General features: G+C 41.7%; 1 protein-coding gene across 3 annotated transcripts; it reads left to right on the top strand.

The window, feature by feature from the left end:
* Window positions 1-16,616: 16,616 nt before the first annotated feature.
* LOC128639760 (AN1-type zinc finger protein 4) lies at window positions 16,617-68,691 on the top strand. 3 transcript variants are annotated; one of them, XM_053691886.1, is made up of 10 exons: window positions 16,668-16,794; window positions 28,826-29,112; window positions 30,261-30,336; window positions 30,419-30,486; window positions 34,284-34,464; window positions 40,699-40,843; window positions 41,455-42,582; window positions 44,263-44,302; window positions 44,455-44,572; window positions 68,038-68,691. In XM_053691886.1, exons 2-10 carry the CDS (start codon window positions 28,929-28,931, stop codon window positions 68,171-68,173), a joined length of 2,076 nt encoding a protein of 691 aa, XP_053547861.1. In that variant the 5' UTR covers window positions 16,668-16,794; window positions 28,826-28,928; the 3' UTR covers window positions 68,174-68,691. The 3 variants fall into 3 exon arrangements, with proteins under 3 accessions (XP_053547862.1, XP_053547861.1, XP_053547860.1); XM_053691885.1 differs by having other exon boundaries at window positions 40,696-40,843; XM_053691887.1 differs by lacking the exons at window positions 28,826-29,112; window positions 30,261-30,336; window positions 30,419-30,486 and having other exon boundaries at window positions 16,617-16,794; window positions 40,696-40,843.
* Window positions 68,692-72,089: the final 3,398 nt, after the last annotated feature.

The raw sequence follows: 72,089 nt of genomic DNA, 5'->3' as shown, positions 1-72,089 counted from the left end.
CTTGCATTATAAGCTGGGTTTCAATTTACAACGGTTTCGATTTACAACCATTCCTTCTGGAACCTAACCCCGGCGTAAACTGAGGGCTACCTGTACTTGTTAGCAATGGGTGTTGTAGTCAATAAAAGTAGAGGAATCTACATACTGTGTAGCTCTAGTTACTAACTCCCATTGCCCTACATCACAAGTGATACAGAAATGGATGATTTGTCTTCTCCTTTTGCATTCACTTGACTCAAGTTACTGGTTTACCTGCATTCTCTCCAGCTAAATCCCTACAGCCTGGCTCATCTTCTCTGGCATTAATGAGATGTTTCTTACTCAACTGACAATGCTGTGACTGTAGCAACGCAAAGGTCGCTAAAGTGAGTAATGTGCATAACAAAGTCACTAAGTGATCGGCACAGGTTAGATGATTATAGACCTTTAATAGAGTCTGTGCACAATATCATTATACAGCTCAGCGTTTATACACTCAAAATGTTATCACAGCTTATTCTTATTGTAGGCAAAGTATTGTGTGGCTGAACCTATTTACAAGAGGACCCCTAGCTTTTATTTATAAAATATTTTACCAGGAAGGATACATTGAGATTTCTATCGTTTTCAAGTATGTCCTGGGACTACAAAACATTGCATTGATACAATAGGGTCCAATAAAATACAAAAACAATAATAATACACAATATATGCAAACATGTAACAGAGCAGGTACAAAATATTTAATCAACCATGACCGGTGCATTCTGTTTTGAGATATGTATAGAGGGATCTCTTAAAGGATTTTAGGCTTGGGGAAGTTTTTAAAGTGTGAGGGAGGTCATTCCATAATTGTGGCGCTCTGTAGGAAAAGGAGGATCGAGCTGCTTTCTTTTTGTATTGAGGCAAGCTAAATAATGTGCTGTTATTGGATCGGAGGTTATAGGAGGTGGGAATAGCCGGGGAGAGCATTCTGCTCAGGTAGGGTGGGAGCTTTCCAGAAAGGCTCTTAAAGACAAGGCAGGAAAGATGGACGGTGCGTCTGGATTCCAGCAACAGACAGTTTAGTTCTTTTAGCATGTCACAATGGTGGGTCCTGTAGTTACATTGTAGCACAAAGCGGCAGAACGAGTTATATAACGTATTTAGTTTATTAAGGTGAGTTTGCGGAGCAGGTGCGTATACTACGTCCCCATAATCCATGATAGGCATCAGCATTTGCTGTACAATCTTTTCCTTTACTGTAGGGCTGAGGCAAGATTTGTTTCTGTACAGGGCACCTAGTTTTGGATAAAGTTTAGATGCAAGTTTTTCTATGTGGAGGCCAAAATATAGATTAGGGTCTAAAAACATATCCAAGTATTTGAAAGAGTGGACTGCGGTCAGTGTGCAATTGTATTTTATTTTGATGCGAAGATGGGAATTTTGTAATTTGTGTAATTTAGGTCCCGTTCCAAAGATCATTGTGACAGTTTTGTCAGTGTTTAGGAAGAGTTTGTTTTTCGAGATCCACTTTTCTACCTCTGTGAACTGGTCTTGGAGCACTGCTTCAAGCTGCGGCAGATCAGATTTGTTTGCATAGATTACTGTGTCGTCTGCGTACATGTGTACAGTTGAGGATTTGCAGATATTAGGCAAATCATTTATAAATAATGTGAATAGTAGGGGGTCGAGAATGGAACCTTTGGGAACAGCACACGTGACTGGGAGAGGGAGGTAGACACTGTTAGAGACAGACATAGTGTGATCGACCCGATACATATGATTTAAACCAGGTTAACGGGCGATCAGCAATACCAGAGTTTTTTAGTTTGAGCAGTAGTATGTCGTGGTCCACTGTGTCAAAAGCCTTAGCAAAATCAAGGAAAATAGCTCCAGTTAGGTCTCCTTGTTCCATGCCAGTTTGGATGTCGTTGCAAACTTTTAGGAGGGCAGTTGTAGTGGAGTGATTCGGTCGAAAACCTGATTGATCAGGGGTCAGATAGTTAGAAAGTTGGTAATACTTGCATAATTGCGTATGGACGCATTTTTCTAAGATTTTTGACAATACTGGGAGCAATGATATAGGGCGATAGTTAGAAACCAAGGTTAACTCCCCACTTTTATGAATAGGCACTACTTTTGCAGTTTTTCAGAGTTTGGGTATGTATCCAGACACCAAGGATTCGTTAATTAGGGTTGTGACAGGCTTAGCAATTGCCGGCGCACTGAGCTTCAACAGCATTGCTGGGATTTGATCAGGTCCAGACTGGTTTTCTCCAACATAGGTGTGTCCGGTCCACGGCGTCATCCTTACTTGTGGGATATTCTCCTCCCCAACAGGAAATGGCAAAGAGCCCAGCAAAGCTGGTCACATGATCCCTCCTAGGCTCCGCCTACCCCAGTCATTCTCTTTGCCGTTGTACAGGCAACATCTCCACGGAGATGGCTTAGAGTTTTTTAGTGTTTAACTGTAGTTTTTATTATTCAATCAAGAGTTTGTTATTTTGAAATAGTGCTGGTATGTACTATTTACTCAGAAACAGAAAAGAGATGAAGATTTCTGTTTGTATGAGGAAAATGATTTTAGCAACCGTCACTAAAATCCATGGCTGTTCCACACAGGACTGTTGAGAGCAATTAACTTCAGTTGGGGGAACAGTGAGCAGTCTCTTGCTGCTTGAGGTATGACACATTCTAACAAGACGATGTAATGCTGGAAGCTGTCATTTTCCCTCTGGGATCCGGTAAGCCATGTTTATTACGATTGTAAATAAGGGCTTCAAAAAGGGCTTATTAAGACTGTAGACTTTTTTTGGGCTAAATCGATTGATTATTAACACATATTTAGCCTTGAGGAATCATTTTATCTGGGTATTTTGATATAATAATATCGGCAGGCACTGTTTTAGACACCTTATTCTTTAGGGGCTTTCCCAAAGCATAGGCAGAGCCTCATTTTCGCGCCGGTGTTGCGCACTTGTTTTTGAGAGGCATGGCATGCAGTCGCATGTGAGAGGAGCTCTGATACTTAGAAAAGACTTTCTGAAGGCGTCATTTGGTATCGTATTCCCCTTGGGGCTTGGTTGGGTCTCAGCAAAGCAGATACCAGGGACTGTAAAGGGGTTAAAGTTCAAAACGGCTCCGGTTCCGTTATTTTAAGGGTTAAAGCTTCCAAATTTGGTGTGCAATACTTTTAAGGCTTTAAGACACTGTGGTGAAAATTTGGTAAATTTTGAACAATTCCTTCATGTTTTTCGCATTTGCAGTAATAAAGTGTGTTCAGTTTAAAATTTAAAGTGACAGTAACGGTTTTATTTTAAAACGTTTTTTGTACTTGTTATCAAGTTTATGCCTGTTTAACATGTCTGAACTACCAGATAGACTGTGTTCTGAATGTGGGGAAGCCAGAATTCCTATTCATTTAAATAAATGTGATTTATGTGACAATGACAATGATGCCCAAGATGATTCCTCAAGTGAGGGGAGTAAGCATGGTACTGCATCATTCCCTCCTTCGTCTACACGAGTCTTGCCCACTCAGGAGGCCCCTAGTACATCTAGCGCGCCAATACTCCTTACTATGCAACAATTAACGGCTGTAATGGATAATTCTGTCAAAAACATTTTAGCCAAAATGAACACTTATCAGCGTAAGCGCGACTGCTCTGTTTTAGATACTGAAGAGCATGACGACGCTGATATTAATATTTCTGAAGGGCCCCTAACTCAGTCTGATGGGGCCAGGGAGGTTTTGTCTGAGGGAGAAATTACTGATTCAGGGAACATTTCTCAACAAGCTGAACCTGATGTGATTGCATTTAAATTTAAGTTGGAACATCTCCGCATTCTGCTTAAGGAGGTATTATCCACTCTGGATGATTGTGACAAGTTGGTCATCCCAGAGAAACTATGTAAAATGGACAAGTTCCTAGAGGTGCCGGGGCTCCCAGAAGCTTTTCCTATACCCAAGCGGGTGGCGGACATTGTTAATAAAGAATGGGAAAGGCCTGGTATTCCTTTCGTCCCTCCCCCCATATTTAAAAAATTGTTTCCTATGGTCGACCCCAGAAAGGACTTATGGCAGACAGTCCCCAAGGTCGAGGGAGCGGTTTCCACTTTAAACAAACGCACCACTATACCCATAGAGGATAGTTGTGCTTTCAAAGGTCCTATGGATAAAAAATTAGAAGGTTTGCTTAAAAAGATGTTTGTTCAGCAGGGTTACCTTCTACAACCAATTTCATGCATTGTCCCTGTCGCTACAGCCGCATGTTTCTGGTTCGATGAGCTGATAAAGGCGGTCGACAGTGATTCTCCTCCTTATGAGGAGATTATGGACAGAATCAATGCTCTCAAATTGGCTAATTCTTTCACCCTAGACGCCACTTTGCAATTGGCTAGGTTAGCGGCTAAGAATTCTGGGTTTGCTATTGTGGCGCGCAGAGCGCTTTGGTTGAAATCTTGGTCGGCTGATGCGTCTTCCAAGAACAAGCTACTTAACATTCCTTTCAAGGGGAAAACGCTGTTTGGCCCTGACTTGAAAGAGATTATCTCGGATATCACTGGGGGTAAGGGCCACGCCCTTCCTCAGGATCGGCCTTTCAAGGCAAAAAATAAACCTAATTTTCGTCCCTTTCGTAGAAACGGACCAGCCCAAAGTGCTACGTCCTCTAAGCAAGAGGGTAATACTTCTCAAGCCAAGCCAGCTTGGAGACCAATGCAAGGCTGGAACAAGGGAAAGCAGGCCAAGAAACCTGCCACTGCTACCAAGACAGCATGAAATGTTGGCCCCCGATCCGGGACCGGATCTGGTGGGGGGCAGACTCTCTCTCTTCGCTCAGGCTTGGGCAAGAGATGTTCTGGATCCTTGGGCGCTAGAAATAGTCTCCCAAGGTTATCTTCTGGAATTCAAGGGACTTCCCCCAAGGGGGAGGTTCCACAGGTCTCAGTTGTCTTCAGACCACATAAAAAGACAGGCATTCTTACATTGTGTAGAAGACCTGTTAAAAATGGGAGTGATTCATCCCGTTCCATTAAGAGAACAAGGGATGGGGTTCTACTCCAATCTGTTTATAGTTCCCAAAAAAGAGGGAACGTTCAGACCAATCTTAGATCTCAAGATCTTAAACAAGTTTCTCAAGGTTCCATCGTTCAAGATGGAAACCATTCGAACTATTCTTCCTTCCATCCAGGAAGGTCAATTCATGACCACGGTGGATTTAAAGGATGCGTATCTACATATTCCTATCCACAAGGAACATCATCGGTTCCTGAGGTTCGCATTCCTGGACAAACATTACCAGTTCGTGGCGCTTCCTTTCGGATTAGCCACTGCTCCAAGGATTTTCACAAAGGTACTAGGGTCCCTTCTAGCTGTGCTAAGACCAAGGGGCATTGCTGTAGTACCTTACTTGGACGACATTCTGATTCAAGCGTCGTCCCTTCCTCAAGCAAAGGCTCACACGGACATTGTCCTGGCCTTTCTCAGATCTCACGGATGGAAAGTGAACGTGGAAAAGAGTTCTCTATCTCCGTCAACAAGGGTTCCCTTCTTGGGAACAATAATAGACTCCTTAGAAATGAGGATTTTTCTGACAGAGGCCAGAAAAACAAAACTTCTAGACTCTTGTCGGATACTCCATTCCGTTCCTCTTCCTTCCATAGCTCAGTGCATGGAAGTGATCGGGTTGATGGTAGCGGCAATGGACATAGTTCCTTTTGCACGCATTCATCTAAGACCATTACAACTGTGCATGCTCAGTCAGTGGAATGGGGACTATACAGACTTGTCTCCGAAGATACAGGTAAATCAGAGGACCAGAGACTCACTCCGTTGGTGGCTGTCCCTGGACAACCTGTCACGAGGGATGACATTCCGCAGACCAGAGTGGGTCATTGTCACGACCGACGCCAGTCTGATGGGCTGGGGCGCGGTCTGGGGATCCCTGAAAGCTCAGGGTCTTTGGTCTCGGGAAGAATCTCTTCTACCGATAAATATTCTGGAACTGAGAGCGATATTCAATGCTCTCAAGGCTTGGCCTCAGCTAACGAGGGCCAAGTTCATACGGTTTCAATCAGACAACATGACAACTGTTGCGTACATCAACCATCAGGGGGGAACAAGGAGTTCCCTGGCGATGGAAGAAGTGACCAAAATCATTCTATGGGCGGAGTCTCACTCCTGCCACCTGTCTGCTATCCACATCCCAGGAGTGGAAAATTGGGAAGCGGATTTTCTGAGTCGTCAGACATTGCATCCGGGGGAGTGGGAACTCCATCCGGAAATCTTTGCCCAAGTCACTCAGCTGTGGGGCATTCCAGACATGGATCTGATGGCCTCTCGTCAGAACTTCAAAGTTCCTTGCTACGGGTCCAGATCCAGGGATCCCAAGGCGGCTCTAGTGGATGCACTAGTAGCACCTTGGACCTTCAAACTAGCCGTTTCCTCTCATCCCCAGGCTGGTAGCCAGGATCAATCAGGAGAGGGCGTCGGTGATCTTGATAGCTCCTGCGTGGCCACGCAGGACTTGGTACGCAGATCTGGTGAATATGTCATCGGCTCCTCCTTGGAAGCTACCTTTGAGACGAGACCTTCTTGTTCAGGGTCCGTTCGAACATCCGAATCTGGTTTCACTCCAGCTGACTGCTTGGAGATTGAACGCTTGATCTTATCGAAGCGAGGATTCTCAGATTCTGTTATCGATACTCTTGTTCAGGCCAGAAAGCCTGTAACTAGAAAGATTTACCACAAAATTTGGAAAAAATATATCTGTTGGTGTGAATCTAAAGGATTCCCTTGGGACAAGGTTAAGATTCCTAGGATTCTATCCTTCCTTCAAGAAGGATTGGAAAAAGGATTATCTGCAAGTTCCCTGAAGGGACAGATTTCTGCCTTGTCTGTGTTACTTCACAAAAAGCTGGCCGCTGTGCCAGATGTTCAAGCCTTTGTTCAGGCTCTGGTTAGAATTAAGCCTGTTTACAAACCTTTGACTCCTCCTTGGAGTCTCAATTTAGTTCTTTCAGTTCTTCAGGGGGTTCCGTTTGAACCCTTGCATTCCGTTGATATTAAGTTATTATCTTGGAAAGTTTTGTTTTTAGTTGCAATTTCTTCTGCTAGAAGAGTTTCAGAATTATCTGCTCTGCAGTGTTCTCCTCCTTATTTGGTGTTCCATGCAGATAAGGTGGTTTTACGTACTAAACCTGGTTTTCTTCCAAAAGTTGTTTCTAACAAAAACATTAACCAGGAGATTATCGTACCTTCTCTGTGTCCGAAACCAGTTTCAAAGAAGGAACGTTTGTTGCACAATTTGGATGTTGTTCGCGCTCTAAAATTCTATTTAGATGCTACAAAGGATTTTAGACAAACATCTTCCTTGTTTGTTGTTTATTCCGGTAAAAGGAGAGGTCAAAAAGCAACTTCTACCTCTCTCTCTTTTTGGATTAAAAGCATCATCAGATTGGCTTACGAGACTGCCGGACGGCAGCCTCCCGAAAGAATCACAGCTCATTCCACTAGGGCTGTGGCTTCCACATGGGCCTTCAAGAACGAGGCTTCTGTTGATCAGATATGTAGGGCAGCGACTTGGTCTTCACTGCACACTTTTACCAAATTTTACAAGTTTGATACTTTTGCTTCTTCTGAGGCTATTTTTGGGAGAAAGGTTTTGCAAGCCGTGGTGCCTTCCATTTAGGTGACCTGATTTGCTCCCTCCCTTCATCCGTGTCCTAAAGCTTTGGTATTGGTTCCCACAAGTAAGGATGACGCCGTGGACCGGACACACCTATGTTGGAGAAAACAGAATTTATGTTTACCTGATAAATTACTTTCTCCAACGGTGTGTCCGGTCCACGGCCCGCCCTGGTTTTTTTAATCAGGTCTGATAATTTATTTTCTTTAACTACAGTCACCACGGTACCATATGGTTTCTCCTATGCAAATATTCCTCCTTAACGTCGGTCGAATGACTGGGGTAGGCGGAGCCTAGGAGGGATCATGTGACCAGCTTTGCTGGGCTCTTTGCCATTTCCTGTTGGGGAGGAGAATATCCCACAAGTAAGGATGACGCCGTGGACCGGACACACCGTTGGAGAAAGTAATTTATCAGGTAAACATAAATTCTGTTTTTCATTGTTAGATTATTAAGGTGTTTCTTAATGACATTGAAGGGTACAGGTCTAAAATTGAACTTCTCTATATTGGGTCTTTGCTGTTTTAGTGGGGCCTGATCCACATTTGTAGCTTCAGGATGCGTGCCATTTATTAGTTTGTCAATCAGGATGGTGGAGCATCCGACAAAATAATTGTTAAAGGCATTTGCTACTTCTAAGGGAAGTTGCAGGTTTTGGTTATCCACATTGACAGTGGAGGGTTGGGAGTGGATTGGTGGATTTTGTAAGTTATTTATGAGTTTCCAAAACTTTCTAGGGTTAGATATGTTATTGTTCAGATTTTCACAGAAATATTGTGCCTTAGCCAATGTTGTTTGTTTAGTGCATATATTTCGCCATTGTCTATATACACAGTGATCATTCATAGAGCCAGTATGCTTGAACTTTGACCACAATGAATCCCGAAATTGGTACATTTGAATGAGGTCAGCTGTGATCCAATTCAAGTGTGCTCCTTTTACTCTCACCTTACGCAGCGGGGCATGTAAATGCCAAACTAGTAGGAGTTCAGACTGAAAGAATTCAACTGCAGAGTCTAGATCTGGGATTAGGTTTAATCTGTGCCAGGGGAGGTTCTTGATTTAATTTAGAATATGATTGAATATTAAATTTTTTGAAGGACCTGGTGATTTTAACCTTGGGAGAGGATTTAGTTGCCTTCATTTTGTGCACGCACTACACTAAGCAGTGGTCACTGAAATTGTTAGGGAGAACACCTGCCTCCTGGATTCGGTCGGGAGAAGTGGAGAGAATCCAGTCGAGCAGGGAATGATTATGGCTTTTGATGTTTATGCAAGTTGGGGAGGAGATTAATTGCGTTAGCTGCGAAGTTTTAAAATTCAGCCAATCAATGTTAAAATCTCCAAAAACCAAAATTTCACTTTTTGGGTTTTGAGCTATGGATTCACTAAGGAGCTGTGCTATGTCCGAAATGGAATACACAGGGGAGCTAGGTGGGCGGTAGATTCCTGCAACAATGATTGATTTACTGCAAGGGATCTCAATTTTGCCAGAAAGGAAATCAAAGGTGGCAGGAGAGCTAGATTTTTGTATGGGGGTGAACTTTGTAGAATTGTCAACCTAAATTACAATGCCGCCTCCTCTCTTTGCTCTGTCAATTCTATGGCATGAATACCCATGTATTGTAATGGCAGAGTCAGGTATTTTTGCAGTTAGCCATGATTCAGAGATCACAACGATTTTTGGCTTGTATAGTAAACACCAAGCTTGCAGTGCACAAAAGAGAGGCCTTTTTCAGCTGGAAGGCTAGGAATGGAATTTGCTGGGGGACCAGGGTTAGACTCTACATCATTTGCAAGGGCAAGTAGCATAAGGAATAGGAATTTGGACATAGTTTTTGTTTGGCTATATAGTGAATGGCATACTTTATAATTTTGTGAGGTGGGGGTAGGAGGGCTATTTTTTATAACTCTCCACCAGCACTCAGCAGATAAGTTACAGCAACAGAGAAGGCCATGGTGTATGATAATTTGTTTTCCAGTTTGAGGTGTGTGCTTATGGCGGTAATGAAGGGAACAAAAATGGAGTGAGAAAAGGGTTGTCACGAATATCAGTATGGTCATATTTTGATACGTTAGTGCTATGAGGTGTGTAGATGAAAATAAAACAAATAGTACAATATAAAAAAGAAATATGTGTATATATATATATATATATATATATATATATATACACACACACACACTATCAATGTGGGATATATAGCTATTTGTTGGGAGAGAGGGTATGTATTCTAAAGGGTTAAGTGAATGGAAGGATGTGCTGATCAGTGTTTGCAGCTGTCAGTTTAGGAGAATGAAAGTTGTGTGGGAGACTATCTATAAATGGGAGAATGAACACCTTTGCATAAGATGTTCCGTGTACACTCTGATAAGTCTGCATCCTCTCTACACATCTCAGCCAAAAGGGACATTAAACACCACAACAGATTACATTTCAGTTCAATCATGTGTATTAAATTCATCATTTTATTTGCCTTATTTTTTTGTAATTTAACTCTGAAAATTTGATTTTTTTTCCCTCTGGCCACTAAGAGTCGGAAGTCCTTACAGCAGGATTCAGAACCTTGACCCTACAACATGCTGCTTAATCAGTGGAGCTGCACATAAGTCTCACTGTACTGCTGTATATACACAACAAGCTGCACATAAGTCTCCCTATACTGCTGTATATACACAACAAGCTGCACATAAGGCTCACTGTACGGCTGTATATACACAACAAGCTGCACATAAGTCTCACTGTACGGCTGTATATACACACAACAAGCTGCACATAAGTCTCACTGTACTGCTGTATATACACACAACAAGCTGCACATAAGTCTCACTGTACTGCTGTATATACACACAACAAGCTGCACATAAGTCTCACTGTACTGCTGTATATACACACAACAAGCTGCACATAAGTCTCCCTGTACTGCTGTATATACACACAACAAGCTGCACATAAGTCTCCCTGTACTGCTGTATATACACACAACAAGCTGCACATAAGTCTCCCTGTACTGCTGTATATACACACAACAAGCTGCACATAAGTCTCACTGTAGTGCTGTATATACACAACAAGCTGCACAGAAGTCTCACTGTAGTGCTGTATATACACAACAAGCTGCACATAAGTCTCCCTGTACGGCTGTATATACACAACAAGCTGCACATAAGTCTCACTGTGCTGCTGTATACACACAACAAGCTGCACATAAGTCTCACTGTACGTCTGTATACACACAACAAGCTGCACATAAGTCTCCCTGTACTGCTGTATATACACAACAAGCTGCACATAAGTCTCACTGTACTGCTGTATACACACACAACAAGCTGCACATAAGTCTCACTGTACGGCTGTATATACACACAACAAGCTGCACATAAGTCTCACTGTACGGCTGTATATACACACAACAAGCTGCACGTAAGTCTCACTGTACTGCTGTATATACACACAACAAGCTGCACATAAGTCTCCCTGTACGGCTGTATATACACACAACAAGCTGCACATAAGTCTCACTGTACGGCTGTATATACACACAACAAGCTGCACATAAGTCTCCCTGTACTGCTGTATATACACAACACGCTGCACATAAGTCTCACTGTACTGCTGTATATACACACAACAAGCTGCACATAAGTCTCACTGTACTGCTGTATATACACAACAAGCTGCACATAAGTCTCACTGTACTGCTGTATATACACAACAAGCTGCACATAAGTCTCCCTGTACTGCTGTATATACACACAACAAGCTGCACATAAGTCTCCCTGTACTGCTGTATATATACACAACACAAGCTGCACATAAGTCTCCCTGTACTGCTGTATATACACAACAAGCTGCACATAAGTCTCCCTGTACTGCTGTATATACACAACAAGCTGCACATAAGTCTCCCTGTACTGCTGTATATACACAACAAGCTGCACATAAGTCTCACTGTACTGCTGTATATACACACAACAAGCTGCACATAAGTCTCCCTGTACTGCTGTATATATACACAACACAAGCTGCACATAAGTTTCACTGTACTGCTGTATATACACAACAAGCTGCACATAAGTCTCACTGTACTGCTGTATATACACACAACAAGCTGCACATAAGTCTCACTGTACGGCTGTATATACACAACATGCTGCACATAAGTCTCACTGTACTGCGGTATATACACACAACAAGATGCACATAAGTCTCACTGTACTGCTGTATATACACACAACAAGCTGCACATAAGTCTCACTGTACGGCTGTATATACACAACATGCTGCACATAAGTCTCACTGTACTGCGGTATATATACACAACAAGATGCACATAAGTCTCACTGTACTGCTGTATATACACACAACAAGCTGCACATAAGTCTCACTGTACGGCTGTATATACACAACATGCTGCACATAAGTCTCACTGTACTGCGGTATATATACACAACAAGATGCACATAAGTCTCACTGTACTGCTGTATATACACACAACAAGCTGCACATAAGTCTCACTGTACTGCTGTATATACACACAACAAGCTGCACATAAGTCTCACTGTACTGCTGTATATACACAACAAGCTGCACATAAGTCTCCCTGTACTGCTGTATATATACACACAACAAGCTGCACATAAGTCTCCCTGTACTGCTGTATATACACAACAAGCTGCACATAAGTCTCCCTGTACTGCTGTATATACACAACAAGCTGCACATAAGTCTCCCTGTACTGCTGTATATACACAACAAGCTGCACATAAGTCTCACTGTACTGCTGTATATACACAACATGCTGCACATAAGTCTCCCTGTACTGCTGTATATACACAACAAGCTGCACGTAAGTCTCACTGTACTGCTGTATATACACACAACAAGCTGCACATAAGGCTCACTGTACGGCTGTATATACACACAACAAGCTGCACATAAGTCTCACTGTACGGCTGTATATACACGCAACAAGCTGCACATAAGTCTCACTGTACTGCTGTATATACACACAACAAGCTGCACATAAGTCTCACTGTACTGCTGTATATACACACAACAAGCTGCACATAAGTCTCACTGTACGGCTGTATATACACACAACAAGCTGCACATAAGTCTCCCTGTACTGCTGTATATACACACAACAAGCTGCACGTAAGTCTCCCTGTACTGCTGTATATACACACAACAAGCTGCACATAAGTCTCCCTGTACTGCTGTATATACACACAACAAGCTGCACATAAGTCTCCCTGTACTGCTGTATATACACACAACAAGCTGCACATAAGTCTCCCTGTACTGCTGTATATACACACAACAAGCTGCACATAAGTCTCCCTGTACTGCTGTATATACACACAACAAGCTGCACATAAGTCTCCCTGTACTGCTGTATATACACACAACAAGCTGCACATAAGTCTCCCTGTACTGCTGTATATACACACAACAAGCTGCACATAAGTCTCCCTGTACTGCTGTATATACACACAACAAGCTGCACATAAGTCTCCCTGTACTGCTGTATATACACACAACAAGCTGCACATAAGTCTCCCTGTACTGCTGTATATACACACAACAAGCTGCACATAAGTCTCCCTGTACTGCTGTATATACACACAACAAGCTGCACATAAGTCTCCCTGTACTGCTGTATATACACACAACAAGCTGCACATAAGTCTCCCTGTACTGCTGTATATACACACAACAAGCTGCACATAAGTCTCCCTGTACTGCTGTATATACACACAACAAGCTGCACATAAGTCTCCCTGTACTGCTGTATATACACACAACAAGCTGCACATAAGTCTCCCTGTACTGCTGTATATACACACAACAAGCTGCACATAAGTCTCCCTGTACTGCTGTATATACACACAACAAGCTGCACATAAGTCTCCCTGTACTGCTGTATATACACACAACAAGCTGCACATAAGTCTCCCTGTACTGCTGTATATACACACAACAAGCTGCACATAAGTCTCCCTGTACTGCTGTATATACACACAACAAGCTGCACATAAGTCTCCCTGTACTGCTGTATATACACACAACAAGCTGCACATAAGTCTCCCTGTACTGCTGTATATACACACAACAAGCTGCACATAAGTCTCCCTGTACTGCTGTATATACACACAACAAGCTGCACATAAGTCTCCCTGTACTGCTGTATATACACACAACAAGCTGCACATAAGTCTCCCTGTACTGCTGTATATACACACAACAAGCTGCACATAAGTCTCCCTGTACTGCTGTATATACACACAACAAGCTGCACATAAGTCTCCCTGTACTGCTGTATACACACAACAAGCTGCACATAAGTCTCACTGTACTGCTGTATATACACAACAAGCTGCACATAAGTCTCACTGTACTGCTGTATATACACAACAAGCTGCACATAAGTCTCACTGTACTGCTGTATATACACAACAAGCTGCACATAAGTCTCACTGTACTGCTGTATATACACAACAAGCTGCACATAAGTCTCACTGTACTGCTGTATATACACAACAAGCTGCACATAAGTCTCACTGTACTGCTGTATATACACAACAAGCTGCACATAAGTCTCACTGTACTGCTGTATACACACAACAAGCTGCACATAAGTCTCACTGTACGGCTGTATACACACAACAAGCTGCACATAAGTCTCACTGTACTGCTGTATATACACAACAAGCTGCACATAAGTCTCACTGTACTGCTGTATATACACAACAAGCTGCACATAAGTCTCACTGTACTGCTGTATACACACAACAAGCTGCACATAAGTCTCACTGTACTGCTGTATATACACAACAAGCTGCACATAAGTCTCACTGTACGGCTGTATACACACAACAAGCTGCACATAAGTCTCACTGTACTGCTGTATATACACAACAAGCTGCACATAAGTCTCACTGTACTGCTGTATATACATAGGCTTACCATAATTTTTAGAGGTGAAACTGGGACCACCTGCTGCGGTGCCCGTGGGGGTGTGGCGATTACCGGTCTCTTTAAAGTAGTAGCTTTTATGTGCGCAATATTTCGTGGATACTTTACCCTTCATCAGTCAAACAAGTGAATCACAGTTTAAATAGACCATAACACCACCCCCTAGTGAAAAAGGCACCATTGTGTTGTCATGGTAACCCATACACAACATGAGCAAATAAATCATTCATCTAAATCTCAGATTCTAAATAATGCCAAACATCAAGCATAAGTAATTTCATAAAATCGTGAAAAGCGTATACATCACAATTTAATACCTGCAGTGTAATATGTGTTTATGTCTCTAATTAAGGAACAGAGCCAAATACTGATAAGGTATAAAATAAGGCATAAATACAACATTGAATGAAAGAAGTAAAAACGAAACACATAACTTCTAAAGCTGTTTAAGAGGCTACTCTATACCATACTGCAGGAAGATTATAGCCAAAATGCTATTCTGCCTGAAGTAAAGCAAGATCCATGCCAAAAATCCTGTTTGTCTGTACTTTCTGAACATACCCATATGATTCCCCTAAACATGTATCACCGGTGATGTCACCAGGGGTCAGGGGGTGTTAAATTCTTAGAAAAATAAACCAAGTAGTACTACAAAATTAAAAAACCCTATGCTGCTCACTCAGTCTGTATTAATAAATGTAAACTTTGAAGGACACAAACATTAAAGGACCAGTCAACACAGTAGATTTGCATAATCAACAAGTGCAAGATAACAAGACAATGCAATAGCACTTAGTCTGAACTTCAAATGAGTAGTAGATTTTTTTCTGACAATTTTAAAAGTTATGTCTTTTTCCACTCCCCTGTACCATGTGACAGCCATCAGCCAATCACAAATGCATACACGTACCATGTGACAGCCATCAGCCATTTACAAATGCATACACACTTATTCTTGCACATGCTCAGTAGGAGTTAATGACTCAAAAAGTTTAAATATAAAAAGACTGTGCACATTTTGTTAATGGAAGTAAATTGGAAAGTTGTTTAAAATATCATGCTCTATCTGAATCATGAAAGTTTAATTTTGATTGAGTGTCCCTTTAAGCTAAGCAGGGCTGTATGTAACAAAGTACCAGCATCCAACTATGCTGGAGAGTCACAGTCCAGTCATTTTGAATAATGTGTCTGGGTTTCAGGCGGTCTGAAACCCGGAGGTGGCAGCCCTACTGGGACAGAATGAACAACTGGGTGGGACACTGGGACAGCGTCTCCAAACAGGGACAATCCCAGTAAAAGTGGGACTTCTGGTAAGCCTATATATACACACAACAAGCTGCACATAAGTCTCCCTGTACGGCTGTATATACACACAACAAGCTGCACATAAGTCTCCCTGTACTGCTGTATATACACACAACAAGCTGCACATAAGTCTCCCTGTACTGCTGTATATACACACAACAAGCTGCACATAAGTCTCACTGTACGGCTGTATATACACACAACAAGCTGCACATAAGTCTCACTGTACGGCTGTATATACACACAACAAGCTGCACATAAGTCTCACTGTACGGCTGTATATACACACAACAAGCTGCACATAAGTCTCACTGTACGGCTGTATATATAAAACAAGCTGCACATAAGCCTCGCTTTACGGCTTTGTATTTAACACGCATCATTTGCAGCAGCTGATTATAATGTTTCGGCAGCTATTTCAGAGCAACATGCTGATCACATGACTTTACATGGCGGTGGTCATGTGTCCTGTTGTCAAGGTTGTCCAGTCCAACCTTGTAATAACAACACGTACGGCTGGCCCCGCCCTTCCTAAGACAACCGCCCTTGCTGCCAGCTTATCTCCGCCCCCTACTTTTCATTGGTCACCATTGCAGGATGTTGTGACTGTTTCTTACTCTCGGCGCCGATTGGATCGGTTTTACGTCAATCTTGCGCTTTTCACAAAGGGGAGGTGTGGTCTGGGGAAGCCAGCGTGAATCCTCCGAGTGGTTATAGTGGCAGCCGATTTTCGTGTTACCCCCGGGCTCCCGTGTGAGACTCTCCGGTGCAGGCCGTGACCGCACCACCCGGGGACACTCATGTCTTCACCAACACCCACTTGCTGTCACACGGAGCTCGGGCTAAGGGAAGTGCGACGAGGTGAGTCTGGTCCAGCCAGTAGTACCGTGTATACCCGCGGCCTGTAGTGCAGAGTAGTCTGTGGTACTCACTGGGGTATATATAGTGCAGAGTAGTCTGTGGTACTCACTGGGGTATATATAGTGCAGAGTAGTCTGTGGTACTCACTGGGGTATATATAGTGCAGAGTAGTCTGTGGTACTCACTGGGGTATTTATATATAGTGCAGAGTAGTCTGTGGTACTCACTGGGGTATTTATATATAGTGCAGAGTAGTCTGTGGTACTCACTGGGGTATATATAGTGCAGAGTAGTCTGTGGTACTCACTGGGGTATATATAGTGCAGAGTAGTCTGTGGTACTCACTGGGGTATATATAGTGCAGAGTAGTCTGTGGTACTCACTGGGGTATTTATATATAGTGCAGAGTAGTCTGTGGTACTCACTGGGGTATTTATATATAGTGCAGAGTAGTCTGTGGTACTCACTGGGGTATATATAGTGCAGAGTAGTCTGTGGTAATCACTGGGGAATATATAGTGCAGAGTAGTCTGTGGTACTCACTGGGGTATATATATATATATATAGTGCAGAGTAGTCTGGGGTACTCACTGGGGTATTTATATATAGTGCAGAGTAGTCTGGTACTCACTGGGGTATTTATATATAGTGCAGAGTAGTCTGTGGTTCTCACTGGGGTATATATAGTGCAGAGTAGTCTGTGGTACTCACTGGGGTATATATAGTGCAGAGTAGTCTGTGGTACTCACTGGGGTATTTATATATAGTGCAGAGTAGTCTGTGGTACTCACTGGGGTATATATAGTGCAGAGTAGTCTGTGGTACTCACTGGGGTATATATAGTGCAGAGTAGTCTGTGGTACTCACTGGGGTATATATAGTGCAGAGTAGTCTGTGGTACTCACTGGGGTATATATAGTGCAGAGTAGTCTGTGGTACTCACTGGGGTATTTATATATAGTGCAGAGTAGTCTGTGTTACTCACTGGGGTATATATAGTGCAGAGTAGTCTGTGGTACTCACTGGGGTATATATAGTGCAGAGTAGTCTGTGGTACTCACTGGGGTATTTATATATAGTGCAGAGTAGTCTGGGGTACTCACTGGGGTATTTATATATAGTGCAGAGTAGTCTGGTACTCACTGGGGTATTTATATATAGTGCAGAGTAGTCTGGGGTACTCACTGGGGTATATATAGTGCAGAGTAGTCTGTGGTTCTCACTGGGGTATTTATATATAGTGCAGAGTAGTCTGTGGTTCTCACTGGGGTATTTATATATAGTGCAGAGTAGTCTGGGGTACTCACTGGGGTATATATAGTGCAGAGTAGTCTGTGGTACTCACTGGGGTATTTATATATAGTGCAGAGTAGTCTGTGGTACTCACTGGGGTATTTATATATAGTGCAGCGTAGTCTGTGGTACTCACTGGGGTATTTATATATAGTGCAGAGTAGTCTGTGGTACTCACTGGGATATATATATATATATATATATATATATATATAGTGCAGAGTAGTCTGTGGTACTCACTGAGATATATATATATATATATATATATATATAGTGCAGAGTAGTCTGTGGTACTCACTGGGATATATATATATATATATAGTGCAGAGTAGTCTGTGGTACTCACTGGGATATATATATATATATATAGTGCAGAGTAGTCTGTGGTACTCACTGGGATATATATATATATATATAGTGCAGAGTAGTCTGTGGTACTCACTGGGATATATATATATATAGTGCAGAGTAGTCTGTGGTACTCACTGGGATATATATATATATATATATATATAGTGCAGAGTAGTCTGTGGTACTCACTGGGATATATATATATATATAGTGCAGAGTAGTCTGTGGTACTCACTGGGGTATTTATATATAGTGCAGAGTAGTCTGTGGTACTCACTGGGGTATATATAGTGCAGAGTAGTCTGTGGTACTCACTGGGGTATATATAGTGCAGAGTAGTCTGTGGTACTCACTGGGGTATTTATATATAGTGCAGAGTAGTCTGTGGTACTCACTGGGGTATTTATATATAGTGCAGAGTAGTCTGTGGTACTCACTGGGGTATTTATATATAGTGCAGAGTAGTCTGTGGTACTCACTGGGGTATTTATATATAGTGCAGAGTAGTCTGTGGTACTCACTGGGGTATTTATATATAGTGCAGAGTAGTCTGTGGTACTCACTGGGGTATTTATATATAGTGCAGAGTAGTCTGTGGTACTCACTGGGGTATTTATATATAGTGCAGAGTAGTCTGTGGTACTCACTGGGGTATTTATATATAGTGCAGAGTAGTCTGTGGTACTCACTGGGGTAATTATATATAGTGCAGAGTAGTCTGTGGTACTCACTGGGGTATTTATATATAGTGCAGAGTAGTCTGTGGTACTCACTGGGGTATTTATATATAGTGCAGAGTAGTCTGTGGTACTCACTGGGGTATTTATATATAGTGCAGAGTAGTCTGTGGTACTCACTGGGGTATTTATATATAGTGCAGAGTAGTCTGTGGTACTCACTGGGGTATTTATATATAGTGCAGAGTAGTCTGTGGTACTCACTGGGGTATTTATATATAGTGCAGAGTAGTCTGTGGTACTCACTGGGGTATTTATATATAGTGCAGAGTAGTCTGTGGTACTCACTGGGGTATTTATATATAGTGCAGAGTAGTCTGTGGTACTCACTGGGGTATTTATATATAGTGCAGAGTAGTCTGTGGTACTCACTGGGGTATTTATATATAGTGCAGAGTAGTCTGGGGTACTCACTGGGGTAATTATATATAGTGCAGAGTAGTCTGGGGTATTATATATATTGCAGAGTAGTCTGTGGTACTCACTGGGGTATTTATATATAGTGCAGAGTAGCCTGGGGTATTTATATATAGTGCAGCGTAGTCTGTGGTACTCACTGGGGTATTTATATATAGTGCAGCGTAGTCTGTGGTACTCACTGGGGTATTTATATATAGTGCAGCGTAGTCTGTGGTACTCACTGGGGTATTTATATATAGTGCAGAGTAGTCTGTGGTACTCACTGGGGTATTTATATATAGTGCAGAGTAGTCTGTGGTACTCACTGGGGTATTTATATATAGTGCAGAGTAGTCTGTGGTACTCACTGGGGTATTTATATATAGTGCAGCGTAGTCTGTGGTACTCACTGGGGTATTTATATATAGTGCAGAGTAGTCTGTGGTACTCACTGGGGTATTTATATATAGTGCAGAGTAGTCTGTGGTACTCACTGGGGTATTTATATATAGTGCAGAGTAGTCTGGGGTACTCACTGGGGTATTTATATATAGTGCAGAGTAGTCTGGGGTACTCACTGGGGTATTTATATATAGTGCAGAGTAGTCTGGGGTACTCACTGGGGTATTTATATATAGTGCAGAGTAGCCTGGGGTACTCACTGGGGTATTTATATATAGTGCAGAGTAGCCTGGGGTACTCACTGGGGTATTTATATATAGTGCAGAGTAGTCTGGGGTATTTATATATAGTGCAGAGTAGTCTGGGGTATTTTTATAGATAGTGCAGAGTAGTCTGGGGTATTTTTATAGATAGTGCAGAGTAGTCTGGGGTATTTTTATAGATAGTGCAGAGTAGTCTGGGGTATTTTTATAGATAGTGCAGAGTAGTCTGGGGTATTTTTATAGATAGTGCAGAGTAGTCTGGGGTATTTTTATAGATAGTGCAGAGTAGTCTGGGGTATTTTTATAGATAGTGCAGAGTAGTCTGGGGTATTTTTATAGATAGTGCAGAGTAGTCTGGGGTATTTTTATAGATAGTGCAGAGTAGTCTGGGGTATTTTTATAGATAGTGCAGAGTAGTCTGGGGTATTTTTATAGATAGTGCAGAGTAGTCTGGGGTATTTTTATAGATAGTGCAGAGTAGTCTGGGGTATTTTTATAGATAGTGCAGAGTAGTCTGGGGTATTTTTATAGATAGTGCAGAGTAGTCTGGGGTATTTTTATAGATAGTGCAGAGTAGTCTGGGGTATTTTTATAGATAGTGCAGAGTAGTCTGGGGTATTTTTATAGATAGTGCAGAGTAGTCTGGGGTATTTTTATAGATAGTGCAGAGTAGTCTGGGGTATTTTTATAGATAGTGCAGAGTAGTCTGGGGTATTTTTATAGATAGTGCAGAGTAGTCTGGGGTACTTTTATAGATAGTGCAGAGTAGTCTGGGGTACTTTTATAGATAGTGCAGAGTAGTCTGGGGTACTTTTATAGATAGTGCAGAGTAGTCTGGGGTACTTTTATAGATAGTGCAGAGTAGTCTGGGGTACTCACTGGGGTATTTATATATAGTGCAGAGTAGCCTGGGGTATTTATATATAGTGCAGAGTAGTCTGGGGTACTCACTGGGGTATTTTTATAGATAGTGCAGTCTGTGAGGTACTCACTGGGGTATTTATAGATGGTGCAGAGTAGTCTGGGGTACTCACTGGGGTATTTATAGATGGTGCAGAGTAGCCTGGGGTATTTTTATAGATGGTGCAGAGTAGCCTGGGGTATTTTTATAGATGGTGCAGTCTGTGTGGTACTCACTGGGGTATTTATATATAGTGCAGAGTAGTCTGGGGTATTTATATATAGTGCAGAGTAGTCTGTGAGGTATTTATATAGTGCAGAGTAGTCTGTGAGGTACTCACTGGGGTATTTTTATAAATGGTGCAGAGTAACAATTCTTGGTTTTATAGACAGAACCATCTGTCAGATGTTTAGAGCTGGGTATCCTATACACATGGCCCCAAATACTTGTGTATGAATGAAGCTTAAGCAGTGTATTAAATGTCTGTCTGTGATAAGTGCTAGGTACTCACTTGGTGTTGCTGTCGTGCATGTTACCTTATAGCAAATTGTTACAGCGCCAGCTTGTCAAATTCACATCTTTTGTCTCCCAGTAAGGTGTAAGGGGCCAGGTCTGTAATCCTTTATATCCCAGTCTACCTCCCCATCTTTATTTCTGGTATCCCAGTACAGCACCACAAGACCTGTCGGTGCTTTATACAGCTGATGGATCTGTACATACACAGGCTGTTATGGGCTGTCGTTCTTATTAATAATATTTAAATATAAAGGAGGAGTTCAGAATTATGATTTATCCCATATTTTCTATGACATTGAGCTTTTCAATAAATATTTTTATTTTGTATTTAATCTACTTTGTTATGCATTAGCTTTGCTCATAGGTACATGGATCTATCCTGTATATAGCCTTCAGCCTAACCCTGGGGGAAATGTGACCTACAGGTAGGAGCAGCTAGTGGCCTCAGACCTCTATAGTCTGCAGTGCCAACAACTGCACAGATTAACACAAACACAAAGGCCAATATGGGGTTTGGGAGTAGCTCCAATCAGGGTCGGTCATCTGGCCACAGGTATATAGGGCAGCAGTTGATTGGAGTGTCTGATGTCTGACAGTATCCAATAGGTGAATAGAATAAGATGCAGAGGTGTTATTTAGTTCAGCTGACGCTTTTTAACCATTTATTGATTTATAAAAATGCATCGTTCCTCCGCCCGCATCTCATACTTATTTTTCTTCGATGACTAATTCGGTTTCATATGTAAGGAGTAAACTAGAGGATATAAGACACTACTAATCACATGTGACGTTGAATCTTTGTATACCTCTATTAGACATGACAAAGGGTGTGAATCTGTACAATTCTTTCTTAATATGGAAGCACAAGAGAAACGGGACAGAAACAACTTCATTGTTAAACTTCTTGAGTTCGTCTTGAAACAATCTCTCTGTTTTCAATGACAGATTCTTTTTACAAACTCGAGGAACAGCCATGGGCTCCTTTTGCGCCCCCACCTACGCTAACATCTATCTAGGGTGGTGGGAACAGGAAATGGTATTTAATGACCAACTTAAAAATATACTGATAATATTATGGCTATGTTACATAGATGACCTGCAGATTCTATGGAAAGGCAGCAAAAATTTGTTTAAAGAGTTTTTAGACATTCTGAACTCTAATGACTTAAATTTAAAATTGACTTACTCTATTAGTCCAAATGAAGTTGAATTCCTGGATGTTAAATTAACAAAAGATAGCACTGGAGAAATTAAATCCAGATCTCTATAGGATACCCACGGCTACCAACTCTCTACTGGAGTTTAGCAGTTGCCATTCGTGGCACACTAAAAGGCGATACCTGTCGGGGGAATTCCTGAGACTGAGGAGGAGATGCTAGTTCATATGCTAATTTCTTAGACCTTGAAGGCCACCTCTAATCTAAATGCATTTTGATAGTTTTTTTTTTTACCACTAGAGGGCATTAGTTCACGTGTTTCATATAGGTAACATTGAGCTCATGCATGTGAATTTTACCATGGAGACAGCAAGTCTGTGAAAAGAAATTAAATAAGAGGGTAGTCTGCTGATGTTTAGATACAAGGTAATTAGAGAGGTAAAACGTGTATAATTATAACGGTGTTGGTTATGCCAAACTGGGGAATTGGTAATTAAAGGGAACCATAACACCTACTAAAATTCCTTAAAACTAACTTCTACTAAATAATAAAAAACAACTAATCACAGATGTCTATGCTGGCTGTCCAGTTTACTGCAAACAATTCAAGTAGAGTGATTTCAATTATAGTGTTGATCCAGAGATTCATGCTGCTATGTATGCCGCCATATTGTACACACAGCAGTCATGTGATGCACACATCATATTATTCTGTTATTTATGTTTGCTTAGATTAAATATTCACTTTCATACAGATGCAGAGCATGTGCTGCAGTGTCTGTTGAAATGCATTAGTTTTCAACATGTTATTCTAAATAAAAGGGACAGTGTAGATACATTATATAAGCTCATACAACTTATAATAGGAAATAAGCAATCATCAGTTCTGCCTAAGTGCCTATCTGTGCCACAATTAGCTTTGTAAAACATGGAATTAACAAAAAAAATAAAGCATTGTACATAAACAAAAAAAAAATTTAGTTTAAATGTGCAACTTACTATGTTTTTTGTATGTCCATGCTGAGTCCATGCAATTTCCAACTGCTCCCTCAATGCAAAAAAAAAATCTCATCTCAAGTAAAATACTTTTTAAATGAAGTGTTTTAAATTATTTAGAATTGTAAATATTATATTGGTTAATATTCAAGGGGTGACCAGATTCTGCTATTAATGTAATTACACTGTGAAATAGCAGCCCTACTCCGTTTTTTTTACCTGTTTGCTGTCACTGCAGTGATTTATTTTCAGCTGTCACAGACAGAAAGCAGAGGTAGAGCCTAAGCAGCTCTTAAACAAATAGCTGTGCACGGGGTTAGATCTGTCCGGAGCAATTCACACCTCAGCTGTGATATCCTTGCCCCATCCCCCGTAGCACACAGTGAGTGCAGAGATCAACAGGAGATACTGAGAGCGAGCAGGGAGCAGTGCAATAAATTTATAACTTTTCACAAACTGGGGCTTGGCTGTATTAAAACGGACACTAAATGATCATTTTAAAAAATGCAAATATGCTGAAATAGAAAAAAATATCCAGATGGAAAATATTAATTAATATTGTGGAATGAGTAAAAAAAAAATCCTTTTAGTGTACACCACAGGTTTTAAACTTCCTGTCCTGAGCGTGTATGAATGCTCTGAGGAGAGACCGGAAGAGAGGGAGCCAGATAATGTTTATAATTGTAAACACAGAAATGATTACATTTTAAGATATATATTGATCAGATTTGTTTAGGAAGTTCGTTTTGCACAATAAAACATAAGTAACTGTGTTTGTGTACAACTTTCTCATCTGACACTGCAGGGCACGCTCTGCATCACAGAGAGAGCACTGCAGAATCAGATGTGTTTCCTCTAAGCATATGTAAGAGTAATATGCTGTGCACCTCACGTGACTCAGTCTGCTGTGTGGCAACGCGCGTTACAATATGGTGGCATACATGGCAGTATCAAGCTCTGGATCACCATTGTAATTCAAATACTTTATTTGAACAGGTTGGGGTAAGCTGATAAAAACACATAGACATCCATGTTTTCTTGGGGGTTTTTTTGCTCATAAGTTAGTTTTAAGAAGTTTTAGCAGACAGGTGTTATGGGTCCCTTTAAGGGATTATCTATCTTTTAAAACAACAAATTCTGGTGTTGACTGTCCCTTTAAATGTGGCAGTTAGTTGGAAAAGAGCTCCAACTATTAGCAACAAATTAGTGAGAAGCCACTTCACACGTAAGAACCAGAAAAGAAAGCTTTCTCAGGAACCCACGGCTGTGGGTCCTGTTTATTATGTAAATACATGCATAACCGCAAAGAAATAGACGTTCCCAAAAGGTATAAAAAAATTGACAGATTTTGCTAACTGCAGAGCCAAAAATATTATACTATTTACAGTGTGACTGTAATAAATACTATGTGGGGATCACAACAAGAGAGGTACGCACCCGGCTAAATAGCAATAAATGGAAAAACTTAACAGTAGCCAGACATTTTCTTAAGCATCATAACGCCAAACCGTCAGTAAAACTGTAAGTTATCAAAACAGGGATACAGGGTGGGAATATCAGCAGATGCTATTACAGGCTGAAAGCCAATGGATTTTTTGGCTCAATTCTATGACACCCAATGGCATGAATGAAAATAATAGTTTTGGAGCTTTCCTATGAAAAGCTACCTATGTTACTAGCTCACTGCTGGGCGTATATATAATTTACAGACAATATATACTGGTGCTACGTTTATATGTCTGGTTAAATAACATTATGTTCCCATGTACAGATAAATACTTGCGCACATTAAATGTATGTGGATTAGTCATAATTCCTGCTAGCATTTGCAGCAATCTATGCTGTACGGTTTCATATATATTATATGAGTAACTTTCACACCAGTGTTATTTGTTAAACTGTTTAAGGTGTATACTATAGCCACACACATGACTGCTACTAAAATCAATGACATGTAATGGGATTATGTCATCTGTTATGTTATAACCAAATATGGGATTTATTTCACAATAAGCTCTGACAATGTTTACTGTGTAATCCAACACACCCATGTCCTGTGATTCGTGCATTATAAACGCCCCCCCCCCCCCCACTGATGTCATCCTCTAATCACGTGACATGTTAACATGACTGGATGGACCAATTGGTTCATCACTTTATCGGTTAGGCTAAGATAGGGGTGTGTGTACACAATACCCCATTCTGATTGGCCACTATATGCTATATAAGGGTAGGTAACCCTACATCCTGTTCGCCTTTGAAAAAGCTACGGCGAAATGTACATCAGGCAACCGCTGCCTTCAATACACAATCCCTATGTGTGAAATATGTTCCACATAGATCTGTTAACTTAGCCTAACTATAATACTAATTACTTGGTACTACTTGTTTTGGGCTTGTCCCTGAAATATTATTTAGTGTTATATTCGTATTGTCAGTGTGTGTGAAATTTGTGCCACACTCGGATTAGGCTAACTATACTGGGTTTGTATCTGTATATCTCTCTGGCCTGTTTGCTTTATGTGTTTTTAGGACTGTGTCCCCTCTATTTTAGTGGTTGAATTGTTCATACAGTTTTACATATCAGTTTGTGTGAAAATTGTTCCACATTCAGGATTAGGCCAGTAACTTAGGGTCTATATATATATATATATAGGCATCCCCTATTGGGGTCTTCTTAATAGACCAATATATGCGCATATATAATATATTAATATATTCATTCCAGTATTTAACTACCAGTGGTGATATCACTTTTTGGGTTGTTGTTGTTTGTAGGCATCCATCTGTGTCATTTTTAACACTATATGTTTGTGTTATGCGTCTCCTGCGGATTTTTATATATTTTTTTTTATCGTTATTAAAATTTATATTTTACCTCCCCATACTCTCTCTATAAGCGAGTGCTGCTATAGGTGGTGCTTTTCCATTTATATTCACTCATCAAATCGTTGCGTGCCCCCTTTGGTGTCCAGCTTGTTGGGCACGCAATGATTGTATAAAGCCGGATCCGTCATCAAAGACAAAAATAAAGTATGAGATGCGGTTGGACGAATTGCGCAATGTTTACGATCAATAAATGGTTATTATTTTACGAATAAAGTGTCTTTTAAATATTTTAATGAATGAAAGTGCCCCTGTTTTTTATGAATAATTCCATATACTGTGGATTAAATTGCCAAAGATTACTATCACTTTAATTTAACAAAAACAATTAAACATTGCAGCCATGAATATATAGACTCATGCAACAGGATTACCCCTTCCTGTCTGGACTTATTTGTCTACATCGGAACAAATATATAGATTCGGTCTGTGCCTGTATAGAGAGATGGATCGGGTCTGTGCCTGTATAGAGAGATGGATCGGGTCTGTGCCTGTATAGAGAGATGGATCGGGTCTGTGCCTGTATAGAGAGATGGATCATCATCGGGGGGGGGGGGTGCTCTTCCTCAGGACGGTAGGCGTGAGATATGGTTGCAGGAGGGACGGTCACCTTTTGTGGGTATTTTTAGCTATACTTGTGTTGGATTTTTTTTCTTTTACCTGATGCTTTTATAGATATAGATTAAAGGGAAATTGAACCCTTCTTTTTCTTTTTTCATGATTCAAATATAGCATGTGATTTTAAACCATTTTCCAATTTACTTCCGTTATCTGATTTGCTTCATTCTCTTGATATCCTTGGTTGAAAAGCATATATAAATAGGCTCAGTAGCTGCTAATTGGTGGCTGCACATAGATGCCTCATGTGCATTGCTATTTCTTTAACAAAGGATACCTAAAGAATTATGCAAATAAAATAGAAGTAAATTGGAATGTTTAAAATTGTATTCTCTAACTGAATCATGAGAAATGCGTTTGGGTTTCATGTCCCTTTTACAAAGAACATGCATTTGGTGCGTTATATCTTTTACAAATTACTCCACCTTTTTATTTTCTCATTCGAAATAGCTGATTTTGCCTATTGGATCGCACCTATACTGAACATTTCTGCTCTTAAAGGGACACTAAAGTCTAAATTCCGTGATTCAGATAGAGCAGCATTTTTAATATTTTCCAGTTTGCTTCTATTATCAGATTGTGCTCTATTTTTCTATGCATACTGATGCTCCAGCTTCTACTGAGCATGTGCAAGAGTTTAGTGTATGTGTACTAGTCTGTGATTGGCTGATGGCTGTCACATGATACAGGGGGCTATTTTTCTATGCATACTGATGCTCCAGCTTCTACTGAGCATGTGCAAGAGTTTAGTGTATGTGTACTAGTCTGTGATTGGCTGATGGCTGTCACATGATACAGGGGGCTATTTTTCTGTCAAGATTTGCAACCTCCATGTGGCACAATTATGTAACTGCACTCCACATATGTTTGAAAAGAATACGTAATTAGAAGCATGCACACATTGAGGTAGCAGATCTCGACGAGGGAGGACTAAATTGACAGCATTTTTTATTAAAGCGGCAATGTAGATGCGCAGTTGGTGTTATTAAATTTCTATGTGGTCATTTTTAGTTCAATTAGACGACGTTTTTTCACTGCTCAGCTGCGCACGTCTAATACAAATGAAACAAAGCGTATCTCCACCACTACAGCCGTTTTTTAATATGCACATACTTTATCTCAATTTCCTTGAAAAGGGTTAAAATAGAAGTACTCGTAATGCTGCAGATGAGGACGCAGTAAGAGAGACAATCAGAAACGCATACTTGTGTATGTTGCAGGGTGCATCCTGTTCTTGTTACACTGGGGCCTTCCACATCTGGTTCGCTGTTTTGTATGGGTGAAGCACTAGGTATATTGTAGCCCTTTAGTTATGTCTGTAAACTAAAAATCCTGTAAACATTAAATGGTGAATCCTGAAGGGGAAAAGTCTTAAATATGTTTGCTTTTAATGGAACGATGCAGTAATGTATGTGTTGTGCTTATCGCACTGGTAACAATGCACATTTTAATTTGAACTAGTGTTGTGTTTTTATACATTTTGTGCACTCACTTTCTCGTTTCTGTCCTTAGGTTTAACTATATAAATATGAAGTACAATATTTTACATTGTTCTCCAGCCGTGAAGTAGCAGAAATAATATTTCTATGGTGAAGATTTTATTGTAACTTCTTCAATGCCAAACAAAGAGGAACCTCCGTTCTTTAACGAAGATAATTTTGGGTCTTTTCACCATAAGCTGCCTGTCTATGAGACAATGGAGCTCTTCATTGAAACGCTTACAGGAACATGCTTTGAATTACGAGTGTCACCGTTTGAAACTGTGGTTTGCTTGAAAGCCAAAATCCAAAGGCTGGAAGGTATGAATGGCAAGGTGTTGTGTAATACATCTTCCATAAACCTGCAATTATTATTTTTATTTATTTAAAATGCAACTTGGTTAAAAGAAAAATAACAATCTTTTTAAAATAAATTTGTTTCATTATGGAACAGCCAATGAATGCCGAGTATAAAAGTTCATTATCTGCAGAAATGAATGGTCGCTGTGTGTTGCAACCTAGGTATTCCTTATCTTATCTCCTCTGCTGAGGTTAGAGACAAATGAATTGCTAGAGTAACCATCTCACAATAGACATTCAGTCTCGCTGGTTCTTCTAAGCAAGGAACAAACTGGTTCTCACTTTATTTGATGCTGATTTTATAAAAGTCTGTCTGGAGATGCTTTTATTTTTGCTACAAATAGGACCTGCTGGCTGAAAAATGTATTTTTGACACAAATAATACCGCTTTAAGAATCAGCCACGCTCTTTAACAAATACAGCCATGCTCTGTCTTTACTTACTGCGAGAGCTCTCTTTACGTCACGCTGGGACCGTCAAGCAACCTTATCTGTGTACCGCGCCTGCGTATGATAAGTAGTCTCACAATCAAGGCGGCTCGAGACTCATTCTACAAAGTAATTTTCTTGACTGGACGCCATGTGAGGTCAATTAGGGGGGCAGGTCCTGTAACCAAAGCTGGGGCAGCGCGTTCAGCTACAGCCAAGCCACGCATGCTGAAGTACAGTGCCCATACCGCCGTCATAGACTCAGTCATAGCCGATTTCAAAGGTCTGCATAAGAGAGAGATTTCTCACACATCAACGGTGGCGAGGCTCTTCACTCAGAATCTATATTCTATCCAGAATTCTAGATTCTGAGTGAAGATCCTTGCCACCGTAGATGTGTGAGAAATATTTCTCTTATAATTCAGACTTTTGAAATCTTACAGGTTGTCACCTCAAAATTCACTCACGGTCCACTGGTAGACAGCGATCTACCTCTTGCCCACCCCTGCTATAGTGTGTCTGGTTATTTGCAAGTCATGACTGATACAGATATATTTAGCGCATTTCTGACAACCATTTAAACACTACAGGACAGTAGATCTGTAATGATTATGTAACTGGATAAATAAGGGTAAATTAATTGTTCTTGTTCTCACCCTTACTGTAACCTTTGTATTTTAGGAATCCCAATTTCTCAACAGCATTTAATCTGGAACAATGTAGAACTGCAGGATGAATTCTCCTTAAGAGATTACAAGTGAGTGTTTCCGTGGGCTGATGTTAGTCGTTGGCTATTAGTTTCTTTTATAAAACCAATAAGCTCTCTCCTTGTATTATAGCATTTCTGAGGGCTGCACACTGAAGCTGGTACTGTCTATGAGAGGAGGTCCAGTAAACACGCGCAGAGGTAAGTAGTGCTGGCATTGATGACGGCTGCGCAGTTCCTCAGATAGTATAGCTGATCTGTCGTATAGATGGTCCCTGTTTATAACCGTCTTGCGCTGCTCACGTCCGCTGACTTTATTGATGACACACTATCACCAGGGTGCCGTCTTACTGCTTCGTTATGGCGATTTAAAGGGAAAGTAAACACCTTCAGATGTTAATATAAAATGGTTGGTTATGTGCAGTAAAATAATTTTACAGTATATTGTCATTATTTATATTCTCATAATTAAGCTCTGAAAATTCAGGCTTTTATAATTCTTACTAAACTGAAAAAGTACACTGCAGACTTCTCAAGGCTAACGCTGCTACACATCTTCCCTAATTGGCAGCTACAAAACAATATACTTTATACCACTGGTTTTCAAACCTGTCCTCAGGCCTCACTAACAGGCCACATTTTGTGTATCTCTGAACTGGAGCACTGGTGAAATAATCAGCTGATTAGTAAACATGGTTAATTTACCTGTTCTCACCCAAGGTAATCCTGAAAACCTGACCTGTTTCGGAGGGCTGAGGACCGGTTTGAAAGCTAGTGTTTTATACTAGCGTTATGACAGTGACTAGCCTTGTTGTCTGCAGACTGGGGCCCTTTTTGGTTCCTGCAAATAAGGTAACTGGTGGGTGCAGTTTGGCTATTGCAGTAAACTAGAATTACACTGTTACTGTCCCTATAATCCCTCACCACTGCTTCATGTGAGGAGCGCTGATGAATGAGCGCAAGGACTGGAAGCAGCTAGATGGGTGTCTGCTCGACTTATGGGGCTGTTGGCCACCGTATTACTGGACACAATTCACTAAAAACTCTCTCCACCATCACCTGTTCCTTTGTTATTCTGGGTCACTGCCCATCTCTCATTTCTTTATGGAATTCACTGCAGAGTATAAAAGGGGCAGGTGGGTTACCTGGTGAGAGACGGTGAATTCTCGCTGAACAATTCCTTATTTACAGTCAACTGAAGAAGAGGGCAATGGGCTGAACAAAATGTTTTATTGTCATTAACCTCATGGCACGTGCAGTACCCTCTGGGTAAATCTCAGGAAATTAGCACTGGGATAAATATACAGTGAGTAGTTTTTATACACAGAAGGCGTGTTTAGGAAGCTGCTGAAGTTGTGAACTGAGCTGTAAAGCTGTTGGTTTTCCGTGAATAACATGACTGTAGACTGCTGCTCTCATGGTTTTACTTGAGAGATATATACTTATGTACCGCTGGCCTCTGTGTTCCTGTAGCCGTTACAGGTATAGGATAAGATTTTGTCTCGCTGTGCTGGGAACAGATCCCAAGACCAGAACCATTTTACAGTGAGACGTCTTATGGTTCCTGTGCTTGTTTTATTACAAAACGTAATTCTAATAGTAATGGTTTTCAACTAAAACCTGAGCTAATAAATGAACAATCCAAATGACTCTATATTAAAGGGACAGTCTACAATATAATTTTTGTTTTTAAAGATAGATGATCCATTTATATCCTATTCCCCAGTGTTGCATAACTAACACTGTTAATACACTTTTTACCTCTGTGATTGGTTGTGCAAAGCTGGGGAATTGGGGTAGTAAAGACATTATCTATCTCTTTAAAAAATAACAATTTTTGTGTAGACTGTCCCTTTTTAAATTAAGCAAACGCGGCAAACATAGAAGAAGCGCAGTTAGCAGACAGATCTTATCATTTAGTAGCCACTTTAGAATTATTCTCAGATAACTAACTAATATATTTATGCTTTATTTCTGAGCATGGGGCTAGTGGTTTTATAGTAAATTCCCCAGATCAGAGATTAAAGGGACACTCAATCAAAATTAAACTTTCATTATACAGATAGAGCATGCCATTTTAAACAACTTTCCAATTTACTTCCATTAACTAAATGTGCAGTCTTTTTTTTATATTTAATCTTTTTGAGTCACCAGCTCCTACTGAGCATGTGCAAGAAAATGTGTGTATGCATTTGTGAATGGCTGATGGCTGTCACATGGTACGTGTATGCATTTGTGATTGGCTGATGGCTGTCACATGGTACAGGGGGAGTGGAAAAAGACATAACTTTTAAAATTGTCAGAAAAAAAAAATCTACTACTCATTTGAAATTCAGACTAAGTGCTATTGCATTGTCTTGTTATCTTGCATTTGTTGATTATGCAAATCTACTGTGTTGACTGGTCCTTTAAACAATTTTTTGTATATCTAAATGCATCAAAAGTTAATCACAGTATTACAAATAAATGTGTTAAAAGAATTTACACTGTCATTTTGTTAGCAAACATCCATTGTTTGCTGTCTAGGGACACACCTCTTGAGTGTTTATTTTTCTTCTTCTCTGCTGTAGCCAATTAGGGGCAGATATAAACCAGCTTTTGCACTGATCAAAAAATCACTTTGTATTTAATATAATGCACTACAGCCTTTGTATTTAATATAATGCACTACAGCCTATCTACGGGGAGTAGAAAAAGGACACATTTCAGAGTTATTTCCAGGAAAATTAGAATAGTGCTACGCATAGAAGCGGGCCTTTACGGGGCTCATGTCTCCGCTCTTTTTTTTAGCTACATATATGTATAATTTAAAACAAGAAGAGATATGATGTCAAATCGCCAAGGAGCGCCTTGTATAAAAAAAATATACAAAAAAGTAATCTGCTACAATATTGCTCTAACACTAAAATATGCTATATATTGTTTCACAGATTATAAAGTTTAATATATATTAAATAATAAAAGGATATTTCCTTCTAATGGCAGCGAGGGTCCACGAAAACATTCATAAGCTATGGGAAATACTTATCCTGGCCACCAGGAAGAGGCAAAGACACCCCAAACAGAACATTGAAATATCCCTCCCACATCCCCAGTAATTCTTTGCCTTTATATTTGTTCAGCTTGCACGAGTGTCTGTTGTATTGCTGTTCACAATAACCATTGGTCAGGAACAAATAGTGCTGGTAAAAATACAAAAGCGCAAGTGTATTAAAATAAATATATCTAAAATTCACACTGGCCTCATACAGTTATGAGGTATGTAAATGCACAATGGAAATCATGAGGCAGTTTTCCAGCTTGTCACTATTATTGGCATCCATCTGACCTGTATACCCAGAGGGCGTACGGATAAGACCCAACTGAAGCAAAGGTCAGGATCCGGTGTAGTCCTGTTGTGTTCTCTTAGATGTAGTACACGAGTGCTCCACGGAGCTGGTGAAACAAGTCCCCCACACTGATCATCTAAATATCTCACTAGTTACATTTCTCGTGTTGTGAAAACATACTTGCCTTTTAAATCAGCTCCAGCTTTCTCAGGTCATGGCAAGCCATTTCTGATGTCAGAAATTATAGATAGGTCATCCTCCAATCACGGCTTCCCCCCGGTGTTTGATTCAATGTAAGTTGCTTTTTTTTTTTTTTTTTTTTGTTTTTTTTGTTTTTTGTTTTTTTTCTTCTCTCCACAACAGGAGTGAAATGTAAATTTTGATGAATTTGCATTCACTTTAAACAGGACTACACCGGATCCTGAACTTTGCTTCAGTCAGGTCTTATCCGTACGCCCGCTGTGTATACAGGTCAGACAGATGCTAATAATAGTGACAAAACTGCCCCGTGACTTCTATTGTGCCTTTACATACCTTTTTATAACTGTTTCAGGTGTGTGTGAATTTCAAAGGCATTAAATATTTTTATGTTTGAATACATCCGTTTTTTGTGCTTCTGTTTGTTCTGTTTTGCACATATATATTAATACATTTTCTTGCTGTGTGTAGTGGCACTAGAGGACCCAATCAGGGAAATAGCTGAGTACATGGACTCCTATCGAGATGACCTGCGGGAAAAAGCTTCGGATAAACAGGTGACATTTCTTGTGTATCGGGAAGGAGACCAGCTGAATTTCTTTCGGATTGTAGACAAAGATGGCTCGCTCACACCGCTGTCTGAATCCCTCAGGTAAGGAGAACCAGCTGGCAGATTTATACTTGGCACCTGCTCATTATGGGCATTTTGTTTTTCTCAAACCTTCATAAGCACTGAGCTTGGTCTTTGTGTGTGTGTGTGTGAGGATGATCTGTTTGCTCCGGTCAGCAAGTGCTATTATCTCCTTTATATTGTACCTGTTGCAGGATTGTAAAGAGATATGGATAAGGGAAAGTGGTGATAATGGTTGGGGGGTGCAAAAAAAGCTCTGCAATATCAGGGCGAGTATGTGGGGCACTAAGTAATGAATAGGTTTCAGTGTTTTCCACAGATAATGTTGCCAGCCGGGTGTCGCTATGAAGTAGCTGTGTGTGGGCAGTGTAATTTTTTTTTTAAAATACATAATTTTCAGCTACCCAAAGCACAATTAATCACATATCTTAAAATGTATTTAATGATAATTTGTGCAATAAAAAAATGAACATTTTAAATATTAACTAATTCTTTAGCTTCCTATTGGCTAAAATTGTAGCCGGGTGGTCAGTAAAATAAGCCAGGTGGTGCACCCACTAAAAAGGTCCTAGGGAGAAGGTTTTAACCTGCCATCAACCTGTGTTAAACATATAATTGGCAAAAGAGACTAATTCTTTAGTGTGGCTCCCAAATGATTTGTCTGCAGAACAGTGACCCTCAGTAGATGGTATTAGGTTTCTCTCTTAGAAAACGTTCTGTGGTTCCTTAAACTAATAAACAAGGTAAAGTATGTGTAGTTGCGTGCCACCAGATTACCGTCCATAGGTGAGTGTTAAGGCCCTTAAGATGGGTGGCAGTTCAGCTTGTAAGCAGGCAACATCCAATTGTTTCCTGGCCCATAGACTATATACTTGTATGAAGGCGACCTTAATCATTGTTGTTTGTTGTATCTAAGTATTTTAAATCTCCATTTCTTTTTAATGACACAAGTCCACGGATCATCTTAATTACTATTGGGAATACCACTCCTGCCCTGCAGGAGGCGGCAAAGAGCACCACAGCAAAGCTGTTAAATAGCTCCTCCCCTCCCTCCCACCCTAGTCATTCTCTTTGCCTACGTTAGTGCTAGGAAGTGGTAAAGTTAGGTGTTAAGATTCTTCAATCAAGAGTTTATTATTTTTAAAGTAGTACAAGATTGTGCTGCTTTGTTCTAGGGTGTAGCCGTAGTCCATATCAGTCTCTTCAGTAGAGCAGTGGTGGCTTTAGAGCAATGGGAACTGGTGGATATAATTCTCACTGCCCCTCCCATATATTTATGCTGCTCTAAGCCTGATAGCCTAAGTAAGATTACTCAGGCTTTATCCTTTTTTCCACAGGGCTATGTGAGGGAGAGGACCTCTCAAACCTGCTGAGCAGATTTTAAAGGTAAGTGCTGACTTTTTATTCTGGGTCTGGGAATAAGGATCTCAGGAAGTGGAGCACTTTATTTTACTGGCACAGAACTCCTATATGCAAAAGGAGGGGATTTCTGTGACAGCACGTTGTAAGCAGGCACTGGGGCTGAAATAGATTAGGTGGTGTTATTTCTGGGAGCTTATTCACTAGAGCTGAGGGAAATTGACTTGGTAGGAGGTGAATGTCTTGTGTGTTTGTCACACATATGGGCTAAGCAAGCAGTAGCCCAATTTTGCCCACAGACTTATCAGTAGGTTCAGTTAGCTCCCGGTGGCCTATTTGTAAAGACATTTTAAATAATGGCGACCGGGAGATTGTTGTAACGCCCACAATGGATGGAGCTATGTGTGGCGCCAATTTGGGCTGCGCACTCTCTACATCAATTCCGTTTTCGGAAACGGATGGAGATTCTTTGCAGAAGGGAGATACTATTCCCATAGAGGATAGTTGTTCCTTTTGGACCTTATGCAGGAGAAGGACCCTATGGATAGAGGATTTACATTGACAACCTGCGGTTAGTATGGCTACTGTCTCTAGTGCGGCGGCGTACTGGTTTGATGCGTTGTCTGTTTCTATTAGACAGACACCCCTCTTGAAGGGATAGAATAAAGGTCCTTAAATTAGTAATGTCCCTTTATACAGATTATGCTGGGCACTATGATTCAGGCTTTGCCATACTGGGCCGCAGAGCATTATGGTTAAAGTATTGGTCTGCGGATGTTTCATCTACAGGATAAGAGAAATAAGCGAAAGGACGTCAGATAATTTCGGTTCTTTCGAAATTTCTATAGAAATCTTTTCCCTCCTTCCAAGCAGGAACAGTCTAAGCCTTCTGAAACACCCAGTCAGTCTTAGAATAGGAGAAAACAGCCCAAGAAGCCTGCTGTTGAATCAAAGACAGCATGAGGGGCATGCACCCGATCTGTAAGGGGGCAGGTTTTCCTTCTTCAATCAGACTTGGGTTTGTGATTTCATGATGACTTGGGGACATTGTGTCCCTGAGATACAAATTAGAGTTCAAGACATTCCTCCCTGGGGCAGGTTTCTGCTTTTAAGATTATCGGCAGACCAGACAATAGGAGAGGCGTTCTTATACTGTGTAGGAGACCTCTCCGACCTGGGAGTGATAGTTCCTCTTCCGATTTAGGAACAGGGTCTGGGATTTTATTCCAATCTGTTTGTGGTTCCCTAAAAAGAGGGAACCTTCAGGTCTATTTTAGATCTCAAGACTCTAAACAAACTCTTCAGAGTACTGTCCTTCAAGATGGAAACTATTCGTTCCATTCTCTATGGTCCAAGAGGGTCAATTTATGAAAACGGTGGATTTTGAGGACCCGTACTGGCATGTTCCCATTTACAGGGATCATCACAAGTTTCTAAGGTTTGCCTTTCTAGACAAACACTTCCAATTCGTGGCTCTTCCCTACGGTCTTGCTATAGCTTCCAGAATTTTCTCAAAGGTTCTGGGATCGCTGCTGGCAGTGCTTCGGTTATGGGGCATTGCAGTGGCGCCCTATTGGGACGATATCTGTTATCCTTTCTGCGATCTCATGGATGGAAGGTAAATCTGGAAAAGAGTTCCTTAGTCCCAGATACAAGGGTAACTTCTTGGGAACCATCATAGATTCCCTATTGATGAAGAATTTTCTGACAGATGTCAGGAAATCAAGGATTTTCGATACTTGTCAAGCTTTTTAGTCCACTCCTCGGCCATCAGTGGCTTAGTGTATGGAGATAATCGGGCTGTTGGTAGCGAAAATGGACATCATCCCATTGGCTCGGTTCCGTCTCAGAGATCTGCAGTAAATCATTCTCAGGCAATGGAACGGAGATTATGAGGATTTGTCTCCCCGGATACTTCTGGAGCAGGAGACAAGGGATTCCCTTTAATGGTTGTCGTCTCAGAATCATCTCTCCCAGGGTACCTGTTTTCACAGACAATCTTGGGTGATTGTGACAACTGACACCAGCCGCCTAGGGTGGGGAGCAGTCGGGAGCTCCCTAAAGGCTCAGGGAATTTGGACTCAGTCAGTCTGTTCTACCTTTAAATATTCTGGAACTGAGAGCGATCTTTAATACGCTGGCCCCAGTTAGCGTTGGTCCAGTTTATCAGGTTCCAGTCGGACAACATAACCTCAAGGGCTTACATGAATCATCAGGGAGGAACGAGGAGTTTCTTAGCGATGACACAAGTAACCAAAATAATCCAGTGGGCGGAAACCCACTCTTGCTGTCTGTCAGCGATCCACATCCCAGGGGTGGACAACTGAGAGGCGGACTTCCTGTGCAGGCAGACCTTTCATCCGGGAGAGTGGGAACTCCATCCGGAAGTGTTTTCCAGACTGATTTTTCAAATGTGGTCAGCTGGAATTGGATCTCATGGCATCTCGGCCGAATGCCGAGGTACGGGTCGAGGTCCAGGGATCCTCAGGCGGTACTGATGGACGTCCTGGCGGTACCTTGGACTTTCAGTCTAGCATACCTATTTCCTCTGTTTGCTCTGCTTCCTCGGGTTATTGCTTGAATCAAGCAGGAGAGGGCCTTGGTGATCCTCAATGCACCGGCTTGGCCTCGCAGGATTTGGTATGCAGATCTGGTGGACATGTCATCTCTGCCACCTTGGAGACTTCTGTTGAGGATGGACCTTCTAATTTAGGGGCCCTTCCTTCACCCAAACCTAGTTTCTCTGAAGCTGACTGCCTGGAGATTGACCGTTTAATTTTATCCAAGCGGGGCGTTTCAGAATCGGTCAGAGACCATGATTCAGGCTCGTAAACCTGTAACTAGAAGGATTTACTATAATATATGGCGTAAATATCTCTATTGGCGTGAATCCAAGGGCTATTCCTGGAGTAGTTAGGATTTCTAGAATTTTGTCTTTTCTCCAAGAGGGTTTGGAGACAGGATTATCGACAAGTTCCCTAAAGGCTCAGATTTCTGCCTTCTCTATTTTGTTACATAAACGTCTGGGAGATGTTCCAGATGTACAATCTTTTTATCAGGCCTACGTTCAAACCAGTTACTCCTCCATGGAGTCTTAATTTAGTTCTCAATGTTCTTCAAGGGGCTCCATTTGAGCCTATGCTTTCCTTTAAATATTAAGTTGTTATCTTGGAAAGTTATATTTTTTGTTGTTGCTATTTCTTCTGCTCGCAGTGTCAGAGCTCTCGGCTTTGCAGTATGAGTCTCCTTACCTTATTTTTCATTCAGATAAGGTAGTTTTTTTTAAAGTTGTTTCTGATCAGAACATTAATTGGGAGATTGTTATTCATTCCTTGTGTCCTAATCCTTCTCCGAAGCTTCTACATAATTTGGATATGGTTCGTGCTTTAAGGTTTTACCTTCAGGTCAGTCTTCTGCTTGCTTTGTGGTTTTCTCAGGAAAACGTAAGGGACAGAAGGCTACGGCTACTTCTCTTTCTTTTTGGCTGAAGAGTATCTTAAGTTTTGCATATGAGACTGCTGGACAGCAGTCTCCAGAGAGAGTTACGGCTCATTCCACGAGTGCTGTTTCTTCCTCATGGGCATTAAAAGATGAAGCTTCTGTGGAACAGATTTGCAAGGCTGCAACTTGGTCTTCATTTCTCACTTTTTCAAAATTTTATAAATTTGACTCTTGCCTCGGCTGAGGCCGCTTTTGGGAGAAAGGTTCTTCAAGCAGGGGTGCCTTCTGTTTGGGTTCCCTGTCTTGTCTCTCCCGTATCATCTGTGTACTCTAGCTTGGGTATTGATTCCCAATAGTAATTAAGATGATCCGTGGACTCATCGTGTCATTAAAAAGAAAAGAAAATTTATGCTTACCTGATATTTTTTTTTTTTTTTTTTTTTTTTTAACACGATGAGTCCACAGCCCGCCCTGTTATTTAGACAGGTTATTTGTATGTTATAAACTTCAGACACCTCTGCCCCTTGTTTCTTCCTTTCTCTCCAACTTCGGTCGAATGACTGGAGTGGGCGGGAGGGGAGGAGCTATTTAACAGCTTTGCTGTGGTGCTCTTTGCCGCCTCCTGCAGGGCAGGGGTGGTATTCCCAATAGTAATTAAGATGATCCGTGGACTCATTGTGTCAAAAAAAGAAATAAATTTATCAGGTAAGCATAATTTTTTTTTTGATGTTTAACTTATATATTTCTGCCATTGTCTGTATGTTGATCTCAGTGTATCATATTCAACTGCTGCCAATTCATGCACTTGACCAATTCCAATACAGCAAATCAAATCTTCAGCTTTATTGAAATTAATTTGGCTCCCCCTGCTGGTCTGTTTTTTACACAAGTATTAGTGTTTGGTTGTTTGCTAAATCTTTCCATTACCCAAACGTCATGGCTTTCCCATGTAACTGGAAGAGAAGGGCTGGTTGCCAGTGCCTTGGTCTTCCCTTTTTGTACAACTCTGTCAGGAAGGGAACAGCCAGCAGGTCAGGCTTGAGTTCAGTGTTGTGGGACCAGTTTGTTTGCTTAGTCTCCTAGGTGACTGCCGACTCACTATGTACACAAAGCCAACACTCTCAGGCTTTAGGGCTAAAAAGGCAAAGATCTGCAGCTATGATGTCCATATTGCTGCTGCAGCACAGTGTGTACAGCAGAAGTGCAGTGTTCTACGTCCTACAACTACCTGCACATAGGCCCCTTTGTGCCATAGTCTGCACAATATACAGTTATATCTGCTTGTTGTAGAGTTTAGTTCACCCGCAGACATTGGATTCTTTCTGTTTGTGGGGATCTACAACTACTATATAAAATCTCATGTGAAATAACCGTACAACTTATGCAGTGTTTAGATGTAATAAATGTCTTGTGTGTAACCAGTAAGGTGAATGGTTTTTGTCTCCCCTGTAGCAGAGGTTCCATTAATAACTTGTACACAGAAGAAGATGATGACGTTGAGGCTTCTCCATCAGGTCAACATATTTTAGAAAATGCAATCACAATGAACAAAGTCAAGCTGTTGAAATCAAAGATGGAGAAAATGAACCTCAATAAAAAGGTTTTTAAAACAATATATTCTAAAAGTCTCCCCATACTTATGTTATACAAAGGCCACAAAAAGATCTGTCCTGAAAGTGGATGTTTACCCCATAGCAGCGCATTATGCACTGTTTAACACCTTTTTGTTGCCACATCCGGTTGTAGTACAGAGTGTAGCAATGTGTTGGAGACTCTTTTTGGCACTAATGGGTTACAGTTCTCACAGAACGTCTTATAAAGTCTAACCACACAGATGGTCAGTGCCACCTATTGCTTACGTTTACCTTTCCATGAAATATTATCTCAGAGTAAAATCTGACGCGTTGTGCTTGCTACTGGGATAAATGCACATTTTATGTCATTACATGGCACCACATTAGCTCATTTATTGCATTTAAACCCAGCAACACATTCTTGTGAACAGAGAATTATGGTTATATGGCTTATTCTCTCAATTCTTTTCACTACTTTTCTGAAGTTGAGTATTTTCTGTAACTTTGCAGTTAGCTTCAGGCACCTTGATTATAGTAACAATACACATAGGTAGCTCCCAGCTAATGTTTAGCCATCATTCCCTTGTTCTTGTGAAACCACAGACAACCACTAATCATTTCTTAATTGTTTTCACAGCCTAAGAAGAAGCTGAAGCCCAGATCCCCTGTGACTCATCATTCCTCAAATAATTCAGTAGCGTCTGCTCGTCAGAAGCTTCTTAGGGTTCTCCCAGCCATTGGACAGTCCTGCCTACCTCCTGTGAGTCCACATCCTTCTAAGTCTTCCCACAATGCACCTCATACTGAATTGGACGCTGCTAGGACAAGGACAATGTCACCCGTTGGTTCAAAATCTCTAAACCAAGACAGCATTTCTGATAATGTGGCATCTCCTACAATCTGTAGTATTGGGTTACCACCCAAAATATCCCGTGTAGACTTAGAAGGTACACAACACAGTAGAAGTAAAGCTCTGCAACCTCTTGCATCATTAGCCATGGAAGATTCTTTGACAGTTGAGAATAGTTCCATTCTACATAACAATCTAAACCTATTTTCTTCTAATGATTCTGCAAGGCCGATCACAGATTCCTTCACTCTGTTCAGTCAGGTAAAACCTGATGATCCATTTGGGGAGTTGTGCAGTTTGGAAAAAGTGAGCACAGAGTTTGGATTCGCTGATGGAAACCACGACTCTCCCACCATTGACGCACACCATAAAACCATTTCTAAAGCTCTGAACACTGAAAGGATGCAGACAGGAATAGTAAACACTAGTGAGCTAAGCTCTCCAAGAAGCAGTCTCCTGCCACCCCTGCATTACCCATCACAGGTGGCACATAACTCCTTCCACAAACCACGCCACCCCAAATGCATTGAGTTGGAAAGCTTGAGGCCTGCTAGCCCACAAAGACTGTTTAGTTCTCTCGAGGTACATAACCGGGCGGATGCTTCATTTTCCAGGACTAAATTTCATGGGGTAAAGGTTGAGTCACCAGGAAAAAGACCGGATATAATTTCTAAATTAGAGGCTAGGGAAATGACTGACGTGGCTAATAAAGCTACCAAAGAGCCTGTAGGGACTTATAGCAATATGGGATTTTTTGCCTCGCTGGCTCGAGGCACAAGTATGGACAATCCGCACAATTCCGGTAACCCTGGCAGGTTTCATACGTCTGCTGCTGCCCTACCGGTTGGTCTCCAGCATCTTCAGGAAGAGACCCTCCAGAAAACATTCTCAAGAGAGACCGCACAGCTGCTATTAGTGAGTATGCAGAGAAGTTCTCATGTTGGGTCTAGTTGTGTAAAGCTCTGTGGTCTGGTTTACTGACTGGCCGAACTGTGCCTGGGAGCTACAATACTTGTGGTTTCTAAGTGGGTCTATTTCTAGGGATTAAACCCAAGGTAACCTACAGCTAGTAAAGCAAAAAACATGTTTTTGTTTTTTCTTTCTTTTTATATATTTTACCTTCTATCTAGAGGTGTATAGGGACATGAAACCTAAAATTGTATTTTTGATGTAGATAGAGCGTACAATGCTAAACAACTTTACAATAAACTACTGTTAACAAATGTGCTTCATTCTCTTATGATCCTTTGTTAAAGTAGCAGCACTACTGTGAGCTAGCTGAACACATCAGGTGAGCCAGTGGCAGAGGTTCATATGTGCAGCCACCTATCAGAAGTTACCTCTCAGGACTGCATTGCTGCTTCTGAGCCTACCTAGGTATACTTTTCAACAATGGATACCTAGAGAACAAAGCAAAATAGAAGTAAAGTGGAAACTTAATTGCTGCTCTCTGTATTGTGTATTTAAAGATTTTTGGTTTTATGTCCCTTTACGTCTGCTTCAGCTTCTGGTAAATTGTACCATAACTTATACTGCAGGAGAGGCGGGATCTGCTTTATCACACAGTGGCGTATCCTCACATTGCAGCATGGGAAGAATTAGCTCTTTATTACTGGGCTGTTTCTATATAGGTGGGGGGCAATTGTCATTTTGTTATACAATTACATTTTATACATCCTTTATACATAAAAGTCTATTTAGCCTGACTCCTATATGAGGTCATTGTATAGGAACTACACTGTGCTTTTACCTCTCAAAGGGACCCGCAGAGCACTGTTGGTCCTGTGTGGAAAGTTCCGCAGGTTACACGATTCAGATATTTAACTAGTGCTGCAGATTGGTTGGGGCATGAAATAATAATTACTAATTTCTAATGGAGTATTTAGGTATAAATCTCTTGGCCTTATGAGGGAAAATACAGTGTACATTACTTACATCCTGACCGCTAACTATATAGCACTTCCTATGTGTATATAGAACATCTATTACTGTATTGGGACTTGGTTCCCATTTTATTTTTCTGCTATTTTTCTCGCCAGTGCACTGTCCTATACAACTTCAGTGGAACTGTGAATGAATTTCCTATAAAACCGTATGTAATCAGCAGTTTGAGTACACTAATGAACATGTGTAATTATTGAGTTTCACTAGTAATAACTTCTCAAGCAGTGAGATTTGTGATCATTAGACGCTGCTGGTAAATACACTTCATTGCTGGCTGTAACTTCCATTGTTAAGATTATGTTGTTAGACCTGTCTGTTACCTTGGTGCTTGGGAACACGGCCATTTAACCACAAGTGATGCACTTTGTGCTACATTAACCTGTCGGTTACCAGGCTCAGTTTGACCCCAGCTGACTATTACATGTGCAATGACTGTGCTCATTGTGATTACTGAAAGTTTCTGCTTTGTGTGATAAGCACGACATCTGGGCTCCCAACAAACGTATTGGTTCTAAAATCACCTTGTTCGGCACCTGATAACTGATTGTTACAAATGAATAACTTGGTGTGTTTTATCTCATGCAAACGAATATAGTTTGTGTGACGCTCTACCTGCTGTCTGATTGATAATGTGTCTGACTTGTATTGCAGAGAGAGAACAGGAGAAGTCAGCCTAGCGGGAAAGCTCTAGGTAAGATAAACACTGCACATGGTACCCTCACATTATGTCTGTAAGCAGTACCATCATTATTGCCAATACCCATCATGTGCTAGACTCGAGATAAAGAAAAAGTGCACATTATTTTTGTCTGAATTGTTAAATCATGGGATTATCTTTTGCAGCTGAAGCAACACCCCTGTTTCCTCCAATCGTATCAAGTTTTCAGAGTAAAAAGAAAGGCGTAAACCGCTGTCATGTTTGCGGGAGGAAAACGGGACTAGCGACCAGCTACGAATGCAGGTGACTTGCTTGAACTATGGTCAATAATATCCCAGCCATATCATGGAAGCTGCTTTTGTTTTTTTGTTTGTTTTTTTTAAAGCTATAAATACCTGGGGTAACAATGTGTATGACCAGATGTGACGCCTTCTATCTGCTGTGCATGGAACAAACCCCGCATTTCTCTTATGTTTGTGACAGCACGTGAAGCAGGAATGGATTGTAAACAGTTAAAGGGACATAAAACAATTTTCTTTTTCTCTTTTTCATTCAGATAGACACAGAATTTTAAACAACTTTCCAATTTACTTCTATTATCAATTTTGTTTTTCTGTTTTCTTGTTATCTGTCTGCAGTACTATATGGCAACAGTTTTGCAACAATGTTATTCATTAGCAAGAGCCCTAGATGGCAGCACTATTTCCTGTCATGCAGTGCTACAGACATCTACCTATCTAGATATCCAACAAAAACTAAGCACATTTTATAATAGAAGTAGATTGGAAACTTTCTTAACGTATTTTTTTTATGTGAATCGTGAGAGAAAAAATTGTATTTCGTGATACTTTAAAAGCCATGGACTTGTGGATAGGCATGAAGGAAATCCCTTCTGTTATCTTCTCCCAGTGGGGTGGGCAGTCTTTGTTCCAGGGCAAGTGTCATGATGCTTCTGGTGTCTCCAGAGACACTGACCTGGCTGACATGCTCAGCCTTGAATGCCATCTGAAGGGAGTGACACAGGACTGTCACCAGGTTCCTAATCCGTAAATCTACCCTCCGGAGCTTTATTACAAGTGGAAGAAGATCATGGTCAGCCAGAACTTAGAATAAAGCAGTTTTTAACTCTGATCTTATCCAGGAGAAGTTATCAAACCCAGCTTCATGGTGTGATGTCACCGCTTTCATATGCCTAGCAACGCAAGCAGGAACTGTGATCATGCGGTAACTTTCTATCTAAAGGGGAGGAGAGTCCACGGCTTCATTCATTACTATTGGGAATTAAGAACCTGGCAAACAGGAGGAGGCAAAGACATCCCAGCCAAAGGGTTAAATACCTCTCTCCTCATCCCCCAGTCATTCTTTGCCTTTTGTTACAGGAGGTGGCAGAGAGATGCTGAAGATTCAGAGGTCTCTTATGGAGGGTATTACTCTTCGCAATGGACAGGAGTTTTAAGTAGCTCTATAAGGCTTCTCGGTGAGGGCTTGGGTGAAAGAGTCCGGAGATGCAGGGAGAGTCTCTATTGCGAAACCATCCCGACTCATTAACAGCTCCTACAGCAATCGGCGTTGACGAGTTTTGCAGACTTTCTTCTCTCAAGTCCATGTCAGTAGTGCTGCTATGACCTGTCACACTTGAAGGGCCGTGTTCCTGTTCCACGGCGTGGATTCTGGTAAGATTGTTTCATTTTATACACAATGTTACGTAGAAGACAGGGCCACAGTGTGGCGCCTTTTATCTTTACTGAATCACGGGTTAATATTCCTGGTAGGGGGATTATTGAATGGGGGGTTTATACATGATATTGTGTGTCATTGCTGTGCTGTGTGGGATGAGGCTCTGGCAATGTGTGGAACTATCAGGTTCTTTTCCGGGAGTTTTTGCGCAGCCTTTTTTTTTTTTTTTTTTGGCGTGTTTTCTCCTTTTAGGCAGGGGCGATCCTGTGAGGCAAGCGTGTGACCGGGTGGGGCTCTTCACTTCCGGTCTGATCTGCGACTGAGGAGACAAAGCGGTTTCTGTAGTCCGGTTCATAGGAGGTGGTGAGTGCCCTGGCCATTGGCGGTTATAAAGGTACCTGTTAGTTTCTCTTTTATTCTAATTAAAGCTCAAGCTATGGAGGATTCTGACACGTTAGAGGGTACTCCCTCTATGACAGTCTTATACCTGTGTTTATTGTGAGGTTTTGGTAGACCAGACTGCCCAATTATGTTCCACATGACTTGAGAGAATCGAGACATCTAAGACTAAAAGAAGGTCTAGTACCACTGAGCCGTCCACCTCTAAGGGTTCTCAGTCCTGTGAGGTGCGTTTCTGAGTTGAGTCCCCTATTGCACATGCAGCGCCCCGGGGTCCGACTGTTGCTCCTTCGGGAGAAATATGTTGGCCATCAGATTTTGCGGAACTGCAGAAGGCGGTTTATAAAGTGATCCACGACTTACCACGTTCTGCTAAGCACAAGCGTAGGGCCTTTCAGAGTGGCCTGACTCAGGACTTGTCTTCGTCGGATGCTCCTGCAGAGTGGTTCGATGACGGGGCCCACTCCGACGCTTTGGAGGGGACTCCTGGGTCGGAATCGGTGTCATCTAAAGCTCGGGCCGAGGAGCATGGCTATAGGTTTAAGATGAATAATTTGCGCTTTTTGCTAAAGCAAGTGCTTGCTACTCTAGAGCTTCCGGAGGAATCTTCTATCCCTAAGCTAGATAAGGTTTATGAGGACAGGGTGGTACCCCAGACCTTCCCGGTTCCTATAAAGATGGCTAACATTATCAAGAACGAATGGGCTCGATTAGGTTCTTCCTTTTCCCCTTCCTCGTCCCTTAAACTTTTTTCCCGTTCCGGAGGCTCAGTTGGAGCTGTGGGGGACCATTCCTAAGGTGGATGGGGCAATCTCCACACTCGCTAAGCGAATGACTATTCCCCTAGAGGATAGTTCGTTGTTCAAAGAGCCCATGAATAAAAAGTTGGAGAACATGCTGAGAAAGATGTTTCGGCACATGGGGTTTGTTTTTCAGCCGGCAGCTGCCGTAGCCCCGGTTGCTGGAGCTGCGTCATATTGGTGTGATTCCCTGTGGGAAATGATTGAGGGTGAACCCTCTTTCGAAGAGGTGCAGGAAAAGATTAAGGCTTTGAAGGTAGCCAATTCTTTCATTTGCAACGCCAATATTCAAATTATTTGCTTAAATGCTAAGGTGCAGGGTTTTCGGTTTTAGCGTGCAGGGCCTTGTGGCTAAAATCTTGGTCGGCGGGCATGATCTCTAAATTGTGGTTGCGGTCCCTGCCTTTTCAAGGAAAGATTCTGTTTAGTCCAGACCTGGACTCGTTCATTTCCACGGTTACGGGAGGCAAGGGTGCCTTCCTACCCCAAGATAAGAAAGCTAAACAGAAAGGAGATACTTTTTGTTCCTTTCGTGCAGATAATGCCCAGTGCCAGCAGCCTGCCAAAAAAGCAGACCAGTCCAAAGGAACGTGGAAGCCTGCTCAGTCTTTGAACAAGTCCAAACAGAACAAGAAGCCCGCAGAGCCCACGACATGTCTACGGACCGAGTAGTGGGCAGGTTATCTCTATTCTCCGAAGCCTGGTTGTTCAGGAACCCTGGGTTCTGGAGGTTGTCTCCCAGGGTTACAGGATAGGATTCAAGTTCTTCCCTCCCAGGGGCAGATTCCTTTTGTCAAACCTGCCATTGAGGCCAGAAAAGAGTGAGGCCTTTCTAGGATGTCTGAGGGATCTTTCCTATCTAAGTGTTATCGTACCAGTACCCCTTGCAGAAAGGGGTCTAGGGTATTATTCAAATCTGTTCGTAGTTCCAAAAAAGGAGGGCATGTTCCGCCCGATTTTGGATCTGAAGTGTTTAAACAAATTTTTGTTTGTTCCATCGTTCAGAATGGAAACGATTAGGTCCATTTTGCCCCTAGTTCAAGAGGGGAAGTTTCATGACCACAATAGACTTGAAGGATGCCTACCTTCATGTTCCAATTCACAGGGACCACGTCAAGTTCCTAAGATTTGCATTTCTGGACCAGCATTTCCAGTTTGTGGCCATTCCTTTCGATCTGGTCGAAGGTCCTGAGAGTTCTCACAAATGTTCTCGGGGGGCCCTGCTTGCTGTAGCCAGATCCAGGGGCATTGCGGTGGCACCCTATCTAGACAACATCCTGGTTCAGGCGCCATCCAGTCGGGCAGTGCACCATTCAAGGTCTCTGCTCCTGTTACTTCAATCTCATGGTTGGAAGATAAACTCCGGAAAGAGCTACCTGGTACCCAGCACCAGGGTGGAGTTTCTAGGCACGATCATAGACTCGTGTCCATGAAGATTTTTCTTACTGATCAGAGACGCAGGAAGCATGCGTCCTCTTGTCTGGCCCTTCGATCCTCAGAGAGGCCCTCTGTGGCCCAATGTATGGAGGTGATCGGGCTCATGGTCTCCAGCATAGACGTCATTCCATTTGCCAGGTTTCACCTCAGGCCTCTTCAGTTATGCATGTTGAGGCAGTGAAATGGCAATCATTCAGATCTCTCACAGCTGATATCCATGGATGTACGGGCTCGGACTTCCCTCTCTTGGTGGATCCGCCCGGAACAATTGTCGATGGGGACATCCTTCTTGAGAACGTCCTGGGAGATTGTGACCACGGGTGCAAGTCTGGCATTTGTGGTGCCAGAATGGCAGAGGGAAAATGGTCTCGGCTGAAGTCCCTTTTTACTGATAAATATCCTGGAACTTTGAGCGATCTACAATGCTCTGAAGGCGTGGCCCCGCCTGGGGGTGTTCAACTTCATAAGGTTTCAGACGGACAACATTACCTTGGTGGCTTAAATCAACCATCAGGGGGGTACGAGGAGCTCCCTCGCAATGAGGGAGGTGTCTCGGATACTGAAATGGGCGGAAGCCCACAACTGATCGCTTTTCGGCGATTCACATCCCGGGTGTGGACAACTGGGAAGCAGACTTTCTCAGCAGGCAAACATTCCATCCGGGGGAATGGTCTCTTCACCCCGAGGTGTTTGCGGCAATTTGTCTCAGATGGGGGACGCCGGAGATAGCTTTCATGGCGCCCAGACTCCATTGCAAACTTCCACGGTATGGGTCTAGGGACACCCAGGCAGAGTTGATTGATGCAATAGCGGTGCCTTGGGGGTTCGATCTAGTGTACATTTTTCCTCACCACTTCTACCTCGTATTGTGGCACGCATAAAGCAGACGAGTTGACTATTCTGATTGTTCCTTCGTGGCCGCGGAGGACGTGGTTTGCAGATCTGGTGGGGATGTCATCCTCTATGCCGTGGAGGTTACCCTGTCGCAGGGATCTGCTGGAACGGGGTCTTTTCCAACATCAGATTCTCGATTCCCTGAGGCTGACTGTGTAGAGATTGAACGCTTAGTCCTAGCCAAGAGAGGTTTTTCTGAAAGTGTGATTGACACTCTAGTTCAGGCAAGGAAACCAGTCACTCGGCGCATCTACCATAAGGTGTGGAGGACTTACTTGTCCTGGTTTTAGAAACATCGATACCCTTGGCACAAGGTGAGGGTTTCCAGAATGCTATCCTTCAAGAAGGTTTAGAGAAGGGACTTGCCACTAGTTCCTTAAAGGGACAGATTTCGGCATTATCGGTTTTGTTACACAGGAGACTCGCTGTGCTCCCTGACATTCAATCCTTTGTTCAGACTTTGTCTCGAATCAGGCCTGTCTTTAAGCAGTCTGCTCCCCCATGGAGCTTAAACTTGTCCCTTAGGGCTTTGTAAAGGGTTCCGTTTGAGCCTATGCATTCCCTTGACATTTAAGGTTCTGTCCTGGAAGGTTCTTTTCCTGTTGGCCATTAAATCAGCTCGCATAGTATCTGAATTGGCGGCCTTGCAACTTGGGCCACCTTATCTGGTTTTTCATTCGGATAAGGCTGTTTGTACCGGCTTGGGATTTCTTCCCAAGGTGGTGTCCAATCATAACATCAATCAGGAATTTGTTGTTCCTTCTCTGTGCCCTAACCCTTCTTTGAAGGAGCGGTTACTTCATAATCTAGATGTGGTCCGTGCCCTGAAGTTCTATCTTCAGGCTACAAAGGACTTCAGACAACCTACATTTTTTGTCGTGTATTCAGGGAAGTGCAGGGGTCAGAGGGCTTCTGCTACTACTTTCTTTTTGGCTGAGGAGTTTGATTCGCTTGGCTTATGAGACAGCGGGACATAAGCCTCCTCAGAGGATCACGGCTCATTCAACTAGAGCTGTGGCTTTGTCCTGGGCCTTCAAGAATGAGGCCTCTATGGAGCAAATTTGTAAGGCGGCTATCTGGTTCTCACACACTTTTACAAAGTTTTACAAATTTTACGTTTTTGCTTCTGTGGAAGCGGCTTTTGGGAGAGAGGTTCTACAGGTTGTGGTGCCCTCAGATTAGGGTCCGCCTATTACCCTCCCGGTTTCATTCAGTGTCCTCTAGAGCTTGGGTATATTTTCCAAATGGTAATGAATGAAGCCGTGGACTCTCCTCCCCTTTAGATGGAAAACCTAAATTATGCTTACCTGATAATTTCATTTCCATTGTGGGGAGGAGAGTCCACTGCACCCGCCCGTTTCTTCGGTGGGCGGACACAATTTTAATTTCTCTTCTGGCACCATTTATACCCTGATGTTTCTCCTACTGTTCCTTGTTCCCTCTGCAGAATGACTGGGGGATGTGGTGAGTGGGGGAGGTATTTAAGCCTTTGGCTGGGGTGTCTTTGCCGCCTCCTGGTGGCCAGGTTCTTAATTCCCAATAGTAATGAATGAAGCCGTGGACTCTCTTCCCCACAATGGAAATGAAATTATCAAGTAAGCATAATTTGTTATTCACAGGATTATGAGGGAATAGTAATCTGTCAAGTAGATCACTTTTTTTTTTTTTTTTTTTTTTTTTATAATCCCAAGTTGGATGGGTCATGTGTTTGTCCTGAAGGGGTTAAAGGGACAAAAAACGCCTTCTTACAGGGCGTTTGTGTGTAGTCACTTAAAGGGATATTAAACAGTATTAGATTGTAATATAACCTATTTAACTGCGTAATTTTAAAAAAAAACTTTGTAACATCATTATTTTGTCCCCCTTTCCTGTAATTTAACTCTGAAAATAGTTGGATTTTTTTAAGTACCACTGAGTTTCTATAAAGTAATGGATGCCGCCATGTCTGAACTTAAAGGACTAGTCAACACATTAGATTTGCATAATCAACAAATGCAGGATAACAAGACAATGCAATAGCACTTAGTTTGAACTTCAAATAAGTAGTAGATTTTTTTATAACAAATTTCAAAGTTATGTCTATTTCCACTCCCCTTGTACCATGTGATATCAATCAGCCAATCACAAATGCATATACGTATAGTCTGTGAATTCTTGCACATGCTCAGTAGGATCTGGTGACTCAAAAATTGTAAATATAAAAGACTGTGCACATTTTTTTTTAATGGAAGTAAATTGGAAAGTTGTTTAAAATGACATGCTGTATCTGAATCATGAAAATTTAATTTAACCTGAGTGTCCCTTTTAAAGTAAAGGTCAATTTTTACAAATTGGTGCCGGTTTTTAATAATCCTATTAAAAACAAGAGGAGGAATTCCACGCTGTACTACGCACACTTCTTTGTAACCTGGAGTGGCAAATGTCTCATAGCTATGACGAACTTCAGTCCCTAATACAGCATGGCGATGGGGTGGGCCCCTCGCTTAGACACAGGACCAGAACCCCTTGCACTGACAAGCAGCTAGATGGGACAGTGGAGGTGCAAAGCGTCCTATCTGCAGAGGTACTTCTATCGAGAAATGGAGGTTTAACTACAGAATGTGGGGCTGATCTTCATGTTAAGGAAGCAGCTACCTTGTCCCTAAGCTGTCCTCCCACTTGGAGAACTGTTGTGCCTACTGACACTGATACGGCAGACTGGAGCTCGTCCATGGCAGGCTGTGTAAAGGGGTCCTTACCTCCAGAGTCTCTCTGGGAGAAGGCGGCTGAACCCTCTGAGGGCTACTCGAATTCACTCGACATCAGTGTGTTGTGTATAATACCATAGGAAGGGGATGCGGCCCTAATCCTTTAGAATAGGCTACTTATGTACCGGTAATGTGCTTTTATACCTGGCTCTAAATGAGCATCCCCCTTCATCAGTTTACTCAAATTGTCTCCCTTTTAATTTGTTCCCAGTGATCCACTTTACCTGCTGGAGTGTATTAAATGGTTTAAGTATTTCCATTGCCCTTATATTAGTATTTGAAATAGTTTATGTAGCCTGTGGTATCCCCACCTATCCTTAAAGTTTTTGGCCTCGAGGCCAAGCTGTGTAAACACATCCAGTAGAAGAAATTACACTCTCAGTGGGTTAAGAAGAGATAAGGTAATATGTTAATTGTTCATTGTTCTCTCCAAGTATTGGTGATTATGGACAGATACAAGATAGACACATGTATATATACACAGTGTGATAAAGTAATGAGATCTGATTATACCTGCATGTTATGGTATAACCCTGTTATCGAGGGTTAATACCAGATGAAAGATGCCCTGAATACGGGATCAGCAACACACATATCCAGTTAATTTCCCCACAAACACGAGACCAAGCTCAGTCTTGAGGGTAAAACAGAATCTACTTAATTGAGGGCTATATACCCGGTATTTATGCAGGTCTCCCACCTGGTTGACACTCTCCTTCAACTCTCAGAGCTCTGTGTTTTCTTTAAAATCAGGTCCTTTTGCTCAGATACTTGTTTATAGTCATCCTGCTTACTTCTGGTTTAAAAACAACTTGACTCTTCATCAGCGCGTTGTAACGGGACTTCCATATATCAATAGCGGATAGAGATTTACTAAGCTCAGCGTCCTGGGGCTCAGCAGCAGGTGGGTCGGTCTTGGCGGCACGGGTAGTCACAGGGTTAACATCGGCGGGACCCATAGGAGCGTAGGCAGAAACAAGGGGGGCCAAGTCATTTCCAAGGAGAACATCAGCTGGTAAGTCCTTCATGACCCCCACATTCACATGTCTAGAGCCCACTGCCCAATCCAAATGTACCCGGGTAACAGGTAGGCGGAACACAGCGCCCCCTGCTACCCTCACAGCCACAGTGTCTCCGGTGTACTGGTTCTCAGACACCAATTTCTTTTGGCGCAAGGTCATGGTAGCACCAGTATCCCGTAGACCACTGACCTCCTTCCCATTCACTTTAACCAGTTGCCGGTGCTGTTGCCGGTTATCCCGGTGGGCAGCTTGTACGGGGTCTGCGTCATGTAGGATGCCTCAGCATTCTTCCTCCTCTAATCAGTGGGCAGCAGGCTGAGGGTTACGTGGGTTTCCAGCCGGCGGGTCTTCTCCAGGACTGTGCTTGGTTCGCTGTGTTTAGGGGACACTCTGGTCTTTTGTGCCCTAGTTGCTTACATCCAAAGCACCAAATAGGCTGTGAGTAATCCTGTGAGTTGAACCGGGCTGTCTGAGGATAGTTCGTGGCTGAAGGCAGTGTGGTAGAACGGTGCGCCTGGGGTTGGTAACTGGTAGCTGCTGGGGTGACTGTGGGTCTTTAGTCCACTCTGGCAGGGATCTTAGTGGTGGCAGTGTCCAGTTTGCGGGCATCCGTATACTCATCTGCCAGGCGAGCAGCTTCATGCAGGGTGGAGGGTTTATGGTCCCGAACCCACTCTCTAACTCCTGCGGATAACTTGTCGAAGCAATGTTCCAACAGGAATAGCTGCAGCACCTCTTCCCCAGATACGGCTTGGCACCCCGCTATCCAGTGAGCTGCTGTGCGGTGCACCTTATATGCCCACTCGACGTAGGAATCTCCAGCTAGTTTAACAGTGTCTCTGAACCGTCTCCTGTATGCCTCCGGTGTAACCGCATACCTGGAGAGCAGAGCCTCTTTTACAGCATTATAATCCCTGACTTCCTCATCTGGAATGGCCCGAAAAGCTTCGCTGGCCCGGCCGGATAATTTTCCGGATAATATCGTGACCCAGTCCTCTGCGGGTACCTTGTGTAGTGCACATTGTCTCTCAAAATCCGCAAGGTGTTTCAATGAAGTTTTTAAAAGCTGCAAAATGTACTTTTCTCTTTTCCACTGGGGTTGCTGTGACTTGGGCTGCTGCATCGCCACTTTGGCGAAGTAGGTTGGCCTCCACGGCTGCTATGACCCAGTCGATAATTTCGGCAGACGGGTTGGGGCCATAATGTGCCAGTCTGCCAGTCTTATTTTAACCGCCCGGTCAAAGCTTGCATCTTCGGGGGTTCTGTCTGATATGCTGGGCTCATTGGTTCCTTTGGGCCCTGGTACTCCGTCCATCTCGGTCAGTATTGTAATAATCTCCCTCTTCCTGAGGTTACTGGGCTGTCGGCCCCGTTGTTCTAGCAGGTCTTTAAGGGTGGCTCTTTTCAGCCTTTCATACGGTATTCCATTAGGTCCGGATGTGTAGTTGCTCTTCTGGGCGATGAGGACCATCCCGTCGCTTGCCACCAATTGTTATGGTATAACCCTGTTATCGAGGGTTAATACCAGATGAAAGATGCCCTGAATACGGGATCAGTAACACACAAATCCAGTTAATTTCCCCACAAACACGAGACCAAGCTCCGTCTTGATGGTAAAACAGAATCTACTTTATTGAGGGCTATATGCCCGGTATTTATGCAGGTCTCCCACCTGGTTGACACTGTCCTTCAACTCTCAGAGCTCTGTGTTTTCTTTAAAATCAGGTCATTTTGCTCAGATACTTGTTTATAGTCCTCCTGCTTACTTCTGGTTTAAAAACAACTCCAACTGTCTTAGACAAAACAGTTACTCAAAACTGAAGTTAACCCCTCCAACAACAGTTACTCAAAACTGAAGTTAACCCCTCCAGTACTGTTGGATTTGCACCCAGTACCTATAATGGGCACAGGGTGACTTAACATAATGCCGAATCCATAATCCGTAGGGAGGTTGACAGAGGGGTCTGTCACACTACAGATATAAGATACTGTATCACATTGTGTACATATACATGTGACTGTAATGATATCTGATTATACCTACAGATATAAGATAGACACATGTATATGTACACAATGTGATACAGTAATGAGATCTGATTATACCTATAAGCTCAACCCATTTTCTTAGGTTGTGGCTTCAAAACGCAATCAGCTAATTCATATACACAAATAAGCCTTAAAAAAAAAAAAAAGCAAATCTCATACATTTTATAGTCTGCAGCTGGTAAAAAAAAGTAATTGGAAACACATTAAGGGTAGGGCTGCACCGATACCAAGTATTTGCATGAGTACGCATACTCGTGCAAATGCACCGATACTTAAACCGATACCTTCACTTCTACGCATATGCTATCTTGTGGTGGTTTTTTAAAACTGCATGTTCCCATTTCATTTTAAACTGGAGTGGAGACTAAACTAAAAATTGTTTACTACTGTTCTGCCAATACAAATTGTTGTTATTTGTATTATTGTAGGAGATCACTGTACCTCGTTCAGACAAACCCCTGAAGTACTGGGCAGTTAATAAACAGATTTCCAGCTCTGGCTAAAATGGCCCAAAAATATCTTTCTGCACCATGCAGTAGTGTGGAAAGTGAAAGACTGTTCAACTTAGAGTCAAACCTCCATACAAATGTCAGATTGATGTTCTATAACAGCCCTACAACCCAATTGCATCACCCCTTTAAATGTAATATTTTATTGTAATATTTTTTATTTATAAACATGTTCAGTGAACTTTGTGACAAATAAAACTTTTATTATTCCATAATGTCTTTTGAATTACAGTCCTTTATAATTATAAAGAAGGAACCTTAAATAATTAGTCTGGATTGTGCTTGGTAAACTGTCACATGACATTTAAAAAAAAAAAAAGTATCGGTACTTGTACTCGGTCATAAAAAAATGGTATCGGTGCAATCCTAATAAGGTAAACACAATTTTATAGTATACTGTCCCTTTAACATACTTTGGCTACCATCATGGTAGGATGGTATTAGGATAGTGGTTCCCCTCCTCCTCATATAGCCCTTTTATGCACGGTTCCAGCACATGGGTTTCACTGTTTGTATTGAGATACTTAAGTAAACTTACAGAGTGATCTACTGGGTGCCACCACATAGGATAACTAAATGAGAAATATTCCTTCCTCCCTCTTTATTTACTTTGAATACTTTTACTATATATTGGCTATACTATACTAGTTTAAGCGGTGCTTACCCACTGATATATTCATCCTATAAATTATCATTATCAATACCTTGAATGGTCTTGAAGGGGACCCCTCGTATCATTATTCTATAACTTCACAGATCTAGTGTATTACTCCTACCGGTCTGGAGACTAAGACCCCCTTTGTAATATGGAGAACGTACACTTGCAAATAGAGATCTCATGTATTTCATAATGTAAATGGAGGTTTCAGTGAGCCAGGATATGGCAAATAATTATTCTTGTCATGTATGTACCATATACTATGCTACTATGGTGTATTTTTTTTTTTCTTCATGAAAATTTTTATTTAGATAAGTAATACAGAGAATACAACACCACAAACGTTATACAGCAGTTAAATAACCAGAATTGTTAACCGCGCAGGCAAGAATGTCCAGAAACTCAGTGCCTGCGCTTACAGATAGAATATTTCTGACTGGTCTGCGCTAGAATAAAGCAAGACAACAGGTAAACAGAAGGTTATTTGCGGTTGATAGTTATCTAAAACAAGTCACATCATATCCTCTAAGTTTTGCTTAATTTTCTAAATTTTTCCTTTTTTATTTATATTAATGAACAATTTACAATATATGTATGAGCAGGTGAGTATCCAATCCAGAAGGTTCTGGTGAAGAAGAGAAAAAAAAAAAAAAGGGGGTAGGGGGAGCACAACTCATGCAATTAGGCGGGAGACACCAGTCCCACAATTAAGCGGGAGACAATTGTTCCTACACTAAATAGTTCTGTTCCAGTATGCTAGCATTAGTTCATGTTGGTCTAGTTTATGGGTTTTTAAGTAGTGATATCTCTCAAGCATCAGCAGATCGTTCACCTGATTCCGCCACTCTTGTTCAGTGGGAACCGTTTGGGTTTTCCAGTACTTTGGTATGATTTTTTTGGCTGCTATCAGCATTAGAAGCAGTAGTGCCTGTTTGCCCTGGCCTTCTAGCCGGGGCGCAGAACAAAATAGTAGGGTTTCCGGTGTTAGAGGGATTGCTGTTCCTAAAATTTCCGTCATTGCATTAAGTACTGCCGTCCAGTATTCTGTCAGACGAGGGCAGCACCACCAAATACGGAGCAGGGGAGCCCACACCCCCGCCAACAAGTGTTAGTCGTTCTAGGAAACATTTTGCATAGCCTCGCTGGCGTTAAATACCAGCGGCTAATAAGTTTTAAGTGAATTTCTTGTATTTTAGCTGAAACTGAAGAGCGCTTATTAAGTTTCAATGCTCTCATCCACGTCGTCTATATTTTGGTTTAGTTCCCGTTGCCAGGAAGTTGTATATGAGGGGAGAGAGGTAGCAGAATGTGTGACATTGATTTTGTATAGTTTGGAGATTAAGTGTCTAGGGTAGTTAGGTTGTATACAAAGTTTCTCAAAGTATGTAGGTTCTCTTCCAAAATCATGTCTGCTCTTGTGATGTGAAATATAGTGTACTAATTGGTTATAGTGGAGCCACGAGGAAAAAAATCCCCCATGGGTCTCCGTGAGGGTCTTTTGCGTTTTCAGCTTGCCCTCTTCTGAGATGAACCGGATGGAACCCGTTCTGAGGGGGTATGGAACCGGGATTTTGCTTTTCAGCCTGTGAAAGGGAAGATCTACATTCTCCAAAAATGGGGAAAGCGGCCCAAATCTAGAGGAGATGTGTATGTTGGTGGATAGAAGTTTGTCCCATTCGGACAGGGTATGTGCCGTAATGAGGTACTGCTGCGTGTGTCTGGGTCTCTGTTGATGGGATGTCCATGCCAGTGTTGCTACATTGGTTAATTTGAAGATGTATCTATCTAGGTGTATCCATATCTTATTGTCAGTGTTGTGTGCCCACTCCACTACATGCCTAAGTACAATTGCCTGTTTGTAAGCCAGGAGGTTCGGAACCCCCAGCCCCCCATTATCTCTAGGTAGGTATTGTGTTTTCCTTGGTACTCTTGGTTTTGTGCCTGCCCATATAAACTGTTCTATAATCTTTTGTAATTGGGTAATATAATTATCATGAAGTGGTATGGGTAAAGCCTGCATCAAATATAAAACCTGGGGGAGAACGTTCCTTTTTATCACCCCTATCCTGCCCAACCAGGACAGGGGCTTATTCCTCCAAGAGGACAAGTCACGTGCAATATCGTTTTTTAGGGTGCTATAATTATGCTTGAATAGCTCTTGGGTATTTGAGGTCAGCTGGATTCCTAGGTATTTCAATTTGTTTTGGGCCAGAGGAACATTCTAGTTATCCTTGATTTCTTGTAAGACTTTAGGGGGGTATTGATATTTAAGATTTCTGATTTAGAGATGTTAAGTTTGAAGTTAGACACCGTACCATAAGCGTTCAACTCAGACAACAATTCGGGAATGGAGCTTTCTGCCTCTGTCAGGGAGAATAGGATATCATCAGCGTTGAACGCTTCTTTATGTTCCGATTGTCCTATCTTAAGGCCTTTAATGTTGTTGTTGTTTCTAATTTTTTGAGCTAAAATTTCAATAGAGATGGCAAAAAGTAGCGGGGACAGGGGACATCCCTGTCTGGTGCCATTTTTGATGGAAAAGGGCTCTGATAAGGTGTTATTCACCTTGATCCTCGCATTAGGGTTGGAGTATAAAGCGAGACATATTTGGGAAGGGCTCTGGTATTCCCATCTCGATCATAGCCCGATGCAGAAAAGACCAACGAACCCTGTCAAAGGCCTTCTCCGCGTCGGACGAGAAGAGAACCATGGGTGTACCCGAGGCTTTAGCGAAATTTATTAGATGAATAGTTTTGATAACATTATCCCTAGCTTCCCAGCCTGGTATAAATCCAACTTGATCGCAAGGTATTAAACTAGGGAGGTATTTATTTAGTCTGTTGGCCAAAACTTTAGCAAAGATTTTCATGTCCGTGTTGATAAGTGAGATGGGGCTAAAGTTCTCAGGGCATGTATCTGGTTTTCCTTGCTTAGGAATTAGTGATGTGTGCCTCTAGGAGGTTCCTAGATAGAGAGGGGTTGTCCCTTAGATTATTAAATAGAGGTAGGAGATGAGGGGATAGAGTGTCTGATAATTTCTTATAATACCCTATCGTGTAGCCATCTGGCCCAGGGCTCTTTCCCGATGGGGAATCCTTAATTGCCTGTCGTATATCCTCTAGTGTGATAGGTGATTCAAGGTGAGCATTCCCGTCTTTGTTTAGTGTTGGCAAGCCTAATCCCTGAAAGTATTTATCAAGCTGTTCTCTGGGTGTTGAGAGTGAATCCTCCCCCATCGACGTATCATCGAGGTTTGGGATATTGCATAGTATGTTATAATAGTGTCTGAAGGTAGATGTGATATGTTTATTGCTCTTGATTAAATGACCGTCTGGGGATTGTAGGTTGTGGATGTAGGAGGACATTTGTTGCCTCCGCAAGCACCTAGCCAGTAACTTACCCGGCTTGTCCCCACCCTCGTGGTAGTGTTGCCTTAAATAGAGTGCATTGCGCTGATGGATTGTCGTCAGGTGAGCTTTGAGGTCCGATCTAGCTTTGAAGAGGTTATTTTTGAGATTGTTATTATTTAAGTCTTGCTTGTGAGCTTTCTCGAGCGCGCCTATTTTGTCCAAGAGTTGTGTATGCGTCTCTCTAGCCTGTCTAAGGATCCTAGCCTTCCGCTTAATAAATATACCGCGCATAACAGATTTATGCGCTTCCCATGAAGTACTATGTGACATCTCTTTCTATTTCTGCAAGCGCAATAGGGTCGTCTAGAAGGGAGTCATCCAGCCTCCATATTTTGGTTGTAATGGGGAGGTCTGGCCACAGGATAGAACAGGTCACTGGAGCATGATCTGTCCAAGTTATCTGACCAATCTCACATCGACTGGTTAAAGAAAGTCCGTTAGCGTCAGTGAGGATGTGATCTATCCTAGTGTAGCAGTTATGTGGGGGCGAGTAGAAAGTGTAGTCTTTGGTCTGTGGGTGTAATGTCCTCCAAATGTCGTGGAGGTGGAGATTGGTAAATGTGTTATTTATTGTTTTTAGCTTATTTCTGGGGATAGACGAGATTCCTCTAGAAGAATCCAACCCTGGGTCGAATGCTAGGTTAAAATCCCCGGCTAAAAACAATGTCCCTTTAACCCGGTCTAGTATTAAGTTTGAAACCTTTTTAAAGAAAGCGTTGTGGGCTTGGTTTGGGGCATAGATGTTCAACAACGAAAGCTGTTGCCCATATAGATGTCCCGTCATGAGAATAGAACGGCCCTCGGGTCCCTGTCAGTCTGTGTTATCTGGAAGGGAAGAGACTTATGAATCAAAATGCCCACCCCACCTTTTTTTGGGGGGCCCGAAGCAAAACTGGCTATAGGAAACTGCGGAGTGTTCCATCTAGGTTCTTTACCCTTCTGGAAGTGTGTCTCCTGGATCATGAGAATATGTCTCCCCAATTTGGAAAACTCTTTACATGCTATCGACCTCTTACCCGGACTGTTAAGTCCTTTAACATTTAGCGTTGACAGTTGCAGAAAATGGTCTTGAAACCTACTGAGTCTACTCGCCATCACCTATGGCAGTGGGGGAAGAGGAAAAAAAAAAGGGGGGGGGAGGAAAAGAAATAACGAGAAACAAGAAAAAGGAAGAAGCTAAAGTTGAAAGGGTTTAGAAACTTAGTAGAGGTTGTACACCTAGAGCGTGCCAGAAAAGAGGGAACAAGAGAAGTTCTCTTATTTGTAACACAAGAGTTAGTAAGAGAAGTCAAGACACTTGGGGGAAGTATCTCCCTCACCGGCTAGAATAGGTATAATCAATACTATTTTTTAGTCTAAGAGGCATGTTGGTTGGGAAAGAGAAGGGGAGAGGGAGATGGGACTGATATATAGTAAGAGTAGCCATACTAGATTGGGGATGGTATTAAGGAAGTGATGCTATCCTACTATATATGACACAAATATACATTACAACCCTTTGCAACACTCTCCACATGAAACGGTATAACCCAGATTATAATCCGGAGAACCCAGTAAACATGAAACAGGTTAAACATGCATAAACATTAACATATCGACAATTAAGAACCGTAAATGAAGACATATAACAAACATAGGATTTAGTGAATTGTCTATTGCAAACACCAATAAAAAGGATACTGCCTCTGTCGAGAAGAGGACCGTAGGGCCCTTAGTGTTGATATAAGACATCGTTCTTGGAAGAATTAAGGAGTCCACAATGTCCTGGGTAGGCAGTCACAGTGGGTCGGGCTCTACTTTATAAGAGCAGTAGAGTCTCGTTTGAGTAAGCAAAGATGGACCAAGCCATTTGGCCAAGGGAGTGAAAGGCCTCTTCAGCCTGGGATTTCCTCAGCTGGGGGAATCTGTGCAGGCATCTGGGTCTCCGGCGGTTGGAGGGCAGGGTTATTGCCCTCTGCTAAGGCAAATGTAATGGAAAGTTCCTTGCAGAAGGATTCAGGATAGTCTCCAGGTCTGAAGATGGCCGTTTTGTTATTGCTTGAAACTATTAGGGATACAGGGAACCCCCACCTATACTGGACGTTGTGTCTAAGAGCTGTGGTTAGGGGTTCTAGTTCACGCCGTTTCTGAAGAGTTGTCTGGGAAAGGTCTGTGAACAGAGATATTTCTTCTCCAGCATGGTAGATAGGGTGTTTGGACCTTGCGCAGCGGAGAAGTTCTTCCTTATCTTTAAACCGCAGAAATTTGACTATATCTCTGGGTGGGGCCTTTGGAGGGGGTTTGGGCCTTATAGCCCTGTGAGCTCTTTCAATGGGTATGTTATCTGCAGACGGGTTCTCTTTTTTATAATTTTGAATAGGGCTTGTAAATATCCCTCTATAGCAGGAGGGAAGACTGACTCCGAAACTCCTCTTATACGCAGATTGTTGCGCCGACACCTGTTTTCAAGATCTTCCAGTTTGTTGGGGAGGATATTGATCTTATGTTCATGTTCCAGGATATGAGTGGTATTTGCCTGGACTTTGCTATCTGTGGAAACCTGCTTTTCCTCTAGGGAAACCACTCTGATCAAGCGCCCCAATGTCTCCAAACAAGCTTCTCATCTCCTGCATGATTTCCTTGATGTCCTCCTTTGAGGAGAGATGCAAGATGTCGTTTTTAGTTAAATACATGTTTGTGGGAGTTTCAGCAGATTGCATTTGGTTTGGCATAGGTAATGAGGGGGTTACTGCGTCTCCTGAGCAAGCAGGTGTGGGGTTCTCTGCAAGCTTGAGATAGTGATTGAGGTTTTTATTGGTAATGGGTTTGTCAGATTTGTTTTGCTTCTTTCAAGGCATCACATTAGTAACAGGATAAAATGATTATGAATGAAAGCTAAGGAAGAGTCGCATGGAGTGATGTATCAGTCTTATTGTAAGGTTTGAGGCTTATAAAGATAGTGAATATCCCTGTTTCAGTCCTGTCAGGAGGATAAGGGAGAGGGCAGTTCACACTCTCTGTAGTGTTAAATTGTCTGAGGTGGCAATCTCTGCTCTGAAGCTGTGAATAGTATTGCAGTTAAGTGATGCAAGGCTGCTATAACCCTAAAGGCCCAGCAGCGTTATCTTTAGTTCCTCCTCAGCCCTCTAATCACAAAGAAAAGTGTAGGTAAGTAATGTAGGTAAGGACTTAGAGGTTCAGCTGCGTTTCTCTAGCTGTCGCCACCTCCTCTTAGTCTGGGAAACTGCCTGATGATATGTGCTTGCGGCCGGCCACGTGGAGGAAAGATGGCGACCGGGAGGGCCGCGATATGTGCTGCGGACGCGGAGCTCTGATGTATACTCCGCAACTGCAAGAGGCTTTCTGCTCCTATTTTCAGCCCAGTCTGGGCGGCGGTAGGTTCCGTGGGCTAAGGCACTGCAGCTAAAGCGGTCCGGCAGATGGATCTTACCCGGGTGTGTAGAGGCTGTTTGTTAACAGCTAATCCTGGGTCCGTTACCTCTTGTCACTTATTACCCCTTTGACGATCCGGAAAGTGGCTCAGGGAGGGTAGGGATTACTTGTGATGTCCCAATCAGGTTTAGGGAAGAAAAAAAAGGTTAGTTACCCGGCTTACAGCGCTCTAAAGGCATGTAAGGAGATGGGAGCTCTAACCGAAAGCAGCCATCATCCTGCATGGCTAAGCTCCGCCTCCCGCTACTATGGTTTTTAATGTGTTATGGCATTAATTGTATGTCGTCCTTTTCCGCATAACCACAATAAAAGAATACTTAAAAGGACACTGAGACCAAATTTTTTCTTTTGTGATTCAGATAGAGCATGCAATTTTAAGCAACTTTCTAATTTACTCCTATTATCAATGTTTCTTCGTTCTCTTGCTATCTTTATTTGAAAAAGAAGGCATCTAAGCTTTTTTTTTCTTGTTTCAAAACTCTAGACAGCAGTTTTTGATTGGTGGATTAATTTATCCACCAATCAGCAAGGACAACCTAGGTTGTTCACCAAAAATGGGCCGGCATCTAAACTTACATTCTTGCATTTCAAATAAAGTTACCAAGAGAATAAAGAAAATTTGATAATAGGAGTAAATTAGAAAGTTGCTTAGAATTCCATGCTCTTCCTGAATCACAAAAGAAAAAATTTGGGTTCAGTGTCCCTTTAAAGGAAAAAAAGAGAAAAAAAAAGGGCATTTTAATTAATTAAAATTGACATTTCAAGCGTTTTTCTTCAAAAACGTACCTTTTAATCCTGAAAGCTGCTCCATCGATTCCCCCAGCTTTCGGAATACGCTGCTTACTTCAGAAATGACTAATCCGGCCTCCTCCAATCACAGCGTCCCCCCGCGAAGAGGGCTTGCGATGGGTGGGGGAAGCGCTGCAGAGGCTCTCAGGATTAAAAAGTGTTGGGTTTTTTTGGTTTGTTTTTTTAAGAAAACGCTTGTTGTCAATTTTGATGAATTTAAAGTGCCCTTGTTTTTAATAGGATTATTAGAAACCGGGCACTAATTTGTCAAAATTGGCCTTCACTTTAAGTTTTACTCTTATCTCATTGTCCTACTGCAAACAATTAGGAACAGATACAAAAAATAATCAGGCAATAAAATAGACTAATACAACTCTACTTTTATATCTTTCCCTAATTCTCCATAGAAGACTGAGATAAAACGATTTCAAACATGGTGGCGCTGTTTACTTTACAGAATCTCTAAACTTTTAACCCTTTAAGGACACAGCTTTCAGTTTGCGCAATTGTTTTATGACGGAAAAAATCTGTCATATGTCCTTAAGAGGTTAAACAACTAATATAATGGTAAAAATACTGCCAAATACATAAAGTCTAGCATGTATTTACTGCTGAAAGGGACATGAAACCTAACATTTTTATTTCTCATGATTCATATAGAACATATGCTTTTAATGTTTTAATTTATTTTATCCAATTTGCCTCATTCTCTTGATATCCCTTTTTTAAAAAAACAGCTTTCTGAAGACATCTGGTGAACCAATGACAAGGGGTATTTTTGTCCAGCCACCAATCGGCAGCAAGCTCCCAGTAATGCATTGCTGCTCCTGAGCCTACCTAGATATGCTTTTCAACTAAGGATACCAAGATAATGAAGCAATTTAGAAAGTTGTTTAAAATCACTTGCTCTGTCTGAATCATTAACCCTTTCATGAATCTAAACAAATCAAAATAGAGGGCGCCACATAGTGCAGATCAATAAGAAAATTCAAAACCGATACGAGAGGAGCTGAAGAATCCTACTCACAAGATGTAAAGAACTGATGTGCAATACCAACAATCCGGAACCACCCGTCGTCCGGTAGACCAGTTAGTGATGTCGCAAATGGGGATCCTCGTCTCACCAGGGAGAGTCCAGAGATACCGCAAGGGGGGAGTCTGTACAGCAGTGGTCAACCTAGCAGGTCCAGAGATCCTCCAATTAGGAGGGTGATGAGGCTACAGCTCCAAATAGGTGGAAAAGTTGCAGGATTTAAGATAAGTCGGCAAAAGAGAGTTGCAAAGTATTAAAAGATTTATTAAAAAGGTAAAAACAACAGCAACGCGTTTCTCAGTGTAACACACTGTTTCATCAGGCTATACAAAACAAACTCTCAGCTGCCATATTTAAGACCATACCAGGGCCATTCAGAAAAATTGCACACCCCTAGCGGATAATACCAAAATACATGGGGGGGGGGTTAGAGGGTAGACATAAAAAAAATATATAATTACAAAACATTGGTTATATGAACAGTTAATATACACTGATCTAATTCCAAAGACAACAAATTCCCAATTTGTGTATAACTAAATAAGAAATATAAATACAATTAGATGTTAAAGAGCAAATTAATTACACCTATAACTAACTGGTAATGGTATATTCCGTTTCTCCATGGGAATATAACAAACATTTGATATGCAGAACATATATATCATACTACATTTTATATTTGTCAATCTTATTGATCTTAGACTACTTGCACCAGATCATGGGATAACTAACCTAATAAAAACGATTCTGTTTAAGTTGGTATCGATATCCTAATGTGATGTCAGATGCGGAGGGGGCGTGATCAAACACGCCGAGTATAATGTATACAAAGTGTCTACTCTACATGATCAAGCTGCAGGGAAGTGTCGCAAGAGCAGATGATTATTCTTAGACCAATTATTTGAACAGAGGGAATGAAACCACTGTAGAAAATAACACAATTATGTGTCGTAGACCATAGTTGCTGTGACAACGGGGATGTGAGAATCCAAGTTGACACAGAGTGACGTCAATGCTAGGGGGCGTGGCCAGACACGCGAACTGTACAACTGCACAAAAAGTGAATTGTCGGATAACAAAACACAAGAAAAATCACGGGGAGGAAAGGGATAGCAACTAGCTAAATGGTGTGCCCCTTTATCTTCTATAATGTGCGATAGAACTGATAAGCACGCACCCAAGGAAAACAGTCAATAGGACCGGGGTTAAAGATCACCAGTGTTGTCAGACCATAAAGAGAGGGGAACTTGGATCACTACACTAGATATCATAACTAGGTGACATAATAAATAATAAAATAGATTTTAGGGTTATCGCGGTTTGGATATACAGTGGAGTAAATGGGGGGAAAATAATTGGATGCGCATAATTCTTAAAAATTCATAGTTCGTAATACTAAATTTAGTGATGCCCATGGGGACGGGTGTGGGTGTGTGTCCACCAATGAACAATCAATGCATGCTTGGTGATAGGAACAGCAACCAATAGCAGCAGTTCCTAAACGTGCTGAATGATGTGAAGAGATACAAAGGAATAACATGTATGATAACCTGTGTGAAAGAATAATTGTGAATATTTATATATCAGGACGAAGAATACCAAAGAAATGTGAAAATAAATGAATAGGGAAGAACAAACTTTGATATCGAAATATTAATATATTGGAGGATGTAAATGAATGTATATAGGGTTTTTATATATATATATATCCCCTTAGATACAGATCAACTTATTTTAATGTTAGGTAAAATACACAGATCATAAAATAGCTAAAGGGTCAGACCCTTTCGTGTCAGGGCTATAGTGCCTACATCGAAACAACTGTTCCGATGTAGACAAATTGAAACCACGAGATTGTACACACGATCGCGAGATTTCAATTATTGGATCGCGTCTGGGGGGCGTCCCTACAACCCTAGGAACGCCCCCAAGACCGCGATCAAGTCCTGACAGCACAGAAGGCTTCAGGACAGCCGTTAGCTATGACGTTCTATTCAGTCATAACGGCTTTAAAGCCCAGGCTAATTATGACGGAATAGAACGGCATAACGGCTTTAAAAGGTTAAAGAAAAATTTGGGGTTTATGTTCCTTTAATATCCTTTAAAAGGAATATGCACTCTGTTTCTTTAGTAGAAACATGTTTAAATCAAAGTATAAAAATAAATGTGTTTTAGAAAAAAATCAGCTTATTTTCTTGCTAAATTATCACTCTGTAGCAACTGCCTATAGCTAAATAATCAGACATCATAGAACTTAGGTTCTATTGTCACATTATTTCTGCAGCAAAAGTCCTCTACTCAACATGGGCAATAAACAGGTAAAGCTAGATTAGATGTCTCCTAGCAACACTTCAAAAGAAAACTGCTACCCTGCTTTCATATAGAGACTACAGCCCCTTTATAGGGCTGTGACAGGAGGTAATGGACACTGCAAAATGAAAATAAATGGTAAAATACTTTTAAAATTATGAAAACAAATTGCAATTGTTTCTATTAAGTATATATTTACAAAAATGAATATTCCTTTTAATAAAAAAATATAGCAGTCAAGTGTGGTACTAACCTGTTTTGTGCTGCAGTTATTTCCCAATGACCAAACTCCCCACCACTTGCCTCATTTGTAGGAGCCAATCAGGGCTTGTCACTGGCGGCTAGCCCCTGTCATCTTATTGGAGCATGCGTTATTTTGTGGTCTTATATCTGCTGAGACCGATTTAGGACAGATATGTAGCATGGTTAAGATTGTGAAATTTGTAGTGTTCTCTGAAATGGCTAAATCTACATTTATATTACAACTTCTCACATGGTGTAGAATATATATATATATATATTTCCAGCTGTAATTATTTGTATTAGAATTTACTATTTATCTCTCCTTTCAATCTGCTTAATGATTCTCCTGTTTGTAGATGTGGAAACAACTTCTGTGCATCCCACCGCTATGCAGAGACTCACAGGTGCACGTATGATTATAAGGCTTCAGGAAGGAGACGCCTGCAAGACTCCAATCCTATAGTGAGTGCACCGAAACTTCCTAAAATCTAGCCCCGCGCGCGGCACTACGGACACGTCTTGCCTCCTTTTTAGAACACTTGCCCAGCAGCAGCTGTTTCCGTTTTACTGAAGAAGAATGTGAATGTTACTTAACACTCGCTCCTTTTTAATGGAAAAAATCTAAAGTTTCTGGTTTTAATTTTTTTTTTTTCTTTCACTTTAATTTCTGTTTTAAAGAATGATTTGTTTGGTGTTTTTTTATATAGCAGGCAAATTCTATTTCACTAGACAAATCTTTGAAAAGATGCACTTTACTGACTGATATTTACTGTGTAACCAGAGGAATCTCTTCTATGTGTGCGTTTGTCCTTATTTTTTATGTTTAAATTATTTCTACCTTTCCCTTATGTTGTGGCTTTTTTGTCAGACTTGCAGTATGTGATACCGACAAGGCGGCAGCGGTTGCTAATTTCATTGGGGGAATAACTAGTTGTTTTGCTATTTTTTTTTATCTGATTCTTAATGTCTTCTGATTTATATATAAATAAATATTGCCTTTTAGTGTATAATACTGCGCATGTTGTACATACAGTAAAACTGATGTGCAGCTGAGCGTGTTGTGGATTTCTTGGTTCGTGTGCTGTATAGGAATACATATAAGAAATAAGACACTGCGTGTGACATTAATGCTCCGTGGTGGGGCAAGTAGTGCTGGTACCTGGTCTACGCTCTTTTTTCACGATTCACATCAAACAATTTTAAACATCTTTACGATTTACTTACTGTTACCTATTTTGCTTCATTATCTTGCCATCCTTTGTTGAAGAATCAACAATGCACTACTGGGGATTAGCTGAAAGCCAATGACGAAGCATATATGTGCAGTCACCAATCAGCAGCTTCTAAGCTTACCTAGGTATGCTTTTCAACAAAGGTACAAAGAGTATGAAACACATTGGATAATAGAAAACAATTGGAGAGTTTATTTTAAATCCCATACTTAATCGAATCATGAAAGAAAAAACTTGGGCTTCATGTCCCTTTAAGGTAAAGAAAAAAAAAAAAAAACCTGTTTCCAGACACCAAAATTCTATAATTGAAATTACTTCCAAAGAAAATAACAAAATCCTTTTATTCAGCAAGGAAAAAAAAACCTTCTCTCTAGTATTGCAGAATTGTGCAGGAAACTATTGTAGCTAGTTCATGCCTGTGCTCTAGCTGTGGCCCTGTGTCTGCAACGTGAGTTACAAAGTGCATGCACAAGGGTCATGCTATGAAATGCGTCAGACAACAACAAACCTCTGAAATTCCCAGACACATTTAATCTCCATAATATGTAATATATCCATAATCACTGGAAGTGAACAAGTGCTGCTGAGATCATTTATAATTCAGTATTGTTCTTCCCCCCGCAGCTTCTCTGTTACATAGCAGCAAAGAACTGCAGAAACGTAACTCGATAAGAATAAAGTTCTGAGAGAAACCATTCCTTAGCCAACAGCAGCGGGAAACTGCCAATCGTAATATAAAAACCAAACAGATCCAAGGGACAATTAAACCACAGAAAACACCACCCAGAGCAACACAAGAATACTAAATTATGCTGGCACAATACATGACATGGACACATTATATTGCATCAGTATGCTACGTTACATGGGCACACTATCGTGTCAGTATGCTACGTTACATGGGCACACTATCGTGTCAGTATGCTACGTTACATGGGCACACTATTGCGTCAGTATGCTACGTTACATGGGCACACTATCGTGTCAGTATGCTACGTTACATGGGCACACTATCGTGTCAGTATGCTACGTTACATGGGCACACTATTGTGTCAGTATGCTACGTTACATGGGCACACTATCGTGTCAGTATGCTACGTTACATGGACACATTATATTGCGTCAGTATGCTACGTTACATGGGCACACTATTGTGTCAGTATGCTACGTTACATGGACACATATTGCATCAGTATGCTACGTTACATGGGCACACTATTGTGTCAGTATGCTACGTTACATGGGCACACTATTGTGTCAGTATGTTATGTTACATGGGCACACTATTGCGTCAGTATGCTACGTTACATGGGCACACTATTGCGTCAGTATGCTACGTTACATGGGCACACTATCGTGTCAGTATGCTACGTTACATGGGCACACTATCGTGTCAGTATGTTATGTTACATGGGCACACTATTGCGTCAGTATGCTACGTTACATGGGCACACTATTGCGTCAGTATGCTACGTTACATGGGCACACTATCGTGTCAGTATGCTACGTTACATGGGCACACTATCGTGTCAGTATGCTACGTTACATGGGCACACTATTGTGTCAGTATGCTACGTTACATGGGCACACTATTGTGTCAGTATGCTACGTTACATGGGCACACTATCGTGTCAGTATGCTACGTTACATGGGCACACTATTGTGTCAGTATGCTACGTTACATGGGCACACTATTGTGTCAGTATGCTACGTTACATGGGCACACTATCGTGTCAGTATGCTACGTTACATGGGCACACTATTGCGTCAGTATGCTACGTTACATGGGCACACTATTGTGTCAGTATGCTACGTTACATGGGCACACTATTGTGTCAGTATGCTACGTTACATGGGCACACTATCGTGTCAGTATGCTACGTTACATGGGCACACTATCGTGTCAGTATGCTACGTTACATGGGCACACTATCGTGTCAGTATGCTACGTTACATGGGCACACTATCGTGTCAGTATGCTACGTTACATGGGCACACTATCGTGTCAGTATGCTACGTTACATGGGCACACTATTGCGTCAGTATGTTATGTTACATGGGCACACTATTGCGTCAGTATGCTACGTTACATGGGCACACTATTGTGTCATTATGCTACGTTACATGGGCACACTATCGTGTCAGTATGCTACGTTACATGGGCACACTATTGTGTCAGTATGCTACGTTACATGGGCACACTATTGCTTCAGTATGCTATGTTACATGGGCACACTATCGTGTCAGTATGCTACGTTACATGGGCACACTATTGCTTCAGTATGCTACATTACATGGGCACACTATTGCGTCAGTATGTTATGTTACATGGGCACACTATTGCGTCAGTATGCTACGTTACATGGGCACACTGTCGTGTCAGTATGCTACGTTACATGGGCACACTATTGTGTCAGTATGCTACGTTACATGGGCACACTATTGCTTCAGTATGCTACGTTACATGGGCACACTATCGTGTCAGTATGCTACGTTACATGGGCACACTATCGTGTCAGTAAGCTGTCACATGGGCACACTATCGTGTCAGTATGTTACGTTACATGGGCACACTATCGTGTCAGTATGTTACGTTACATGGGCACACTTTTGCTTCAGTATGCTACGTTACATGGGCACACTATTGCTTCAGTATGCTATGTTACATGGGCACACTATCGTGTCAGTATGTTACGTTACATGGGCACACTATCGTGTCAGTATGTTACGTTACATGGGCACACTTTTGCTTCAGTATGCTATGTTACATGGGCACACTATCGTGTCAGTAGGCTGTCACATGGGCTCACTATCGTGTCAGTATGTTACGTTACATGGGCACACTATCGTGTCAGTATGTTACGTTACATGGGCACACTTTTGCTTCAGTATGCTACGTTACATGGGCACACTATTGCTTCAGTATGCTATGTTACATGGGCACACTATCGTGTCAGTATGTTACGTTACATGGGCACACTATCGTGTCAGTATGTTACGTTACATGGGCACACTTTTGCTTCAGTATGCTATGTTACATGGGCACACTATCGTGTCAGTATGTTACGTTACATGGGCACACTATCGTGTCAGTATGTTACGTTACATGGGCACACTATTGTGTCAGTATGTTACGTTACATGGGCACACTATCGTGTCAGTATGTTACGTTACAT

The sequence above is a fragment of the Bombina bombina genome, chromosome 9, assembly GCF_027579735.1.
Source record: "Bombina bombina isolate aBomBom1 chromosome 9, aBomBom1.pri, whole genome shotgun sequence".
Lineage (NCBI taxonomy): Eukaryota > Metazoa > Chordata > Amphibia > Anura > Bombinatoridae > Bombina > Bombina bombina.
The sequence above is the reverse complement of the archived record's forward strand: the minus strand, read 5'-3'. Positions and strand labels throughout refer to the sequence as shown.

Bases quoted from the DNA above. Each gene is read 5' to 3' on its own strand.
- LOC128639760 (XM_053691885.1), top strand. From the start codon at position 28,929: ATGCCAAACAAAGAGGAACCTCCGTTCTTTAACGAAGATAATTTTGGG. The intron at 34,465-40,695 runs GTAAGGAGAACC...TCTCCCCTGTAG, and splicing joins CCGCTGTCTGAATCCCTCAG to CAGAGGTTCCATTAATAACT. The intron at 40,844-41,454 runs GTTTTTAAAACA...TTGTTTTCACAG, and splicing joins AAATGAACCTCAATAAAAAG to CCTAAGAAGAAGCTGAAGCC.